This window comes from Mauremys mutica, chromosome 2 (genome assembly GCF_020497125.1).
Source record: "Mauremys mutica isolate MM-2020 ecotype Southern chromosome 2, ASM2049712v1, whole genome shotgun sequence".
Taxonomy (NCBI): Eukaryota; Metazoa; Chordata; order Testudines; family Geoemydidae; genus Mauremys; species Mauremys mutica.
In genome coordinates this window covers 227,226,629-227,298,717 of record NC_059073.1, presented here as the reverse complement: position 1 = coordinate 227,298,717, position 72,089 = coordinate 227,226,629, and the positions used below count along the sequence as shown (strand labels likewise).

At 41.5% G+C, this 72,089-nt stretch overlaps 1 long non-coding RNA gene across 1 annotated transcript; it reads left to right on the top strand.

The window, feature by feature from the left end:
• The first annotated feature begins 40,376 nt into the window (after nucleotides 1–40,376).
• On the top strand, nucleotides 40,377–71,707 carry LOC123364539. The gene is made up of 3 exons (XR_006577157.1): nucleotides 40,377–40,497; nucleotides 64,159–64,238; nucleotides 69,843–71,707. It is a non-coding gene; the product is annotated as an uncharacterized LOC123364539 (long non-coding RNA).
• Nucleotides 71,708–72,089: the final 382 nt, after the last annotated feature.

The following is a 72,089-nucleotide window of genomic DNA, read 5'->3' as shown; positions in this document are numbered from 1 at the left end:
CCCCTATCCACAAACCCTTCCCCCTACCTCCTGTCTTGATCACTGTGAAAAACATTCTGCCAATTACTCAGGCCCATAACCTGGGCATTGTCTTCAACTTGGACTATTTTGTAGGTCCTCATGTCCAAGCTGTGTCTAAATCTTGCCAATTCTTTCTGCATAGCAATTAAGATACCCTTTCCTACCCATCCATTCACCTAAAACACTTGTTCAGGCTCTCATTATCTTGTGTTTCAATTACTGCAATAGCCTTTTCTCTGGCCTGGACAAATGCACTCTTGACCCACTCATTTCCCTTCAGGATGCTGCTGCAAAGATAATTTCCTTGCCCATGACTTTGACCATTTCACCTCTCTTTTTGCATCCCTTCATTGGCTTCCTTCAGATCCCGGCTCAAAACTCTCGTTTGCCGTGCTGTCGACAAGAAACTTGACAAGGATTAAACCACAAATGCACTGATATCATTGCCTATCACACTGACCAGTATTGTACTATGTCAGTCTATCTGCATTCATCTGTTGTCTCTTGCCTTATACTTCAGATGGTAAGCTCTTTGGGGAAGGGACCATCTTTTCATCCTGTTTGTACAATGCCGAGCACAATGCGGTCCTGGTTCATGACTAGGGCTCCTAGACGCTATGATAACATACATTATTATTAATACTCAAGTCGAAATCATCTTATATATCTATATGTCAGTTATGTCAGATACACCAAGCCTGCAGGAATGGAAATAGACAACATATTGTGAAAGACTCTAAGATGTCCAATATTATGAAAGCTGATTTACTTGAATGATCTGAATAGCAGCAAAACTCATATATACCTGACCCAGGACTTTCTGCTCCTTTTCTTTAAAATGTGTGTGTACACACAGACATTGTTATTTGTTTTACAGTAGCAGCTAGAAGCTTGAACTCAGATCAGGGCCCCATTGTTCTAAGACCAGTACATATATGTAATAAGAGACAGTCCCTTTGCCAAAGAACTGACAGTTTAAACAGAAAGAAACACAAATGGTAGGAGAAAGGAAGTATTATTCCCATATTAATGATGGAGAAATGAGGCACAGGGAGATTAAATGACTTGCCTAAGGTCACATGGAAGTCCATGGTACATCCAGGAATTGAACTCAGACTTCCTGAGTCCCAATTCAATGTCTTGACCTCTGTGTATTATATATACACACCCTATGATAGTTTAAATACCCTAGTGGTCTAAAAAAACATGAATAGGAAACATTAAAAAACAAAACAAAGCACATACCACTAGTTTGAAAAGACAACAAACCTATTCAACAATCTTGGGTCGCTGAGCAATGACTAATCAAATACGATTTATAATGTGTTCTAGACAGCAGTAATAAGTCAGAGGTGCAGTTAGAAAAGTCTTAGGATGGACAAACTTCTCACCAACAATTAAAGTTCTTTTCAAAGTTGTAAGTGTGTTGTTTTTTCCTCTCCCCCTTAAGCACTCCCTCCCCATGCCCTAGTTAGCTAGTCAGAAAGTGCAAAGAACAGAGATGTGGGAATAATGAATTACTCTATTCATTTATTATTCTTGATGAATAGTAAATTATTCTAACAACATTTCCTATTCTATTCATTTATTACTTGAGAATAATTAGCAGGGAATAGCTGTTAAAAAGTTTCTCCAAAGTTAGACTTTAATGGTTTTATTGTGTTTATTTTCATCTGTGTGGAAATCTCTGTAGCTCTCCTTGCTTAGATGTTCCCATCTCCTCCCCCATTCAGATATGCATCCACCTCTCCCTGCCTGTCCATTGTCCCTGTCTTGATTAGACATGCCAAATCTCCTTACATTCAGACACATCTCCTTCCCTCTCAAAGACCCAACCACTCACCTTCACTTAGATCACGCCCACCACCACATCTATTTCCTCCCGACCCTTCAAGGAGAGTGTAAGTCTATATAAAGTGAGAGGAAAGGCTACATCTGAATGAGAGGAGGTGAATGTAGGGAAAAGTACATGTCTGAGTAAGGGACGGTCTAGTAAAATAAGGGAGAGATGCATGTCTAGGCAGGTGGGTATATCCAAGTGAGATGCTGAAATCAGTATGCCTCCATGAAGGCAAATAAGTCCACCCACATGCAGGTGGTTTCATTGGAGCTGTGCTCACTTATGCCAGCATTTATTTTGGGCCATAATCATTGCCATAATTGATTTTGCTTTGCCTCTGGATCCCAGGATCGTTCTGCTGGGTCTGTTTCCCAGTATTTCATACCCACCAATTTGAAGAAAAAGGTGTGCATGTGAAAAATTCCAGAGTAAAAATTCCAGAAAAATTCCTGCTTGTTATCAGGGCTGCACGAGTAGTACTTGTAGCCTTTTTTGTCTTCCTTTTGAGTTGCTATGCTTATGCTGGTGAGAAGGTTTCCAGCATGCTATTGCCTATCCAAGCCAAACATGGCCAATATCCGTATCCCGTGTGCTTTTTGTATGCAATATGCTTCGCCTTTTTATATCAACTCTGTTATCTTGGTATCTGGAGAGAAGGTAATCTGAAGCAAAATCAATGTTCTGCAGAAAGAGTAGGGTTTCAGTGAATTGTCTGAAATATTGTACTATGACAAAGTATGCCACGTTACATATACCAAAACTGTCATGTCACTGTATGACAATCATCATGTAGCATCTGTGCTAGGCCCCCTCAATGAGGTTTGCTTTACTGTCACTAAGGCTCTTCACTAAGACTTTAAAAATGTAATTATTATTGATACATCTGTTTCAGATGGGGCTGACTCCTCCCAGGGGATGATGACCAGTCTGTTTCAATTTAATCCAGTCTTTGGATCCAATGTCCCATGCTTCCAAGCCAGCTGGATCTGGGTAGAATCCAGTCATTGTTTCTAGCTCTGGACCTTTAAGGTACACTCCATGGTGCAGACTCCTCATCTAGCACCGCCTGTCCATGTCCACTCCTTCTTTTGATTCCTTAGACTCAGTCCATGTATCACTCCTGCCCTCTACCCTTCCTGCAAGCTTGCTGCTGTTTGGCAGTGGTTGGCTGTTGAGAGTGAGGAAAAGAGCTGAAACAAATCTTGCCCTTAAATAAGGTTTCTGTCCTCTCTGTCATGTGCCTAACTGATGAGCTTCAGAGCATCAGTCAGGGGGTTAGCTGGAAAGTCCCAGCCCTGATGACTTCATGCTGGAAAACACCAATTTTCTTCACTGCCTGTAGCAAAACCATTGTTCTAGCAGGTAGCACTTTAGTTGATTACTCTTGTGTTAGCTCTACAGGGAGTTAAGTATTACAAAAAACTGCTCTTGTTCTGTCCTTGACATCTCTAAGAAGTTATATTTATATTCTCAACTGTAAGTCATCTTCTTCAAAATGGTGATTACAAAGTCAATTGATGGTCACAATTTCACCTGTGACTTTATACCAATGTACAGATATTATCCCAATGCATCATAATATCTGTGTACAATGGCATTATATAAATAAGTGAGGCTCAAGGCTAACGCCTCTGACTTTTGAGCAAGCCACACTCTATGTTAGGGATTCTTGGGACACAGACGTACTAGACATATGTAGGTGTATCAACTAATATACCTTTTGAAGGATGGCAGGATCTGAGGAAATCACGAGTTGATTCTGATCTGTTGCCAGATCCCTTTGTAAATCAAAAGCACCTTCACCGAAGACAAGGGAGTTACATCAGTTCATAATCTATATAAGAGGTCCATATTTTAGTATTAGCCAGGCTGATGCTAGCTTCTCACATTAGCAAATAATTGCAGGTAGGCGTATGTATATATGTTTATATCTGATTGCAGGAGCGCACCCTCATTGTGCAGTAGGGACCAGATTTTCAAAGGTATTTAGGCACTTAAAAGTGCAGGTTGTCACCCAGTGCAATTTTCAAAAGCACCTAAGCAGGTTAGGCACCTAACTCCCATTGAAGTAGGGCATTGTTGACTCCATGCCCTGCCCATATGGTTTACCGGAATAGGGCTTTGATGGTGCTGAGGTTGCTCTAAATTACAGCTAGGGCTAAACAGTTCTTAGGAGACCTGGGGACTAGAAAGTACAAAGGTGACTTACACTTTGCCCTCCACCCTGGGGTCCTGTGTTGACCACAGTTTAACTAGACCTCCTACTCAGGGACTGCATCTTAAGGCAGACAAATGAACATACTGAAGAGAAACTCTCATTTGCAGAAGAACATAGGAAAGTGATCAAGAACACTGGATTCTCACTTCCAAGATTGGTTTGTAACTTAACTCAATGTAAGTGATATTTTACCTTCTTCAGAAGAAAAGGAAACCAATGTTCCTTGTGTCTCGGTGAGTCTTTAAAACAGTGGTTTCTCCCAAATTTCTATTCACTCACTGGAGTTGGGGCGAGTAATCAAACTAACAATAAAATAGAGGTCACTAGGACCTCTGACAACTTCATTGTTCTGCAGAGAGATACAATACATACCAGGTTTGGAAGAGAATGCACTGCATGAAAATAAGTGGGGGACACTATCCGCATTGGCAGATCTTGTCAGTTGGAGCACTCCTCTGCTTCTGTACTTAAATTGTAAAACATACTTATTTGCACTTATATCCTCTACATTTTAAGAGTCACTTTAGGCTGAATGGGGAAAAAATGTTAACTAGTCAAAGACTGTAAATACTTCTTACCCTTGCTAGTCTCGTAAAAATAGTGAGAGATGTGTTAGTTTTGATTTGTGTGGCATGTAAAATATTCTTGGGATAATAAGAGAAAGGAATCCTTTATGCAACCCTGCCACTGTCAGAAAGAGCCAGCTGGGGCAGGGTGAATTTCTCTTTTGACATTGCCAGAAAAAGATTGAAAATAGATTGCACTTATCTAATATCACTAATGAAACCACTGTGATGTCAGTTCTGATCAGGCTGTAATCGGAGTTGCTGATGGTGTGATAACAGGCTTCCTTTTTACGTGTTTTCTACATGTTTGCAGTGGAAAAGACCATAAATGATTAATTGTGGGTGAGTGGAAATAGTCGAGAAGAGAATAACTCTGCCACAACAACAACAAATGAGAGCAGGAGAGGACTTCAGAGTGAGTGCAGAGGGGAGGGGGAGGAGAGAGAGAATTCTGAGTATTATTGAATATGTGAAAGAAGACTCATTTATTTTATAAGAAGTAGATCACTCACATACACACATTCACGATTTTGTGGTCATTTAACTTTGCATAAGTACTATTAATCAGCTCACCACAGCTTATCATCCCTATTTCTTTGGAAATGTAACTTGAAATTTAAACCTAATATTAAAAGGGAAAGTAATAGAAAGATGACTCAATCAAACAATAGGAACCACAACCTCTACTTCACAGGTTTGTTTAAATGCCTTAGGCTCACATTCTGCCACCTTTACTCACACTGAGCAGAATCTTACATAGTGAGAAATCCCACTGAAGTCAGTTGGGTTACTTGCAGATGGGAGTAATAGCAGCAATATCTTCCCCTTATATAGAAGTCTCTCACAGAGTCAGGATTCTATAAAAGATTCCTCCCCCAAATCTCTCTTATGTTCTCAGGCACAATATATATACTGATCCTAGAGGGCCAGATTCTGATATCCTTACACTGAGTATCTAGGTATGACTTGGACTACGTGTGGATTAATAACTACTCATCATGAGTAATGGCAGCAGAATCCAGCCCATACAATATATTCATCTCTTACCATCTTCTTGAAGCTGCCAGGATGGAGGGCAAGGAATAGTCACAGGCTTTATCTTATTAAGTTTCTTTGCTCTTGAAAAAAAGTGTACAAACATTTCAAACTCTATGTTACCCTTGTGTTGGGTGTTTCATGTAGTAATGAGGGCCTGCTATAGGAGAACCAGAATGTTTCCTTTTGGTCCTACTTTAGAGGGGTGCCTTCTTAAACTCAGATCATTTTGGCTCAAGCCTCCACATACAGACACTTACTCCAAAGTGTTTTTCTCTAAGGACAGAACATAAAAGAGCCTGGGTCACCAAAGTGATTTTTCCCAACTCAGTATTTCTATGTTTAAATACTCAGAAGGCTCTCAGATACTGGAATGAGGAGGGCTATATGGACAGATAGCAAATGATGGACATGGAATCAAAGGGGGGCAGGTTGTAATAAAAATCTGAATGAATTTAATGAAATGAAAAGCAAGGTGACTGTTAAAAAAAGTAACTATAAATAGCACTTAAGTACCCAATCAATACATAACTACAGTATCAATAATCAGCTCCACCAGCCCTTACCCAACTGGATACTGTTGCTACTTAGAATGAAAGATAATCATCTTGGGAGACAGCTCCACTGGTTCATGTGGTGAACTAACTTGCACTGGGACCCTTTGAATGGAAATGTTACTTTATGTCAAGAGAAATGCTCACTCCCCATTGCCGCACAGAGCAGATTAGAGGTCAGTAACAGAAAGTGGATGGAAAGACTTGGCTTGGAACCTATTGTACCTCACTCTTCTTCGCTCTTCCCAATTGTCATGCACCTGGTTGCTCCTCCACTGCAGCGAGGAGCTAAGTAGTGCTGTTGGAACAGCAGATGCATACTCTCTCCATGGCTAGTATGGCAGCTGCTTTGGGCAATAAGCCTCTGTCTTCCTCTTCTCTCCACTACACTCATGTATTGTGGATATTCGGTTCCTAGAAGTAGGGCAGTGTGGTGGAGTTCTGATTTTTATCATTTATCTATTTAGTGGTCCCCAAAAATGCTAGGTGATTTACATAACAGTATGGATCCTGCCCCAAGGACTCCCCTCAGCATCCAAGAGACATGTCTTCCCCTTACAGCCCCAAGTCCAGGTGATCAAAGTCAACAAAGTGCATTAAAATACTATAGTTATGATGGCTACCTAAGTAGATAGATAAAAAGAGAGACAGAAGACAAACACTGGGTCTTTGCTGGGGGTGCAGTGTCCACACTCTCCCTTGCCCCTCAGTAGCCCCTTTAGCCCTATCTCCTTGCAAATTCTTTGTCCTCTTGCAGCCAGCACTTAGACAAGTCATCAGAGGAAGTAGGTGGAGTTCTATTTCCATGTAGTGAGAGTTAGGGAATCAGTCCAGTCCTGCTGTTCCCCATGGCTGAGTTCCTGTCCAGTTGGGCGCTATGGCATACCCATACTTTCCTTTGCCCTCAGTAGTCCTGCTTCTGACTGAGGTGCCTATTGGTCAGTGAACTGGGCCAATCAGTCATTTCAGGGGGGAAAGTGCTCTCATTCTACATTCCAGCCAAGCAGAGGTCCCATTGTTGCTGAATACTGGACAGGAGTTCTAACAGCTCAGTATCTGAGTTGGGCTACTTATATACAGAGTATACATTCAGTCTGTATCATACTTGATTTTTATATAGTTTATGAGTGTTATTGTCTGCCAAAATATAAACAGAAAATGCTAGGCATTTCTCTATGTACAAACTAATACAATAGGACAGCTGAATCCTCTAAAAGAGGTTATTATTGAAATACTAACTAGTCCATTGTACAAATATCAGACATAGTTATGAAAACCTTTTAGTGGTTTTCTTCTGGGATTCTTTTAAAAGATAAAAGTGTTTTTGATTGTTTTGTAACACAATTGGCAAGAGAAGGGGAAACAACCAATCAACCAAAAAAAAAAAAGAAGTTAAATCCCTTGGTCTACTTAACTAAAAGAGTTATATTAAAGTCTAAGCCTCAATAACAAGTTAGAACTAGAACCATTTGACCAGTTGAATAGAGAGCTCAGACAGAATTTATTTTTCTTCCTTCAAATAGATATTAATATTCCAAAGTGGTTAAGAATTGGGCAGAAGTAGACTCTGTATTAGAGATTCAAGCTCAGGTGAAGAAAACAAAATTATGAAGTCTAAAATATGTGGTTTGATAAGGGGGTCACCGTTAATATCTTTGCAGTTTTGTCATTTGCTTAATTTATGCTACCACAGTACACTTAATATTGGAAATGTAAATTTATTATAGGGAACACCATAGCAACATTAATTTGTGCAAATATTAATGATGACCACTGCACTACTTTTTATTTTGTGTACTACAGTCAGGCTTGCAAACTAGTCCTTGGTGTGCAAACTAGCCGAACTATCTTATTTGTCCTGACTAGAACTAAGTTAATTAATTATGAGTTTTTGTGTATTGTATTTTTATGTAGGAGCAGAGCCCCACAGTGTTTGACATTGTACAAAGTTGAAAGCCACATGCCCCTGCTCCTATCTAGGGACCTTACATTCTAAGGTCACCCAAAAACTGGAATCAGTGACATCATGAGATGATGTAATGTCATTAAGGGAAGTGCACTACTGTGGGGATACAGTATTGCAAACTCCTGCCATATGAGTAAGGTGATTGTAGCCCCTGCTGAAGCCAGTCTACTGGTGGTGGGAGAACCTCCAGTCCTCAGCCTGGGAGAGGGGGTGAAGAACCCCTACAGGAGCAGGAGGAGAAAAGGTGCACTGAGGGGCAAGGGGTAGATGTGTGGCTGGGAGCAGGGATAAAGTTGATGTGTAACTTGGAGGGAGGGCAAAGCTGATATGGGGGCTGAGTGGGTGCATAACTAATTGCTGGGTTGGGTGGTGAATGGGTAGTTGGGGGGGGATGACACATAAGTAATTTGAATTTTAAGGTTTGAAGATAAGCTAGAAGCTCCATGCCATTTGGCAGAACTTTGTAATTTGATTTTAGTTGGGTCTTCCTGTGAGAACGCCTGTACCAGGAGCCATGATCACCTTATTCTGTAAATCTGGGAGAGACCGTAAAAGCCACTCACACTGGATATGGGCAGGAGGAGCTAAACATCAAAGAACAGGCCAAAAATCAAGAGATAATTTTAAAAGAAATACCATGGATTTTGCACTAATCTCATGATTTTTACAGTCTGATTCATGATGTTTGAATGTTTGGTGTTGGCAATACTGAGAATATGATGATCAAGAACAGTTAGATGATGATATCAAAAGTAATTAGGATTTTTTAAAAGTTTATAATGCCTAATAATATCATAGGAGAGAAAAACAGGCATAAATAACCCCAAAACATACAACAGCAGGCTTTAGTTATAAAAATTCAGGATTTCTTACTACCAGATCTTTGGCCCTCACCAATTTATGCATTTAGCTTTTTTTGCTATAAGTAACCAGAAGTGCTATTTCTTTATCTACCTCATCCCAGTTTGAGCTGAACTTTTTTTAAAGAAATCAAGCTTTTTCAATACATTCTACTGGTAGCTAGCCCTTTAAATCTGAGGAAGACACTCAGCTGCAACTGTAAGGTAGCCATTTTGTATTTGATTGCTGTAGGTTGCATCACCTTCCTTTTCAGCTAGTCAGACATGCTGGTTTCTGTTTTGGTTTTGTTTGGCTTTTCCTTTCTCTTCTTTCTGAGGAGATAGCATATATTCACAAGCACAATAATGTTGCTTCATCTTTGTGCTAATATCCCAGGCTCCTAATTAGTGTAGGGACAATTAAAGGGATTGGAGGGAAAGCATGCTCAGATCTCATGATTTTCAGAGGAAAAATTTGGTAAAGGTTTTTGTCTGAGATGGATTTCTTTTTCAGTGAGTTCTATAAATGGTCAAGGAGAAAGAAGTTAAATCTCTTTCCCTTTAGGTGCCCTGTTCTAATCATAATGGAGAATTGTTTTCAGAGTACATGCTTCATATTTTATTTATAGCAAGTCCTAATAACAGCAGAATGATGTCCCTTAGGGAGAGCCCCTGGTTCTACCATTACAGCTGAGCCAACTATGTTGTCTGTTGAAAATCAAGTTATTTATCTGGGTTTTATAGAGGCTTTCTCTGTATGTTAGGCATGTGAATGACAATGATTTGTATTTATAGAGGTAGTTCTTTTAAATAAGTGTTCAGCTGTGATATTAAATTAATTTAAATGAAATAATAATCCAAAGGGAAAGCCTATTTTTGGATCTTCTGTCAGAAAGGAAAACAAAAGGGAAAGTTTTCTACATAATTTGAAAAGGCAACCCTAGCAGGGAAGGCTATCCCTTTTGATTTGTGTACTCACTCTCACTAGATAGATTTCTGGTTATAAGTATCTTGAATTTGATAAAAGTGATCTGGTTTGATACTGAAGGGTTAAATGGGCAAAGTGAAGTTTAGTAGGCTCAAAAGATGACCTACCCACCAAACAGAAAATATCACTGCAAAGTCTATAGTCAGAGAATATGTGTGTGTATATATAATATATCTATAACTACATTGTATATTTTATTATTGGCAAGATGAAAACATATGTTGAAGTATTGGAATGTCACAGGAGATGGAAATTCTATTTTTTTTACACAACTCAAATCCTAATTAATTAAATTGACCCTCACAACATGCTCATGATGGAGGTAAATATTATTATCCTGTTTTTACTGACTGGGAAATTAGTACCAGAGGGGTAGCCGTGTTAGTCTGGTTCTGTAGAAGCAGCAAAGAATCCTGTGGCACCTTATAGACTAACAGAGGTTTTGCAGCATGAGCTTTCATGGGTGAATACCCACTTCTTCGGATGCAAGTAGTGGAAGTTTCCAGGGGCAGGTATATATAAGCAAGCAAGAAGCAAGCTAGAGATAACGAGGTTAGATCAATCAGGGAGGATGAGGCCCTGTTCTAGCAGTTGAGGTGTGAAAACCAAGGGAGGAGAAACTGGTTCTGTAATTGGCAAGCCATTCACAGTCTTTGTTTAATCCTGAGCTGATGGTGTCAAATTTGCAGATGAACTGGAGCTCAGCAGTTTCTCTTTGAAGTCTGGTCCTAAAGTTTTTTTGCTGCAGGATGGCCACCTTAAGATCTGCTATTGTGTGGCCAGGGAGGTTGAAGTGTTCTCCTACAGGTTTTTGTATATTGCCATTCCTAATGTCTGATTTGTGTCCATTTATCCTTTTCCTTAGAGACTGTCCAGTTTGGCCGATGTATATAGCAGAGGGGCATTGCCGGCATATGATGGCATATATTACATTGGTGGACGTGCAGGTGAATGAACCAGTGATGGTGTGGCTGATCTGGTTAGGTCCTGTGATGGTGTCGCTGGTGTAGATATGTGGGCAGAGTTGGCATCGAGGTTTGTTGCATGGATTGGTTCCTGAGCTAGAGTTACTATGGTGCGGTGTGCAGTTGCTGGTGAGAATATGCTTCAGGTTAGCAGGTTGTCTGTGGGCGAGGACTGGCCTGCCACCCAAGGCCTGTGAAAGTGTGGGATCATTGTCCAGGATGGGTTGTAGATCCCTGATGATGCGTTGGAGGGGTTTTAGCTGGGGACTGTATGTGATGGCCAGTAGAGTCCTATTGGTTTCTTTCTTGGGTTTGTCTTGCAGTAGGAGGCTTCTGGGTACACATCTGGCTCTGTTGATCTGTTTCCTTATTTCCTCGTGTGGGTACTGTAGTCTTGAGAATGCTTGGTGGAGATTTTCTAGGTGTTGGTCTCTGTTTGCGGGGTTAGAGCAGATACAGTTGTACCTCAGTGCTTGGCTGTAGACAATGGATCTTGTGGTGTGTCCGGGATGGAAGCTCGAGGCCTGAAGGTAGGCATAGCGGTCAGTAGGTTTTCGGTATAGGGTGGTGTTAATGTGACCATCACTTATTTGCACCATGGTGTCTAGGAAGTGGACTTCCCGTGTAGATTGGTCCAGGCTGAGGTTGATGGAGGGGTGGAAGCTGTTGAAATCGTGGTGGAATTTTTCCAGAGTCTCCTTCCCATGGGTCCAGATGATGAAGATGTCATCAATGTAGCATAGGTAGAGAAGGGGCATGAGTGGACAGGAGCAGAGGAAGCATTGTTCCAGGTCGGCCATAAAAATATTGGCATATTGTGGGGCCATGCGGGTGCCCATAGTGGTGCCACTGATCTGGAGATATATATTGTCATTAAATTTGAAATAGTTGTGTGTGAGGATAAAGGCACAGAGCTCAGCAACCATTTGTGCTGTGGCATCATCAGGGATACTGTTCCTGACAGCTTGTATTCCATCAGTGTGTGGGATGTTTGTGTAGAGAGCCTCTACATCCATGGTGGCTAGGATGGTGTTTTCTGGAAGGTCACCAATGCATTGTAGTTTCCTCATGAAATCAGTGGTGTCACGGAGATAGCTGGGAGTGCTGGTAACATAGGGTCTGAGTAGAGAGTCTACATATCCAGACAGTCCTTCAGTGAGAGTTCCAATGCCCGAGATGATGGGGCGTCCAGGATTTCCGTGTTTGTGGATCTTGGGTAGTAGATAGAATAACCCTGGTCGGGGCTCTAAGGGTATGTTGATTTGTTCCGGTGTTAGTGTAGGGAGTGTCCTGAGTAGATGGTGCAGTTTCTTAGTGTATTCCTCAGTGGGATCTGAGGGAAGTAGCCTGTAAAATTTGGTATTGGAGAGTTGTCTGGCGGCCTCCTTTTGGTAGTCAGACCTGTTCATGATGACAACAGCACCTCCTTTATCAGCCTCTTTGATTATAATGTCAGGATGGTTTCTGAGGCTGTGGATGGCATTGCGTTCTGCACGACTTAGGTTGTGAGGCAAGCGATGTTGTTTTTCCACAATTTCTGTCTGTGCACGTCGGCGGAAGCATTCAATGTATAGGTCCAGACTGTCATTTCGACCCTCAGGAGGAGTCCATGTGGAGTTCTTCTTCTTGTGCTGTTGGTGGGAGGGTAACTGTGTATCAGTGCGCTGTTCAGTGTTGTCCTGAAAGTATTCTTTGAGTCGGAGACGGCGAAAGTAGGCTTCCAGATCGTTGCAGAACTGTATCATGTTGGTGGGGGTGGCAGGGCAGAAAGAGAGTCCCCGAGATAGGACAGACTGTTCTTCTGGGCTGAGTGTGTGGTTGGATAGATTGACGATATTGCTGGGTGGGTTAGGGGTACCACGGTTGTGGCCCCATGTAGCAGGTAGGAGTTTAGACAGCTTACAGTCCTTTTTCCTTTGTAGAGAGGTGAAGTGAGTAATGTAGATCTCCTGTCTTCTTTTAGTGAAGTCCGTTTGTATGGAAGTTTGGTTATTGATGAGAGTCTCCAGGTTGGAGAGCTCTTTTTTGATGTTTTCCTGTTTGCTGTATAGGATGCTGATCAGGTGGTTCCTCAGTTTCTTTGATAGAGTATGGCATAATCTCTCACTGTAGTCTGTGTAGTATGTAGATAGCAGTGGATTTTTTACCTTTAGTCCATTAGGTATGATGTCCATCCATTTACATTTGGGAAATTAGGCACATTGCCATTAAGAGGCCACCAAAGGTCACACAAAAAATCCTAGCAGAGTTGCAAATATAATGCAGGGGTGAAACCCAGGCCCCATTGAAGTCAATGGCAAAGCTTACAATGATTCCAGTGGGGTCAGAGTTTCACCCCAGGTATCTTGTCTCCCAGGTCTGTGTTTTAGCTAAGGGACCTACAGAGAAAAGGAATGTGGAATTAAAACAGATTTCATTTTCAAGCTTTGGAGGATATTATCGACGACAGCGAGTAAAAATGATTACAAAAAATGCAGAAAAATACTTTGTGTCATTTTAAAACAATTCTGTTAAGTGGCTTTTTACACATCTCACACATTGTGGATATCCAAGGTGGGTTTTTAGACAGTAATAAGAGAATTATTTTTCAGGATCTGAAAAGCATAAAGAGCAAGAATGAAAAGACAAGGGGCTGATTCTGATCTCCCATTACTTTATATAGAATCATTGAATCACAGGACTGGAAGGGACCTCGAGAGGTCATCTAGTCCAGTTCCCTGCACTCATGGCAGGACTAAATATTATCTAGACCATCCCTGACAGGTGCTTGTCTAACCTGCTCTTAAAAATCTCCAAAGATGGAGATTCCACAACCTCCCTAGGCAATTTATTCCAATGCCTAACCATCCTGACAGGTAGTTTTTCCTAATGTCCAACCTAAACCTCACTTGCTGCAATTTAAGCCCATTGCTGCTTGTCCTATCCTCAGAGGTTAAGAAGAACAATTTTTCTCCCTCCTCCTGGTTCACTTCCATATTCACTTGCTGGTTCACTCCAAGTCTTCAGTTTAGTTACTCTGGCTTGATACTGATTCAAATTACACCAAAATCAAGTCTGAGGAGTTTGCAGAATAAAAGTTGATTACATAAAATTGATTAAAATCACCTCAGGAAGGAAAGGTTAAAAACTGGACATAAACCCTATAATACAATTAAAGTTGTATAAATAGTTTTTAAGCATAAGGACTTTTTCTCCCTGCCCTGGATTTTGCAAAGTTCATTGAAAATTGATTGTATTGACACCACTCTTTTAACATTCCTGTGAGCCAAAAAACCCACAAAGACAATAATTCCTTTCCGATTTGCTTTAAATTTTATACAAGCAGAATTTCTAGTGATTCAACCTCTCTTACCATTAAAATCTCAGCACTTAAAATCTCAGCACTCACCATGTTACATACCTAGAAAAACCACTTTCCTGTACATAAGAGATATGGCATTAATGTAATATCAGTTGAGTGGCAAATGTTATACTCACTGTAATCTCAATAGGCAATGTTATGTCATGACTATTAAGTGCCATTAACTTCTATCAAGTCATGCCAATTTACACCTGCTGAGGATCTGGCACTAAGTGTTAAAGGTGCTTACTTAGATATATGATTTTCTAATTGCAGGCCACTTGTAATATCTGGAACAAAATATCCACACCAAAATATTGCATCATAAGACATGTATGATGAGTTGACACATGAGATTTCTCCATAGCTAGAGTGCTACAGCTATCACCTCCATGCTGAAGACTCACAAATATCTTTCTCTCTTCAGTCTCTTGCTCTCTGTCTGGTATCTCAGATATCTCCATTTTGGATGATGTACTATCATCACAAATTCAATCTATCAAAAAATTAGTGTAACTTTTCTTCTAATCCTGCTTTACCAGCACTCATGTGAATCACAGCTGAGAACTCTGCTATTCTTTCTCTGTCGTAAGCTTGTAACCTCTGTCATTTTTGATGGTGTTCTTATTTCCCAATATCCAGTCTTTAAGTCTTGGGGTATCTATCACTTTTGGTTCTACTCTGTTTGTTGGAACTGCTTGAATTTTATTTTATTAAAACATTATTTCAATGAAAATGGACTTTCAGACACACAATTTTCATTTTTCAACAAAAAATGTTCAGTTTTTGACAACTGAAAAAATATTAAAATTGTATTTCTCCTTCTTTAGCTGTGGAAGGGCAGGGAAGAAGGGAGAGAAAAGGGAAAAACAAAAAATAAAAATGAAAAGGATTTTTTTCATTTTATCTCATTGGAAAAGTCTGTGAAATTTTTTGAATTAAATGAAATTTTGAATGCAACAGCCATTAAGAGGTTGACACACACTTATTACTGGCTCACATTTTCCCCAGGGTACAGTATTTATGCATCACCTATATATGCTTGTAGTTGTACTGATATTTTATCAGAAGTTTATTTACATCTATAAGATTACAGTCTGTGTCTCTTCATGCCCTGTAGATCATTTGACCCTCTCTGTGCTCTGGGTGTCCCTCACCAATCAATCTATGGTGCCATTTTTAAAAGGGCTAGTCATTGAAGTTCTGATGCTCTGTACACAGAGTTACCTTCTGGCATACAGGCTGAGCACACCTGGTTCTCCTTCCTACAAGGTGAAAATCCAGCTTCCTTTGAATTGCGTTAGATAACTGTCAGGTACACAGTTTCACTTAAACCATTAGTGAAGCACTAAGTAAGAATACAAGGATCTGCCCCTGGATATGTTAAATTGTGTGTAGTTGAGACAGCTTCCTTTTTATTTATGTAGCTTAGGTGATACATGTTCATTGTTTGGTCCGACGAAGGGAGTTACATGACTGAGGGACTCTTGTGGCTCTAAATGAAGATAATACTGCATGCCTTTAACATAAGTTTAAAACAAATAATTAATGTCTAGTATATTTTTAAAATGGTATTTTGTATTGATCACTGCATAGAAATTATATTATCCATTTCTGTATAGTACTTTGAAAATGTTTGGACAAAAGGTGCAATGGGCGCTGTTTATTATATTGATTTTATTTATTATTTATAACTCACCTGCCTGCCTCAAAATGGAGGCTTTATTGTCCAAATCTTCCTTTGTGAAGCATTGCCTATGGAATCTCTCTTCACAAAACAATCTAAGCTGAGTGTGGCTTACTATTTCCATAACATCTGTCTTTTTTACTATGGAACAGATTAACAATTATGCTTAAAAAAAAAAAAAGAAACAAAAATGTGCAGTTTAGACTGTAATAGCTTGCTGTGCTACATGTATGTCAGAGGAAAAGGTCTCTCCCACAGTGCAGCTGGTAGGGTTCACACTTTCCCATCTCATTGTACAAGAGAATACTATATTATTTCTATTACGAAATGATTGTCTGGAAAAAAAGACAGCGGATCAGCCCCCACAACCCCTCCTTTCCACACATGCAAAGCTTTTTTTCAATTGTGTTAAGCAGTATAGCAGAAGGATTTTTTAAATTAGTGTTTTGTTTTGGCAATGGTTGCTGATGTGTACATGTAATACAGTTTTAATCAAATCCCAAATGCTGAAGACCTTTCAGCAGTATCTTAGGCAGCGCTGTGCAATGCTTACTCCACTTGAAGTGGCCACTAGGGAGGCACAATTAGCTGTTCCCATGGAGAAGTTTGTTATAGTAATAAATAATAAGTACTGTAGGTAGAGATGGAATCAATTAAAGATATTTTTGACCATCTAATGGTTTATGGGAATGCTGAATAATTGACAACAAGAAGTTTTTGACTGTGTTCAGAAGTATATTTTATTGTAACTGAACTGCGACCATAGAACTGGGGAGCCCTCTGTGTTTACAGAGTTATAAAGGTCAGCTTGTAATGTTTTCTTAAAGCATCACTGGTCATAATATTACTGCTAAGAACATATTGAAGATGGAAGCAGCCCTTCTATTAGCCTGTTTTAAAGGGGTTTAAAATATGGCCATGAATAAATATTTGCTTCAGACTGACAAAACTCAAGAACAATTTTTTAAACATTTTCCAAACAGTTTGTGTGCTATCAATAATCTTAGCAATGTAAAGAACAATAGAAGTTTACTAGTGCATAGGGCTTTTTGTGTGTGTTTGCTTATGTAACTCAGAAACCGTTTTGATATTTATATCTGTTTTGGCAAATGTATCTATAACACTGTCAAATCACTTTTATTTTTTGGAGGGGATAAATATTGACATAGGCTCAGACCAAAACCCCAGATCCAACAATCCCATAGGAAGAAGAACTGGTTGAATAATATTTCCTGAAAGCGACATTCAGCAAGTTTAAGGCCAGATTCACCAGTCCTTTAAGTGTCACTCCAGTGGCACAAAACAGAATTAAAGCTGCTAGCCACCTACCTGAGACTTCTCCCAGCATAAGGGAATTTCTGGGTGGCATAGATACTGCATAGTGGCCCCTATGCTCCTCCCCTCCTCTCCTTCAGAGTGGAGGCTGTGGCTGGGGAAAAAAGATTATGGATGCAGAAGTTCAAAATCCCAAACCAGATCTAACTCCAGATCTGAATTTTGCTGCTGCCTAACCCCCTTGAATTGTGTAGAGCTCAAAATCTGAATTCATATTTTGCAGTTTGTACTAACAACAGACAAAATATTATGGTTTAGCAATAGCTGTCATATATTCACATTAAAATTCAGGGGAAAAAATCAGTTTTACATGATAGACCATAATGGCTCTTTCAGAAATGATTGAATGAATAATATGTGACTTCTGTGTTATCTGGGGTACCACATATCTGATGCCTGATGAATTGACACATCTACTAGCTAAAAACATTTTAAATTATAATACATATTTTATTAGAGAGGTTTTGTGATAGTGCTAAGAAAGGTTCAGTGGAATACAGTTAGCAGTAACAAAGGGAAATATTTTTAAATTTAAAAGTTGTATTTATCTGATATGAAATAAATACCATAAATGTGAGCTACAACCTCAGACAGATAATATGGCCTCGAGTTTGATTTTTCCATATTCATACACCTCATTATTAATGAATTTGAGAAGCTTTAAACTGGCCTGTCTTATTCTGTCAAAGATGCACACACATTCTATATCAAATATATGTATTTGATTGTGAATATGCATTCAACATGGACTATGTGTGTTCAACCTGCTAATGATTTGGGTGACCACTTTTGAAGCTCTAGAACTGAATACTAACATCTGATACTTTGTGAATAATCCATAAACTGTTCTTTTTACTTATTTGTGATATTTACCAGAAACAGGGCTCGTGCTCAAAAACTGAAATTTGCTGAATTTTGTATTCAGTAAATACCATGTGACCGATTGTACTTCTTAAAGAAGGATGATTCTGTCCCTTGTCATTGCCATTTGTTTTCATTATTAAAAAGAGAATGCTGTAAGGATATGAAATGTAAAAAAGCCCAAGGACATACACCTGTGGCAGCTGTCTTTAGTTTGTCTGCATGTCATCTACTTTGGCTGGCTGTCATCTAAATCATCTTTGGATATGGTCCATCACATTATTCAACTTCAGAGGCTATACCAAAGATTTTTCCTTTTTGATGATCCTGTCATGGGTTATAAGACAGCAGAGGCTGGGATAGCCCTAATTTATGCCCCATTGTTGATGTTATGGTACCTCAAAGAGACATTTATCCAGGTCAGAGAGAAAGACAGTGAATCCATCTCTTCCATTTTCAGAAGTTTTTAGATATTCTGGAGAAGCTGCCAACCACAAAGGCGGCACGCGAGCTGATTTTCAGTGGCACTCACACTGCCCGGGTCCTGGCCACCAGTCTGGGGCCTTTGCATTTTAATTTAATTTTAAATGAAGCTTCTTAAACATTTTTAAAAACCTTATTTACTTTACATACAACAACAGTTTAGTTATATATTATAGACTTATAGAAAGAGACCTTCTAAAAATGTTAAAATGTATTACTGGCACGCGAAACTTTAAATTAGAATGAATAAATGAAGACTTGGCACACCACTTCTGAAAGGTTGCCGACCCCTGTTCTATACAAAATAATGTTCTGTTGGTCACTACAGAAATTTACTACATGAATCTCTGATGCTTTTGGATGCATGGTTACAACTGACATCCAAAGCTAAGTTATTGCTTGGCTCAGGGCCAGCGCAACCCATTAGGCAACCTAGGCGGTCGCCTAGGGCACTAACATTTGGGGGGTGGCGACCGCAGCGGACGGATCTTTGGCCGCCACGGTTGTCAGCGGTATTTCGGGGGTGGGACCTTCCGCTGCCTCTGTCAGGGGTGCCATTTCGGGGGCGGGACCTTCCGCCGCCTAGAGCGCCAAAAAAGCTGGCGGTGCTCCTGGCTGGGCTTTACTGCTATGCAGCATTCACTGAAACAGCTAAACCTTGATCCTTAAAACTTGGCATGCAAATAGTCTTCATTAAGTAGATCTCACCCTGACTAGATTTTAAATAAATTAGCTGGCTATTAATGAAAAAATAGCTGGACAATTAATATTATGGGTATTGTGTCCATGTACTGCATTTTTTGGGGTTAAATCTGAATGTTTGCTCTCACAGCGAAGTGCACTGTGTCTGAACACATTCTATCAAAAGTGTGCACTACAGGCCTGATTCACTACTGCATTACTACAGCTTTATGCTGCTGTAATTCCATTATTAAACACAAAACTACATTAATAGAACATTATTAAGGTTGTAAAGTCAAGCACTCAAAAGTTAGGACATGCCAGAATTAAGATTCCCTGTGCAACCTTAATTTGCTCGCCTCCACCTCCCTCCCCGGGCATATGCATTATGATGCAGTCCTTAATTACGTGATCACATACTATTTGTTCCAGAGAACCTCTCCCTCATTCAGTGCCCAGGATGGGGCTGGCTTAGGGGATGAATAAGGGCTGTGCAGTGAAGGAGGTTGTTGTCTATAGGACTCTTGCTTCCTTTCTTGTAGAAGTTGGAATATGTGTCGTGAATGATGCAGGGTATTGCAGGAAGAGAAAGGACAATGTCATGGTTAAGGCAGTTGAATGCTCCTCTGTGGAACTGGATTCTATCCCTGTCTCTGCCACTGAGTGCCTATGTGGTACTAGGCAAGTCACTTAAGTCAAACTTTTCACATGTGGTCACTAATTTTGTTGCTTATTTTCTGGGTGCCTGACTTGAAATCCTGATGTCTGATTTGCAGAAGTGTTGAGCAGTCAGAGCTGCAGTGAATCATCACTCTGGCATTCTGTAACGCCTCAGCAGCACTGACTTACCCTTCCTGCAGAGCCTGCAGTGACTCAGCCTTCAGGCATGTGGGATCAACCTATCCCTTAGCACAGCCTGGGTCAGATGACCCCCAGGCTCAGGTATTTCCCCAGTGAGAGCAGAACTGCAAATCAATGTGTGTAACAGCACTACCTGCCCAAGCACCCTCCTGCTGCCTCACAGTGTATCAGATGTTCAACCCTCCCAGCCTGCTCTTGATCCAGTTCTTGTTCTTGCCTCAGCCCTGCCAAAGCCCTGTTCTAGTCTTGTCCTTGTCTTACACACCTTGCTGCAGCCCTGTGACTAACCCTCTCCAGTCTTGCCTCTGCCTCCTGACCTCCCCGGATTCTTGGACTCTGGCCACCTGGCTTTGACTTTTTGGCCTGTATCTGGAGTCTGGCTATAGTACTAGTTTGGTTTGTCCATGCACGCTGACTGCCTGGCTTCAACTTTTGGCCTGCACCTGTACTCTGGGTATAGTACTGATTTTGGCTTTTCTATGAACTCTGATCTCAGTTCTGACCTCAACCCAGATGTTGAGTCTAGCGTTACCCTCACTCCGGTTCCAACCTTACATCTGGTGTTGATCTCTGCTCCAACTATTAAGCCTGACTACCAGGCGGCTGTGCCTGAGACCTGTGCTTGAACATATAAAATGCTATAGGTTATTAAGTACTCAACAAAATCTGGTCCTAGTTGCCTCAAATTAAGCACCCTAAATTAGTGGATACTTTTGACCTTAAGATCCTTATCTGTAAAATGGGGATAATACCACCATCTCACCACACAAGGGGTGCTGTGAAAATTAATGTGAAGCACTCAGACACTATAGCAATGAGCACCATGGAAAAACCCATGAAGAAATTATTAATTCTGTCTTCAAAGCAGGATTTGAACAGTGTGGTATGTAAGGCATGAGGCTTAATTCTTAATTAACCCTTAATTCTGGCATTTCTTAACATCTGAGTGCTTGACTTTGCAACCTTGATGTTTCTTTAATGTCATTTTTTGTTTGTAATTTCCTAGGTTTTTAAAAAATCAAACTGAAAAAAAAAATTCTATCATATGGCATCATGTTAATATCCACATGGTTCATCAGGTTAGACCATTTAGATCCACCACACAGACATCTGCTACTTGAGCTAAATGGAGTAACTGCAAACAATAGAAGATTGTCATCCTCTGTGTGGACCATAGTATTAAAGGATGGGACAGATACTTTGCCAGTGGGTTTCACAGAAATTTGCTGACAGCAGAGGAATGGTGAAGCTCTGGAATCTTGGGTACCATTCTAGTGGGCACAGACCCTTCAAACCTGCCGCTGTCCCAGTCCTGTCTCCTCTGCTCCCCTAGCTCTTTGTCTCACTCCTTATCTCCACACCCCAGGCTTCTTATCTCATTCCCAGTTTCCTTACTCCCAGCCTCAGTGCCTACCCCCATTTCTCTCTCTGTTTCACAATCTGTCTCCTTGCCCAGCTAGTCTTAGTTTCCCTAAATCCCCAACTCTCAGCCTGTCCTAGTCTCCCCCTCCAGACTCCCTGTCCCAGTACAGTCATCCCATCACCACTCTCAGTCTACTCTCCTTGACCACCTAGTATGAGTTTCTGCTTCTTCCAGCTCCTCATCTGATTTGTCTCTCTTTCTCCACTCATCCCCCATTCCCATGTTCCCTGTCCCCACTGGCTCCCAGTGCCAGTTTCCCTCCCTGGTCTCCTCATCCCTCACAGGTCAAGTTCCCTGCTCTCAGTTCTAATACTTGGACCCAGCATGACTTGGAGCAGTTGGAAACTGAATATTGTAGGAAAAGTCCTGCTCAGCTCTACCCTGGAGCATGCTCAGTGTGGATGCCGTCTTTAATTGCCTTCGGGGTATCTCTCCCTCCTAACCTGCAGTCCTGCTTTAGGAGAAGAGAATAGCAATGGCTCTCTGGTTCAGAAAAATCCCTCACCGCTGCCTACCATGTCATAGGTCTCACCCCCACTTAGAGCTGTTGGGTTCCAAAATGGGGACCTGCACTGGTTTCCCTCTAAACTAAAAATCCTAGTTTAGATCTGGTAAAAGCTGCCACCACCCAATCAGGTACGTGGATTGGGACACAGTCCTTCCCCAAAATCCTTGGGGATCCCAAGAGCCCCAAATCCATGGAGTTCTTACACCTAGGAGAAATAAACCATTCCCCCCTGCTTCCTCCCCCCTCCCTTGTCCTGGAGAGAGATACCTTGATTCAAACTCCTTGAATCAAACAAAGAGGGATTTACTTTTCCCCCTCCCCTCTCCTAGTGCCTAGGAGAGATACCTGATTCCAACTACAGAGGGATGCCTCCCTCTTCCCCTTTCCCTGAGAATCCACCCAAGGAAAAATTAACCAAGTTCTTAACAAAAAAGATTTATTAAAGAATAAAAAGAAAGTAACTTGTCTCTGTAATCCAAGATGGAACAATACACAGAGTCTAACCTATTGATCTCTGGAGAGAATCCCCCCCTCCTTTCTTTCTCAGTAAAAGCAAAGTAACAGCAAACAGGAATAAAGAATTTCATTCAGCAAACACACAATTGCAAATGTAGAAATCAAATTATAAGACTAATCCGCCTTTCTAATTAATACTCACTATTGAATAGTAGGAACTACTCCAGGAGAACTTGGAGACATGACTGGCCTCTCTTAGATCCAAAAAGAGAACGAACACTTACACAAAGAACACAGACAAAGGCTTCCCTCCACAGAGATTTGAAATTATCTTGTCTCTGATTGGTCCTCTGGTCAGGTGGTCATCAGGTACTGCATGTTAACCCTTTACAGGTAAAAGAGACCTTAACCCATAACTATCTGTTTATGACAGGGGGAATTAAGCTGTGAAGCGCTACAAACTGTACTGGGGATGTGCACGTTGAGATTTTTTCAGCAGTTTATAATTTGACCATATTGGAGCAGATTTTCACAGAAAGGCACATCCCGGACATAAAGATCACAGCCTACCAAATTCAAAAACCTGCTCCAAAGCACAGGGATGCTAGAGCTCAATGAAAAGGTCACCTGAATCTTTTAACAGGAGCAAAACAATGTATTTCCCTCCTTAGATTCAGTCTCAGAAATGGCTGAACTATTTTGGATGAAATTGTCCACAAAAATAAATAAAAAGAATCAGCCCAAAGGGTTAAAGTTTGACAAAGTTTATATGCAACTGAAAATGGTGTTTATAATGGGAAGTACTGAACAACCTTAAAAATAAGTGGTGCTACCAGCTCATAAAACTGGAGTAATGCAGCGGTGAATCAAGCACTAAGCGATGTATGTTAAAAGAGCCTTAGGTGCTAATTCCACTTTCAGGACCTTTTAAGAATAATTGACTATAATGTGCTTTCCCATGGAATACAAGGTCCAGAAAACTCCAGGTTATTTACATTGCTGAGTGTCCTTTGAGTACTCCCTTTAGGGGAGAAGGAGACTGGGTGTGGGTTTCTAAGCATGCAGAATCAGGGGATCCACAGGAAACTCAGCTCTTAACCTTATAGATCCTAAAGCTTCTGAATTGAGGGCCCAGTTTTCTCCTATGCCTACTTCTCCTACACCTACCAGGCAGCATGACTCCTATCATGGCTGTGCTGCTGTTGACTGCATCCCACTGTCCCAACCCATGGCTGTGCAGTACAATCTATGCGGGTACTCTGTGAGAATGAGATATGCTTTGGAGCAACATTAACTCTCATGTGGCCATTTGTAAGCTATCCACCCCAGCTGGAGGAAACATACTGTGGAATGTGTGATGTTCTCTGGCTCCATCCCCTCCCCATCTCCCCAAACAGGACTCCTCCTGACCAGAGCTCTGAAGTGTGCCAGATTTAGCAGGACATTACCCTTTTCAGATGCCTCAAGCTCTCTGTTTCTCTGCACTGCAACATAAATTAATGTTCCATGGGAAAAAGAGAGAGCTTGCACTGCAAAATATCCTCTAGCCTAGGGGAAGGTGGGCTGAGCTGAGCTGGATGTCTTGACACTAGAGTTCTGGTCTCAGTTCTAGTGAATGCTATTTGTATTGTTGCCTTTTGTACAAGTGGTGATTAATCTCAGGGCTTTGGTTTTCTGTTATGGGAGGGAAATTGGTGTCATGGAATCAAGTCTGGTGCAACTTATTTTCTTTATGTGCACAAGACCTGCTTTTCTTAAACTAAGATAGACCCATCTGTACACAGACAACTCTAAGGCCCAGTTGAGTCACCCTGAGCAACTGTCCTCAGTATTGTCCCTCCAGACCTCTATCCATCTTTCTACCTGCCACAGAACCCTCTCTTCCTGGCTCAGCTATCACTTTCCGATCAGAAGAGCAGAAACAGTAGATTCATCACACTGCCTTCAGCTGACTTATTATTGCTCAGCAGATTCATCCCAATGGTTCTTTTCACTTCAAAGTCATTATTTAGCAAGGCCTCAGACCTTACTTTAGAAAGCAGTCAAATATAATTCCCCACACTTTTACAAATCAATTAATTGAGCGTTTGTATGAGGCAGCTGATGGCTGAGCTGGGACTAGAACCCAACCATCTGACATAGCAGACACAAGTCTTAGCCACGCTGCTCTTCAGAATGCATGGGTCCAATAGCTCTTCAATTAGCTGATTTCTAATGACTAGACTACAGTTCCAGAACCAGGGAGAGAATCCAGAGCTCCTGCTCTCCAGTTTTATACTGTTGCCTAGCAAATAACTGTGTAATCCATTGGTAAAATATATGTTGTGTTCCTGTTTAGTAGCTGATCCACAGAGAGGCTATGCTACTTCTTTAGTTTAAGTGGTAAAAGTCTGTGTGGGGATCTGAAGCTTCAAGGTTAATACCTTGCTGAGGATTCATGCTGGAGGGGTCTTTATGATTGCATATGATGTAAGTTTTGTTTTTTATATATTTTATATATTTAAAAAAATGGTTTATTTAATCCATATAGTGAAAAAAACATTATTTGAAACTTCCTCTTCAGTCAGTTTTCAATGAACGTTCAAATGATTTGAGTTTATGGTCAGGAATGATTTTGGAAAGTAACCTATTTTAAGACAATATTAAAGAATAATCAGAGAAAATAATTTTGAACTACTGTATTAGGTTTGGGGTGAGAAGAAAACCCCAAATTAAAAGTTACATCTATTCATTTGGGAAACAGAAACAAAACCATGTGACTGATGTGTCCAATAAAACAAACAAACACACAAACAAACATAAACGGGAGAGACTGAGTTTTTAATACTAACACTGAATGGCACATAAGCAATCTACAGGTCAAGAACTGTGCTTGGACTTATTTAGAAATTAATTTTGACTAATGCATTTAAGAAAATTATAAGCTGCTTTTGGACAGTTCATTCACAGAAAAAGAAGCAAAATTTGTCAAATTATTCACTAGGAACTATTCTCCCAGTTCAGCTTTAAACAGCAGCAAAGAAAATACAAAGGTAGCTGCCAAACTCTGTTTAAAAAAAAAATGCCACTGAGTGAGTCAATGATATAGAAAAAGAACAGCAACTGTAATTCAAGTGGCATGTCAGAATAAAAACAAAATAAACCTTGGAGTGGAATGGGACTGGGCTAACCTGTCTAATGCATTAGAGACAAAGAAACAACTAGTGAAGCAAAAGGTAGATTTTACCTGTATTTATATTTCATCTTCCAAGAAGTATACTGTGTCTCCATCTGCTGGTCAGCGGTATAACCCTGTGATCTACTAGTGAGCAGGGGGGAACATAAGCCAAACCAAAGGTTGCTTTTGTTATGTCCTTTAACATCTATGGACTTGCATCTGGAAAATCTGCTTCCCTGTACAAAAAGGACATTGAAAATACAGCATCCAAAGGGACCAAACCGAGAGTTTACAACAGAAAAATAGCCGTTTATCCTGCACTTTTAAAGTTAGATTCATGAGCATCACACTTTTGGTTTTTAATAACGAATCACTTTTATCCCATTTGAAAAAGAAAACTAAGGGCACTGCAGAATTAAAACTCACAGGGAGCTGCAACTAGCCTTAGATTTCACTTAAGCCATTAAGAAGTGAGAAGCTTGTTTGATCTAAAAATAATCAACAATACTGAAAGAATAAAGATTAACCTTCACGTCTCCATGTAATATGTGATCATTTCATTAGAATAGATGATTTACCCAGATTAATGTGGGGAGGGATAGCTCAGTGGTTTGAGTATTGGTCTGCTAAATCCAGGGTTGTGAGCTCAATCCTTGAGGGGACCAGTTAGGGATCTGGAGAAAAAATCTGTCTGGGGATTGGTCCCCTTTTGAGCAGCGGGTTGGACTAGATGACTTCCTGAGGTCCCTTCTACCCCTATTTTATTATTAAGTTAAGCTGATAATGGTTTTACCTGTGACACTTATTTTGTGCTGAAAAATCTTCAACTATTTTTACATAAAGCAAACTTCATTAGTGTATTTTTCAGGTACATGCTAAAAGTTCATATAGAAGTAATTGATTTAATTTATCAAAATTCAAACTGCAGAAAGATGTAAAAATACTTTAAAAATCATCATATAACTATAATTATGCTGCCAATGTAATAAGGCTTGAAATATTGTTTAGATTTAGTTGGAAAGCAGAGGGGTTGTGCAGTTCGGCTTTGGAATTAATTTTTTGTTATTTTAATCTCTGCTATAGGGCATTTGAAGTATTTGTAATAAATAGCAAAAGTACTCCAGGATCATGCTTTTTGCATTTTGTTATAAACCTTTAAATGGGGCCCATTTCCACAGAATAGGTAAATCTTCCAAGGACAAATAGGTCCATTTGTGCATGAAGATGGCTTTACAGCAAAACATATGGAAGCTCCCATTTTTAGTGTTTCTGATGTGAAAATAGCTACTTCATAAAAATGTCACCCTCAGAGCCTTGCCATTGTAGGCATCTCTGCTTTCTCCAACACACTTCACCAAACCCTCATCCTTGATAGCCTGTCCTTCTTTAGCTAGTGTCGTATGGTTTTCTTCTCCATACAGCTTTGATTGCTCCTTCATTGTCCCTTGCCCTTTCCACATCTCCTTCTACATCCTAACATTGGAAGCCCATATCTTCTAGCATGTCTATGCTGATGACTCACATTTGTCTCACTGTCCTGATCTGTCTGTCTCACATTCCAACCTGCCTCTCTGATATCTCTTCCTGGCTGTCTATTGCCCTCATTCCTTTTCTCTTTATGCTTTAATGCCCCATCCTCTGACTGTGCTGCTACTACCTTTCTGCCGGAGATTGGATAGAACTTTCACAGGTATCCATCACTCCTATTCCCTAACAGCAACAAGAACAGCTTACAAATATTGTCTCATTGTTTCCTTGTGCCCCTTAGCACATCTGGATCCATCTGTCATTTCATATCTTATACTTAGATTATGAACCCTTTGGGGCAGGGATCGTCTTTGTTCCCTGTTTGCACAGAACCTAGTACAATGGGGTCCTAGTCCAGGACTGAGACTCCAAGGCCCTACAGTAATGTAAATAGTCAATGAGGGGCTCTGTTGTGAGATGCAAGATACTCACTCCTCCCGCAATGGCACCTGCTGCTTTTATGCCGCATCCAGCTGCTGCTGACATAGAGCAAGAGACCAAGCAGTTTAAATTTTTAAAGACACTTTCCTCCCTGTGTGAGCAGGGCAGTCTAAAGATTGTATGGCCATGCATGACTCCTCATGTGTCACAGTCAGAAAAAGGGCTTGTAAAGAATTACTGAGACATGTTCATGGTTAAAAGAAACTTTTCAGAGGTAGAAAGAGTATTTATTTTAATATACTCTTTCTACATCTGAAAAGGTATTTTATGAATATGTTCCAGTGGCTCTTCTCTGACTGTTAACTTTAAAGACTTACAGCCCAATCCTACTCCTGTTATAGTGAATAGTAAGACTTCTGTTGGGTTCATTGGGAATTGGATCAGGGCCCTAGACCAAAATACTCATCTCCAATGGTTACTGCAGGTTTCCATTGTATAATATGGATTTGTGCCAATGATATCAATAGCATCCTATGAGCCAGATCCTCAGTTGGTATAAAGGCGTGTATCTCCACAGTGAACCGACACCACTTTGCACAACTGTGCACCTGGCCCTAAAAGGATATTGTGTACAGAATATGTACTACACATCTCCACTATGCATACGAAATCTGCAGTGCAGAGTGGAAAGGAAAATTCTACCCTTAAAATTTATATCTGAGTACTAGTACCCATGTCTTGGATTAAATAGTAATGCTGTGGCTTGAGGTATCATAGCTGAATGTTTTAGCTGCTTCCCTCCCTATCTCGTCTTGGAACATGAAGTTCCTTTACAGATATTTTTAACAAGTTATATCTAGATGATGTTGAAAATCTGATTTTTATAAAATGTGCTCACTGCAATAAAATTATTATAGCAGGAATATACTAAAAATCAAAAGCACTGAATAACTTGGAATGTAAAGCTTTGCATGAATTTTTTTCTAAAAAGACTTTTCAGCTACTTTACTTTCACAGTGCTGAGACTATGGTATATTGTGGATGCATCAAAAACATAATGACATTGATGATGCTGATTTAAATCTACAGTTTTCCCTGCGTTTTAACTCTGGCACAAGAGTGTGAATCTGGAAAAAATGGATTTTTTGGTTATTAAAAAAGTAGGCTACCTAAAGTAAAATTAAAATTAGCCTGATCAAACTGTAGTTTATAACTTTGTTTTTTTATATTACATCTGTAATTGCGGTGCTTTATATACTTTTTAGCATTGCAATGAAAATGCAGTCAGAATGGACTTCTCCAGGCTGTTAAACTGCCTCTTATTAACATTGAAACTATATTTGCAACACATTATCTTAGGCTATTTTTTTTTGTATAAGGGAATTGCCATCAAAGCATAGTTAATCTGAACTGAATTAGATTATAATTAGAATCCTTATGAATGGGGATTTAAAATTATTCTGTATTGTTGTAGAGTAACAATACATTATTGGGATATTAAAAATATTTGGCAGTAGTATCATAAGGGTACATTTTATATTATCGCTTGGTGTAAAGCTAAGTCTCCATTTGTTTTCTTCATATCACTAGAATAGTTTCACTTAGTAAGCAGATTGTGGAAATTTTGAGGCATTTTTCAACTTTAAAAAAAATTACAGTTTAAGATATAGCTCAATAAAGGTCTCTTTCAAAGTCCATTGAAATCAATGGAAAAGCTCTCTGCCTTTGGATCAGGCCCATAGTGCACTTGTTTCAAAGTAACAGCTGTGCAGGCCTTTGTTTACAAGAGAATCAGAAGTCTTAAATGTGGCTGTTAGAATGCAGTGAAGTGCAAAAAACAAGAAAGACGGAGGCAAAATAATACATGACATTTTTAAAAATTAAAATGAATTCTGTTTTTCTCAATTTTGTAATGCATCATAAGCCTTCAGTGTTGCATTGTTCTACTCTAAACATTTTGATTTAAAACATCTGAAGGGGTCAGACTTTTTCTATTAAATTTGACAATGGCCTGTGAATATTGTGCTGCAAGTGAAATGGGGTGACATCTTTACATTGCTTTGATATACAAATTAATAAGGAAGGCAGCTTCCACTCATTTTTTAACACATACATTTGAGCTTGTTTCCCTCTACTCTCTTCTCACATAAGACCAACAGAAAGTACCGCTGGATCAGAGTACTGTTTCTCTGTAAATAAAGTGCCAGCATTTTTTTCATATCACAGTGTGCTGGATAACCTTTAGATATAGTTAACACAGCAAACATTGACATAATGCAGTCAACTCAGTGCATAGTGAATAAAAATAAATATGAGAAGTCCACATTGTATGATTAAAAATTTATATTCATTTAAATGTCTAACTAGGTATGCAGTTGACAGGCTCCAACTGTCCTCTGTAATCTTATGGATGTAAAAAATTGAAAGACACATTATAACTATAGTAGGGTCGACTTCCTCTTGATGAGGGTGCACTTATACTATTTCCTGAATTTGAAGATCTTTTAATAAATAGAAAAGTAATACGTGTATTTTAACACATCTTTTGTTTATATAAATTGATTGTATTCCCCATCTCTGTCTTGCTATAAAATCCAATTGAATGCTGCTAAGAGGCAGTGGCAAGCTCAGCTCTTCCACTTGATATTTAGGTTATTGGTACCCAGTTCAGTTGACAGCTATGTTAGTGATAGATCTGGGGAAGTAGGGCAGTTGCCCCACCCACCATGGGGTTCATCAGCATATGCAGAAACCAAACTTTAAAAAAAAAGTTCCTAGACCTTATGTTGTGAAGAGAACCCTCCAAATGTGAACTGAGTTCAAACCAATGCAGTACTGAGTTTGCTGCCAACAGCTGTAAGAGAGGTGTGAGCTACCACATCCTTTCTCCATTCATGTTGACTCTGGTGGCTATCTCTGGAGGACAACTTAAATGTCCATGTAGGCTCATGTAAGATACATTGTTGCCTACATTGTCAAATCCCAAGAGACGTGAGAAATGGAAATGTATGGGGTTTGCAGAGTCCCTGAGGCCTTATCTACTCTAGCAGTTTTAGAAGAAAATTCCCATTGCTACTATCACTGCTGCAGCCGAACAAGAGTTAACGCAGTTGGGAACCCTGATGTAGATAAGGTGATAGCAGCTTCAGGCTTCTTTACTACCATGTCAACTAAACCTGCTGAAAAATTCAGTGCTGGCGCTTGTGTCTTGTCCTTTGGCTGAATTGGTTGAGGTTCTCAGGTCTATCCATGCTCTTCTAAGTATTCTTGAAGAGGATTATGCCAAAAACCTGGAATTTACTCTGGTCCCAATTAATCAAATCAAATCTTTTCTGGTTGTAGAAATGGAGGACATATGGTAGCTTTCAGTGTCTTCTTTTTTAATGAGATTTTTTAAAGATTGTTTTAACTATCAGTTTTTCATTTTCCCCCTCTGTCTCAGGTTGTATAAAACATATGGCTAAAGCAAAGAATGTGTTAAGAGTTGAATTTGTTTCACATTACAAATACCTTGCTGTGAGTAGGTATTGTGGTGTTTTTCTTCTGAGTTCTTTTCGTCTTTCTTATCACTGTCTGTGTAATTCTGAATAACTTGTCAGAAGTTAAAATACTTGAAATACAGAGTTTCTTAGCTGATCAAATCTGAACAAAAAGCATCTGAAATTCCATTGTGAATATTGCACTTGAAAAAAAGTCTGGGATCCCTATAACTTAATAGCTGTATCAGGCTTTGTCTTGATGTTTAAAAGTCTCTGAAGGAAACTTTATTTTTACTTGAAGCTATTCTTTTTGTTTCCCTGATAAAAGTGCAACAGAGAATTTACATGTTTTGGATCAGGCACATCTATGAATTTTCCACCTCAAATTATATATTAACAGAATCACTTTTATTTTTAAAAAACTTTTCATACTGGGGTGGGGGTGGGGGTGGGGACGGTGGAGGGAAGAAAGCACGCAGTCCCTTTGAGGCAGGCTTTTGAAATGTAATATTACTTGACAATGGTTAAGTTCAGTGCATATGCTTTTCAGGCATCAATTGAGCAAGGTATATAAGTTTAATGGGTCTTAAGATTGTACATAAAGTAGCACATGCTTAAGTGCTTTGCTGAATAGGGATGGACTTAGGTATGTGCGTAAAAGCTTTGCAGTACTGGGGTCTTATTGGCCCTGCCAAAGCTAACAATCTAACTGTATTTAGTTTTAAGAACTTTGTACCACAGAACTCAACAGTTAGCTACTTACATGTAAACATGTAGCAGAAGCTACATATATGGGGAATCATGCACAATATGTCAACTACAGTATAGATGATATAGTAGGTTCAAAGAATAGATGGTATGCAGTGGAATAGTCTACTCTCATATGTCTCTTTTCTCTTTGGAAAATGTGATGGAAACATACAAAAACGTAGCCCCTTGTTGAAGCTAAGTCCCCTGGTTTTGTGCCATTATTATAGTTTATTCAGTTTTCTCCTTTCCCTCATCCAGAAGCCTTGTGGTGCTCATCTTTATATGCAACTCATCTATCTATCGATATTGCCCATAGTATTTGGGTGCCTGTCAAGCATCTTGGTTACATCTATTCAACTGTTGTAAACATATTGAGCAGGAACAGTCAAATTAGGCCACATGTAGGGCTTTGAGGTTTGTTTGCCTCTCAAATGGATTTGTGTGAGCAGCTCTTTGGAGTATGGTGAAAAATGAAGATGCATTTTTTGGCATTGATGCAGAGGATTGAAGAACATTGCTGGTGACTAAGTGGTACAGATATAGAGACATTGAGGGAGAGGAGGTTGGCGTTTCAGTGGCGAAGCAGAAGATTGGTATTGTGCTGTGCAGCTTCAGTCATCGAAGAGGAGGTTGGATGTTTGGATGGTAAGACAGGAGTTTGGGGGCTTGGTCTTTCAATGTGAGAAGCAGTATTCTAAAGGGAAGCTTGGATCCCTTTTGTGAGGATAGAAAGTGAAAGACTATTTGCTTCTGTTTGCTTAGCTACACAGGATCAATTTCAGACAGACTGTATTTTCTGTTTTTCTTAGGCCTGGTCTACATTGGGATGGGGGGGGAGGGTCGATCTAAGGTACGCAACTTCAGCTACGTGAATAGCGTAGCTGAAGTCGAAGTACCTTAGCTCGAATTACTTACCCATCCTCACGGCGCGGGATCAACGTCCGTGGCTCCCCCGTCGACTCCGCTACCGCCACTCGCTCCGGTGGAGTTCCGGAGTTGACGGGAGCGCGTTTGGGGTTCGATATATCGCGTCTAGATGAGACGCGATATATCTAACTCCGAGAAATCGATTGCTACCCGCCGATCCGGCGGGTAGTGAAGACGTACCCTCAGCTACTGCGCCTGTACTTTCAGGGTTCCTTTCTATAGTGTCTAACTATAGAGGTTACATTTGAAAGAGATTAGTTACAGTATTCTTACAGGATTGAGTTTTGCACATAGGAAATTTAATAATATGTAATAATATGAAAATGTTTACATGGTGATTACAGAGAGGTAGCGCTCAAAATTTAAGGAAGATGTTACTCACTCACAGCCCAAGTGAAGAAAGCATAAATGCAAGAAGTAAGGGGAGGAGGAATTGCCAGCTACCACACTAGAGAAAAAATACATTTCCTTTCTGGTATCTCTATATACAATAGACACTTCAGAAGAGAATTTCTTTTACACCCTCTAGTTAGTAGAATCACTTTTAATTTCCATGTTATATATGCATATGTTGCTTCCCTAAGATAAGACATTAAACTCTTTTTTTCTATATAACACTAATTTTATATTGTAAACACTCCTGTCTTCTGTTGTGAACTTCATGATTGGACATACATTCTATAGATGGCTGAACTAAACCCCTAAATTTGAACACACTGGCAGTTCAAGATGACTTGAAATCCAGATACAAATTTGGCAGTTCAGACCCATCTCTGTGTAAAGCTTCTATAAAGTCACTAAAGGATGAGCAGGCTAATGGAATATGTACGAGAGAGAGTACTATACATCTCAGTGTTTTGGTAACAATGTCTATATTAGAAAAGTCTTTAGACTAGGGGTTACTAACACTGATAGACATAAATCTTTTTAAATCCCCAAACAAAGTTTGCCTACCAGCAAATCCAACTGCTTCTCTGAGGGAATGAAATGTTCATTAGCTTTCTAAACAGATTGCTAAGGGCTGAAAACCTAATAGTGATCACCTAGTGGAAAAACCCAGTGGATAAAGGGTTAATAGGAATAATTGCTTTTATTTCAGCACCTCTAGAGAGACCCCATATCAGTTAAACAATTCAGTTTTATATTTTGTACATATTCCGCTTTCTGAATTCTGGACTGAATTAACAACATATTTTAATTCAAGTTTGGGCTTTAGGTTCATTCCAAATCTCACACTTAAGTCTTTTCTTTACAGTTCATCATCAGTAGTTCTGTCATCTTAACAGTACTTTGTCAAATGTTTAAATGCTCCTATTATCTAAACTGAATGCCTAAAGTTAGGCATCTGAATCTATATTTAGACCAAGATTTTAAAAAAATTACAACCCTAAAGTTAGGCTTCTAAAAGCAATATTTAGGCTTATAAGGTTAGATCCACAAAGGAGAAAGAGACTCATCGTTGCAATGGCTAACTTCTAGGTGCAGAGATCCTAATGGAATCCACAGCCCTGAGTTAGCTGCCTACGCAGTGCATGGGGAGAGTGTGATGCCTAAAAATGTGATCCACAAAAGCCAGCACACTGGCTATCATAGGTGGCTCCCTGCTCAATGGGAAGGCTGAGGAGCAGGGTGTGACCTAAACTACAGCTCTCAAAAGGTTTAAGCACCAAAGTCCAGCTTGCCAGAGTCGGTAAAAATAGGAGCGGAAGAGCAGGGGAGCTTTCACGACACCAGCTAAGGAAGAAGGGTAGCAAGCAGGAGGAATAGAACTAGGTGATTTTTTTGAAATTATATACCTTGCTGAATTTTTCCAGTGAAAAATGAAAATTTGGCAATACTCTAACCTTTTTTAAATTCATGTTGATTTCACAGAATTGTTTTGGTTCGGAGAACAAAAAACAAAGAAAAAAATTCTGAAAAAATGGATTGTTTTGTTTCCACATTTTCTGAACAATGTGTTCTGATTTTTTTAAATTGAAAATTAGGTTTTCTTTCAGAAATTTCCTTTAATTTTATTTAAAAAAATTAAAAATGTTAATTCTTGAAATTGAAATGAAATGTTTTGGTTTGGTTTGAATGAAAATTAACAAGAGATTAATTTTGTTTCATTTTTTTTCCAGAATTGCCAGCAGAGTGAAAAATTCTGTTATTTGCCCAGCTCTAGTGGGGAAGTGCTGCTTCCCCAAGCAAGGGAGAATTTAAAGCATTCCCTCTACTTTTTCAGAGGGGGGCAGATTTTGCCCCCCCTTGCTTTAATTCCCTCACTGTGGTAACTACTTGGCAAATGCTGACTTTTTCATTGGGCCCACTTGTAATTCTACTGAATTCTGCTGGCTCCCTCTAATGTAATTTATATGTTTCATACAGGCATCCTGCTACAAAATACTTAATCAGAGCAACAAGTTGTTTGCTTAAAATAGGGGTTCACAAACTGTGGGTCGGGACCCTTCAGGGTCACAAGCTGTCAGCCTCCACCCCAAACCCCGCTTTGCCTCCAGCATCTATAAAGTGTTAAATATATTAAAAAGTGTTTTTAATTTATAAGGGGGGTCGCACTCAGAGGCATGCTATGTGAAAGGGGTCACCAGTACAAAAGTTTGAGAATTACTGGCTTAAACAGATTCTTCAACAGTATTTCCTTTATCTTCCTATATTGTACAAAAACATAGATAAATGCTACAGTAGATCAGAAAGTTAGGCACCATTTTATAGAAATTTCAGAAAGAAATCAAATGAAAATTTAAGTGTATTGATTGGTACACTTTGCTGAGAACAAAGATGCTAAAGGCCATTTTGATCTACTGACATCTGAATTGGAAAATGGTGACTGTGACTACATAGAGAGAGGAATGTTAAACTACACGCATGGGCAACAACACTAGATAAATAACTGTAGGCGACTTGCAACTGTTTTTTACACTATACTCTTGGTCAAGTCTGATGATTTTAAGATGATCCCTTGATAAAGAAGCAGGTTGTGTTTTGATCACTGCTGCAATCATGCTGCTGGAACATTTGAGTGACTATATACTAATTATCCCCCTAGTGTCCTTGGGTAACTGTTCCTGAGCTGGTGACTCCATTCCTCTCTCTCTCTCTCTCTCTGCTCACTCTCTTTTATCTATCTATCTATCTATCTATCTATCTATCTATCTATCTATCTATCCACCTCCTTCTCCTATCTTTTTTTTTCTTTTGAGGAGGAATTGGAGAGAAGGGAAGCATTTGCTTCTCCTTTACTGGACACTATTTAAGCAGGATTTTTCTGAACAGTAAGAAAAGTGGACAAAATATATGTCACTGACATCAATAGTTACAATTAATGAGTAGAGCAGGGGAAATTTTTTCAGTCAAAACTTTTTTTGACTGAAAAATGCCTGTTTTGGACTGACTGAAACATTTTGCAAATTTGTGTCACGTTGGGCAGATTATTTCAATAAGGGTTAAAAAATGACCGAAATTGGAAATGTCAAAATGATTCATTTCAGCATTTCTGTAATGAAACATTTTGATGTTTTGAGCTAGATTCACAATGGGTGCCATTCACAAGGAGGAAGGAGTGGTGCTGGTTCTTTATATGCAATAGCTTGGGGGTTAGAGCATTCATGTGAGGTGTGGGAGACCCAGCTTCAAATTTGAGCTAGCCAAAACTCACAATTCTTAGTTTGCAAAATATGTCAGCATTCTGAAATTTGGTTTCATTCTGAATCATTCCTATCTGGGCTGCCCAACTCCTGACCAGGCAACCCAGTAAGCCAGCTGGTTCAGGAATCTGGCATCTCTGCTGCTGAGACAGTCTGAAAAGTGGGGCTACCCTGGAGCTGTAGACATTTTGGGGTCACACAGAAATTGGTTCTTGGTCATAATCCATTTAAATTTTTTAACAGTGACCTGGAAGAAAACATAAAATCATCACTGATAAAGTTTCCAGATGACACAAAAATTGGGAGAGTGGCAAATAATGAAGAGGACAGAGCTATCTGGATTGTTTGGTAAGATGAGCACAAGTTAACAATATGCAGTTTAATACGGCTAAATATTTGATGATGGGTTCTTCAGTCTAGTCAAGAAAGGTATAACACAATTCAATGGCTGAAAGTTGAAGCTAAACAAATTCAGACTGGAAATAAGGTATAACCACTGGAACAATTTACCTGGGGTCATGGTGGACTCTCCAACACTGTCATTTTAAAATTGAGATTGGATGGTTTTTTAAAACATATGGTGTAGGAATTATTTTGGGGAAGTTCTGTGGCCTAAGTTCTACAGGAGATCAGGCTGGATGAGCACAGTGGTCCTTCTGGCCTTAAAAATCTGTGACTATAAGGCAGTCTGTCCCAGGACCTGCAGGCTCCCAGTGAATCACACTTAGATCCACTTGTGAATCTAGCCATTCAATTCAAATTTTCTTTGCTTTTATTAAAAAAATCAGTTAAAGATGTTCACAATCAAAGCAAACTTTTCCCCGATATTTTGATTTGCCAGAAATTCTGAAAAATTTCACTTTCAGGTTGACATGAAATGACTTTTTAAAAATTGTTTGGAATTGCCAGTAAACCAAAAAATAAGTTATTCACACAACTCTATTAATGAGCTCTTACAAAACAGAAAACAAAACAGTTGTCATAACTGGTTTCGGTATCTCTTACAGAAAAGGCCTATAGAATGTAATAGGGATTGATCAGCTAAAGAAATTACTCTAAAATTACAGGATTTAATAGAGGATAGTATATTTTTCAAAGGTTTCTTGAACTTTCCTATAGAATTCTATAGCAGTTCATAATTTCCTATTCAAATGTATAAGTTGATCAGAAATATATAGACAACTTAATGGGTCTTATTCTATACTCACCCTCAAGGGCTATGTCTACACTGCACTGTAGACAGGGTCTGTGGGACCCGGGCTTGTGGACTCAGTGTTTCAAAGCCTGTGCGTGAGTGTCCACACTGTGTTGTAAATCTGAGTTTAGAGTTGCTGGACCCAGGTCTCACAGCCATGTTAACACTTCCATATTGCACTACACAGACCTTCTGACTCACTCTGCAGCTAGAGCTGCATCCACACTGCAAAATGACAGGGTTTGGACTGAACTCACATCAGGGCTCAGGCACTGACCCACTCCCCTAGCAGGGTCCTAGGACCCGGGTCCTGAGTGCTTGCTGACCCAAGTCAGATTGATTTGTGTGTAGATGGAAGAGGTGCTTGGGCTCAAACTTAAGTTAGAGCCTGGGCATAGTGTGCACCATAGACATACCCTAGGAGGTGCAGTGCAGAAGGAGGGGAAAAGTGGCTTTATATCACCTTTGCATCCTCCAGGGTGCTTGGACTCTGAAGGCTGCTATAATTTATGACAGCCAGTCCTGAACCACCTAAGGTATGTGGTGCAGCCCAGAATCCCTGTAGCATCAGGAGCTATGGAACCTCTCTCTCCTACCCTAATCCTGATCCCTTCCCCAGTCCACCTCTTCTTCCAGGTTTGTGAGGGGGACAGCATAGAGTTGCTTACAATGACATACACTGTGCCTGCATCAGGGGAATTCTCATTACCAATAATAGGCACAAAAGTAGTGTGTAGGGGCCTGATCATGTCAGAGACAGGATCTGTCCCAAAATTTTCTATTGAATTCTATAGAACTCTTCCGTAATTTCAGCCAAGTAATCCTACTAGTTAAATTACTCAGCAATCTCATTAGAGTATCCACTGTACTCCTCTAAGATCCTGTTCAGACATACTTTGAAATTCATTCAGTCATGGGGCAGTTGTAGAGTTTGTTAGACATGGTAGGAATTTTCCATGAAAAATTTAAAACAATAAATTATTTTTTCCTGTGTTTTTTTTAAATAATTTTCAGATATTTTCCTGTTTTGTCTATGTGTAAGCAGAATGTTTTGAAATTAAAAAGTACAGCTATTTTTATCATAAAATTTTGATGGAAGATTTTCTACCTTCTCCACAGATAAGGTAATATCCCAGGATTCACTACCCCATGTCCTATTCTGATCAGGTAGCTGAATGTGTAACCATTAGTTTATCCACAAACTCTGGTTTATTCCTGCCATATAAAGTTCCTGACTTGAAATTAGCCTATCCATGTGCACTTTCTTGTGTGTGTGCTTTGAACTGTGTGATTGGCAGCAGGTTCAGCTAGCACTCTCTGTCTACATTAAAGCTAAAACATTTTTAAGATAGCCTAAGCTTCCTTGTACAAAAACATGTTAATGACTTTTAAACCATGTTAGTATCCCTAAAAAGTTTGAGAAACTGGTACAGAAATGCTGTTGGGTTGGGGTACCAAAGCTAGCGATGTGTCCTCCTATATGTTTGCGGAACATTGAAATTGGAGTCCAGGCTGCAAACCTAGTGTGCTCTCAGATATTGGCAGAATAACTGTAATTAATAGTGAAGGGCAAAAATGTTTCATATGCTTTTATCTTTTGCTCCTTTGTGATGGTACTTACTGTTTGGACCAATGGGCTACTAATTACAGACCGACTTTGGTCCAGCACACTCTCCAATGATTATTCATGTGTTTGCATTGATTTTTACATAAAACCAAAATGAAGCTGCACTATTTAGCACTTGGAACTTGGTCATCAATGAATTGCTTTGGGCTTAATAGGTTTAATAACACTTGGCAGATCATTATTATGTTGTTATAATTATTACTTAGATTAAATTATCTCTCTCTCTGTGTATATATATGTATATACATGGACTGATCATGTAATACTGCTTATACATGAGTATTAATAAATGGGGTTATTTTCTGCTTGGTTATATAAACACCGATGCACTAATTCAGCTAAGGTTCTTAAGTATATGCCTAACTTCATTCACAAAATAGGTCCATGTTAAAGTTAGGCAGCTGCTTAAGTATCTTGCTGAACTGAGTATCTAATATGCAAATGGTGATTATGCACAGGATCTATCTGTGTGGTTCAACAGCATTCATCCATTGCAGGGACAGATTAAATCTAGTGAGCCCAGTTTGGTAATAAACCTAGGTGCCCACTCATTATGGGTGAGATATGCTGGAAAAAAACCTACATGAGAGAAGACCCCCTTCAGAGCACCGTAGACTGGCCAGCCAGTTTATTTGATCATACCTTAATCTGCTACTGTCACATTTTGTCATGAGTATTCAGGAGATTTAATTTTTGCACAGTTTCCCCTTCTGGATTATATTTTACATTGCAGCTATTTGCATCCCCTCCCCAGGGAAGTAGTGTTTCTGAATGTAGGCATTTTCCAGTGGACTCAAACCCTTTGGGGTGAAAATGAAAGCATGCAGGTTTGTCTCTCAGCTAATGGAAGCCTTGAAGCAAAATGCTGAAACTCTGGTGAATCCAGGTTTAGTTTTCAGTGGTAAAAGACTATTTCTGTCTTCCCAGTAACTGGTACAGAACCTGCACTAACCCAGAGCAGTAACAATTAACCACAGGCAGCAAACTGCAAGAATTACTAATATAGACAGGTGGAATTGGACTAATTACCATACAGGGTTACACAAGGAAAAAAGGCCTGAGGTCTCTCTAAGAGAATTACATATCTGTGATGGCCCCCTCCCTCTTCTGCAATTATTTCCAAGTCACACCTGCCAAGCTGTAGGGAAGCATTCCCATTGTTTGTGGGTGAGAACACAGTCAGGTAAACTGTTGTTTTAGTTGGATTTTAAAATACAACACCCTTCACTCCTTTTAAATAATATTTTACAGTGCTTATTTCTTGCATTGAAGGGGCACTGTGAGGTAAAAAACCACATTTTTAAAAAACAAAAACCAATTCTTATCTCTGTTACTGAATACACCATAGATGATAGAAACATTTTTTAAAAATTTAATTCAATTTTTTTACCATTTATACTAATTGTTACCTTTAAGCTGAGCAAAATGCTTGGGTAATGAGGCTAGACTGGTCAATTTTTAGGCATATTTGCTTTCTGATATTGTATCAGCATAAATATGCAGTATTTGGGTTGCAAATGTTTCAGGGGAGTTTTTAAATTAAAAATATTTTTTTCTATTGATATTTGTTTTAAACGTCATGAAAGTCAGTCCATTAATTTAGCATTTGCAAAACTTCCTTATTTACCTTTGCAGAATTTAAATTTGTGGTTTAAATTATTCCACAATATTCTTATTAAAAAGGAATTTGTATGTATTGCAAAAGATAATAGGTACCTCTTTTGTGTGGAAAACTTGAATACATGTTTGTTAAATGCTTTACTAATATCTGTATAGTACAAGAGCATTTATAAGTTTGTTATGGAAAATCATGACTCAATAATTGTTATTGCGTATTCAGTGTGTTAAAAATTGTTTTCTCTAATTTTGGAGTGAAATCATATTTGACCCCAATCTTGCAAACATCTGTGCACGTGAGTAACTCATGGGACTACTCACATAAAGTTACAGAAAGAGAGCTCTTAGCCTGCCAATAATCAAATGTGAAAGAAAATCTGAAACCCCTTCCCAAACATAGGAGAGGGAGACTGGGAAGGGGAGAGGGAACAGAAGGAAATTAGACATGGAAACATGAAATAATGTGATCCTGACTTCCGCAGTTTGAGCCAGCACTTCAGATGTAAATAATTTACAATGATAAAGTTGGATAATAAGGGGAAGCTGATGGTGACACCTCTATTTAGTTTGTCAGACACCTTGCTATAAAAGTTTCTTGCAACTATTTTTTTTCTTAGGCCTTGTCTACACTACAGGACTATTTCGAATCTACTTAATTCGAATTTGTGGATTCGACCTTATGAAGTCGAATTTGTGTATCCATACTAAATACACTAATTCGAACTTCTGAGTCCACATTCACGGGGCCGGCGTCGACTTTCGAAGCGGTGCACTGTGGGAAGCTATCCCACAGTTCCCGCAGTCCCCGCTGCCCATTTGAATTCTGGGATTTCCCCCCAATGCATGCTGGGGGAAAAAATGTGTCGAGGGTGGTTTTGGGTAACTGTCGTCATTGAACCGTCAATCACGCCCTCCCTCCCTCCCTCCCTGAAAGCGCCTGCGGGCAATCTGTTCGTGCACTTTTCTGGTCAGTGACAGCGTGGACGCCACAGCACTGCAAGCATGGAGCCCGCTGCGATCCTCGCCGTTTTCTCCTCCTCGCACTTTATCGTCCACCTCTTCCACATTCAGCTGCTGAGAAATTGGGCTACTTTTCAATGGTTCTGCAAGCACTGGGGGACCATAGGGGACGTTTTACCAACATGAACGTCGGATGGCCGGGCAAGGTTCCTGATGCATGTGTTCTCAGGAACTGTGGGCTGCTCAGACGCCTGCTGGAAGGTAGTTTCTTCCCGTACCACGAAATAACTGTTGTGGATGTGCATTTGCCTATAGTGATCCTCGGTGACCCAGCCTGCCCGCTAATGCACTTGCTCATGAAGCCCTATACAGGCGCCTGGGACAGCGACAAGGAACTCTTCAAATACCAGCGAGCAGCGAGCAGCGTGACCTGTGACTGTTCAGTTTCTTTACAGAGAAGCTGAACCTGCCCCTGTTTCTTTACCCAGTTACTGTTGACTCTCCTCTTCGGTTAAATACCCCGTTCTCCCCGTTTCCTCCACTTCCAAGACACGTGTAAAAATAAAATACATGTCACACTGTTACTGAGGAGAGGTTTCTTTATTCATGACTTTTCGTTAAAGGGTCGAAACTGGAACGCAGACTGCGGTGGGTAGGGTGTGCGCTGATGTAAAGACCGCCTCTAAACTTAAGGAATGACAGGCTCCTGCTCCTACAGCGGTCCGCATTGCCGGACTGCTTGTTTCAACGGAGCCTGCCATCCCTCCTTTTTGGGATTCTGTGTGCGGGCGGCTATGTGGCCTTGTGGCGGAGGAGGACGGATACAGATTCCTCTGCTGCGTGACTCAGCGGTCCACAACAAGGACCGCTGTATAAGATCTGTACCCGACCTCCCCCGCTAAAAAGTCACATCCCCACCGCCCACACAGAACCTGGAAACCACCTCCCATACCGACCACGGTGCCTGCTGACTGCACTGTGTGTGTTACCCGCTGCTGATCCGGCCCCCGTGTCTGTACCCTGCGAAAGGTGCCTGTCCTATGCAATTAGCAACGCACTTCCCCACGCACCCCATTCAAACACAGTCTTCAGTGAGGAAACATGACGGAAACAGTACTTAACAGCAAAGTATTTTTATTACTTAAGTACACAGTTATGGGATGGGACTGGGATTGGGACTTGTTTGAGTCCGGAAGGGAAGGACTTATGCAAACGTAGGGTATGAGAGCTTTTGGTTACTTGAGCACTCTGCTGGGGTGCAGTGACAGTATTCACGGCCCAGGGCGGGCATCCTCCTGGTTATTTAGGGTGAGGGGGGTATGTGACTTTGTGGCGGGGGAGGGCGGTTGCAGAGATACTGCCGGGGGCTCTGTCCTGCAGCGGACCTGCAGAACATACACAAGTCGCCGGAGCGTGTCCGTTTGCTCCCTCAGTAGTACAAGCATTGCTTGAGTCGCCTGCTTGTGTTCCTCACGCCACCTCTCCTCCCATTCGCTGTGTGAGCGCTGGTACAGAGAGACTTTCTCCCTCCACTGCCTCTGCTGGTCCGCCTCGGCTAGGTAGCAGCCCACACATTCATCGAAAATCGTGTCCCTTGTCTTTTTCTTTCGCCGCCTAATCTTCGCCAGCCTCTGCGAGGTGGATGCTGTGGAAGGTCTGGAGACAGTGGAAGCTGTGAGATGGGAAACAGTTAGTTAATTCCTTGCAATGATACTTTTTTGCGAACAATTAACTGAGTCTACGCTGTCTCTGTGAATTTTTTGTTGAGACCCCTGTGCCTGCTGTTGCACAAATCATTTGCGCGGTGGATTCTGGGTAAATGTCGCCAGTCATTCCTTCCTCCGGGAAAGCAAGGGCAGACAATCATTTCGATCACGTTTTCCATGAAATGCCCTGGCACACGCCATAGCGTGGCAACAATGGACCCTATTTTGCCTTTTGTGTATGTCACCGTATGTGTACTGTATGCCGCTGATAGAGGCGGACCAGCAGCGCTACACAGCAGCATGCTTATGCTTTTGCATGACAGCAGCGATGGTTACCAGGCATACTGCACCGTCTACCATACCATGAACTGGTAAGAAGACGGTAATAAGATGGTCATGGTTACCTGTCCTTTTGCACTGCGCCATTTGGTGCTGTCATAAGTGCCCCTGGTCGATCAGCCAGGGGCGCAAAAGCAAAATTTGGGAATGACTCCCCGAGTCAATCCCTCCTTTTTGGGTATCTAAAAATAGAATCAGTCCTGCCTAGATTATGTGCAAGTGTACTAGAGAACCACTGTATCATACAACCAGAGACCACAGCTGCTCTCTGTCCAATCCTGCATAAATTTTGAGCTGAACGCTATTCACAGGGTGTGCTCCTGAAACAACCCCAGCTGTTCATTCCGTTCTTCCCCCAGCCTTCCTGGGTTCCAATACCATTGTCCCCCCACTTGTGTGATGAAGTAATATAGAATGCATGAATAAGACACAGGTAGTCGTTTGTGAGAAATGAGTGGAAGGAAGCCTCCAGCTGCAATGATAGTCCAGAGATGACATTAAGGGGTGTGGAGGAGGGAGCCACTCATCCCTCTGCTAGTCCAGGGGCAATTGAATCTTTTCTTTACAATGAAGGGTGGGGGCTGATGGATCTCAGCCCCCTGTTGCAATGATGAGGACGGTTACCAGCCATACTGCACCATCTACCATGAAAAATTAGCAACAGGCGGCCTTGACCGACCGGTCCCAAGCAAGTTGGTACGGTTGTCATGGTTACCAGCCCTTTTGCACTGCCCCATGTGCCAATAGGCTGATGATGAGGATGGATTTCCATCATTTTGTACCATCAGCCATCCATAGTGTGGGGGAGCAAGGATGTTGGTGTTGAGTGCTGCACCATCGCGTCTATCTGCAGCATTCAGTACAGATACGGTGACATGTAAAAGAGTCAACAGAGGATTGTTTTCCCTTTAACTTCTGGGGGTCGGGGGGTGCGTAAATTGCCGAGCTATGCCCCGTCCCACCGCGGACACTGTGTTTGACCCTAGAAGCATTTGGAGATCAGCCAAGAATGCAAATGCTTTTCGGAGACAGCAGGAACTGTGGGATACCTTGCGTCCTCGTTCCCCCCTCCCTCCATGAGCGTCCATTTGATTCTTTGGCTTTCCGTTACGCTCGTCACGCAGCTGCGTGCTGAGTCTGTGCTATGCCGTCTGTCCGTTTATTTATTAAAAATACTTTGGACCAGGCGTAACGTAACATTTCTTCCCCTACTTAGATGCAGGAGTCTCCGAGCGAGATCACTGTGAGGACAGGCACTGAAGGAGATAGAGAGCGCATGCTGCGTGAAATCTAGCACGAACCACGGACCTATGCAGCCGTGCTCTGGGAGGCAGTGCTCCCTGAATACCGCATGAAAGCCTCGCGCGGAAAAGTGTGCTATCACGGAGCACCCAATAAGGCAGCTCTCCCCAGGAACCTCCTGCTGATGCTTATCGATTAACGGCAGGAGAGCTTCATGGCGTTCTCCCAGGAGGATTTCTGTTCTATCACCATATATACAGAGACCTCCTTTTCACACACTTCAGATTCCTGTTATATTAAGAATAAAAGTTAACATGGTTAAAGCACTTACCGACTGCTCCTACCCCTGATTCAGGATCCGGGTTCCTGGCCGGGGAGGGTTGGTAGGGGATCTCCGTGAGGGTGATGAATAGATCCTGGCTGTCGCCTGCCTCGTCCTCCACAAACCCTTCCTCATCTTCCCCGTCCGTGAACATCGTCGAGGAACTGTCCGTCAACACTGTCCCATCATCAGAGTCCATGGTCACTGGTGGGGCAGTGGTGGCAGGCTCCGTAGCGTCCGTTGGCTGCTTTGATTTTTTGGTAGCCTTGTCTGGGGTCCTTGATTTTCACGCGGCGCTGCGTTGCATGACGGCTGTATCCTCAGTCGGTATCATGGCTTTGGAGACCTTCTCGTAGGTCTTTGCATTCCGTTCGTTGGAGCGCAGCTCCGAAAGCACAGACTCCTCGCCCCACACACCGATCAGATCCAAGAGTTCCCGGTCAGTCTATGCCGGGTCCCTCTTTCTATTCAGAGATTACATGAACTCCTCTGCTGGAGAGCTCTGCATTGCTGCCGGTGCTGCGGAGCTCGCCCCGATGTGCAACCAGAACGTCAGATTCAAACCGCCCAGACAGGAAAATGAATTCAAATTTTCGCGGGTCATTTCCTGTGTGGCTGGGCAGAGAATCCAAGCTCGGGCTGCTGTCCAGAGCGTCAACAGAGTGGTGCAGTGTGGGATAGCTCCCGGAGCTACTAAGTTCGATTTCCATCCACACCTAGCCTAATTCGAACTAGCCATGTCGAATTTAGCGTTACTCCACCTGCCGGGGTGGAGTACCAAATTCGAACTAAAGAGCCCTCTAGTTCGAATTAAATGGCTTCCTGGTGTGGACGGTTGAGCGGTTAGTTTGAATTAACGCTGCTAAATTCGAATTAAAGTCCTAGTGTAGACCAGGCCTTAGAAACTCTTAAAACCTCTATTGTATACAGCAGGCCTTTGAATTTCATCAAGAAAAAAGTCCTTGGGCTACAGAAATGGCCTGGGTCCTTATGTACACAGGAGTGTTTTTTTAAAATAACCTAAAGGTGTGAATTTATACTGATATATTTATACCAGAAAAACTCTCATGCAGACATTATTCTGATACAAGAGTGTTTTTATTCATTTAGGCATATGTGACTTGGGAAAGGGTAAGCTAAACTGAAGCTACTTTTATACTGAAATAAGAGAGTTCACATGTGGGTTTATACCAGAATAACTATACCTGTGTAACACCAGTAATATCACTGCTGGTAAAACTTTTCCATGTAGTCCAGACCTTTAGCCCATTAAATTCCATTCAGGTTTATTGGAGTTCATGGACTGTTAAAATTCATTATTTCCCTTTTCTCACTTCTGTTGCACCTGAAAAATGTGTCAGCCTGCAAAAATAACAACTCAGTGTGAACCTTCTAAAGAGCAGGGCTTGTGCTGCCGTAGCAACAGTGGCAGCCCAGATTACACTGGGAATGCCTGTGAGAGGCTGTGGAATCCAAACCAGCCACTCCTATTCCCTCTTTTGCAACTGGGAATGGCACAAAATATTCCTTTTCTCCTTGTGAACCCATCTGCAGTATCTTCTGGGAAAGTGATGTGGAGGGGAGTATGGAGTGTTCAGTTTTTGCTCAGTCTCTATTCCCAACAAACTCCCACTGGTGTGGGCTAAATCCTTTCACTCTAGCTTGCACTATCATATATGATTTAGGTGGGGCTATGTCTAGACTGGAGCTGAAGGGTGTAATTTCCTGCTTGAGTAAACATACATGCATTAGCTTTGATTTGGCTAATGTGCTAAACATAGAAGCCATGGTGGAGTGAGGGGCTAGCTGCCTGACGTGCAATCCTATCTGAGACCCTAGGTATATATTTGGGCAGCTAGGCCCTCCCACCGTTTGCACTGTCATGGCTACACTTCTGCTTTTAGTGTGATCAGAGCTAACCTAGTGTGTCTTTTCAAGCTGGAAATTATATTTTCCAGTTCTCGTGTAGACACAGAGTAATAGAATCATAGAAATGTAGGGCTGGAAGGGATCTCAAGATGTCATTTAGTTCATCCCCCATGCTGAAGCAGAATCAAGTATACCTAGATTATTCCAGACAAGTGTTTTTCTAACTTTATATTTAGAAACCTCCAGTAATGGGATTCCATAACATACCTTGGAAGCCTATTCCAGAACTTAACTATCCTTATAGTTTTTCCTAATATCTAACCTAAATCTGCCTTGATACAGATTAAGCCCATTACTTCTTGTCCTACCTTCAGTGGACACGGAGAACAATTGATCACCATCCTCTTTATAACAGCCCTTAACATATTTCAAGACTAAACATGCCCAGTTTTTTTTAAACCTTTCCTCACAGGTCAAGTTTTCTAAATCTTTTATCATTTTTGTTGCTGTTCCCTGGACACTCTCCAATATGTCCATCTTTCTTGAAGTGTGGCTCCCAGAACTGGGCGCAGTACTCTAACTGAGGCCTCACCTGTGCCAAGGAGAGCAGTACAATTACCTCCCATGTCTTTCATATGACACTCCTGTTAATAAACCCCAGAATGATAGTAGCCTTTTCTCTAACTGCATCACGTTGTTGGCTAATATTCAATTTATGATCTACTATAAACTCCTGATCCTTTTACCCAGTGAGAGAGTAAAAGACAGGTGATGATAAGATGAAGAACATTGAACTTAGAGTAGCTCTTAAGAAAAATATAGAGATTAAACCTGAGTTATTTTTAGTAAAAAAGCAAGAACTACTTTCATTGGAACACAATTATGATTTAGTTGGGGTTAGTCCTGCTTTGAGCAGCGGGTTGGACTAGATGACCTCCTGACGTCTCTTCCAACCCTAATATTGTATGATTCTATGATTCTATATAAATCATAGTATTTTATTTTAGAGTGATGTTATATATACTGTATTCATTCAGTGTATTCATACAGTGTTAACCTAAATATAAACTTTTTGTATTAATTGAATCCCTAGTGAAAGCAGATTTTAGAATCAATCTTATTTTTTTACGTGATCTAATTATCTCTGTTGTATTGACTGGTATCTAAAAGTTGGATTGATTCTACCATTAAACTGCTATTGGAAAGGACTTCAGACAAACAGTTGTTTAGCTTTCATATTGCCAAAAGAGGTCAAATTAAAAAGCATGTCTAGAGTACGATATAGCTAGCTAAAAGGAAAGAGGGATTAAAATTCAAGATTTAAAATTTAACATCTTGAAAATTTTCAAAAAGTAGTCATTTTTCAAAAAGATTGACAAAAAATGTTGAAAACCACATTGCTCCATTTCAAGCTCTGTGAAATGGTAATTGCTTCAATTTTTTTTCTTTCTCTTCCTACCTCTCCTCACTCCATTTTTGGACCAGCCCTACCTGAAGCTCTGTTTGTTTCTCTGAAACCGAATGAAAATCTGGGTTCAGAAGGCCTGCAAAAAATTGTACATCTCATTTTAGAGCTACGTCTTAGTTCCCCCTACTGAGCTACTCCCCAGCTCACTATAGCACAGCATTCCCTAACATGGAACCAGGATCAGCACTCTCTGCAGTACAACTAGTATCAACGAGGGCCGTACCAGGGTCAGCAGTGACTACAAAAGGAGGGGACCCTTGCTGAGCCCCCACCCTGCTCTGCGTCTTTCTTTAATGAGTTAGGTACTGTCAGGGTTCCTTCCCCACTCTGAACTTTAGGGTACAGATATGGGGACCTGCATGGACACTTCTAAGCTTAATTACAAGCTTAGATCCAGTAACACTGCCACCAGCCAGTCTGGCACACTCCCTGTCCCCCCAAAACTTTCCCCTCCCTGGATAGCCTTGAGGCTTTTCCACCAAGTCCCTGGTGATACCGATCCAACCCCTTGGATCTTAACACAAGGAGAAATTAACCATTCCCCCTTTCTTTCCCCCCACCAACTCCTGGTGAGTCCAGACCCAATTCCCTGGGATCTTAAAACAAGAAAGAAAAAAAATCAATCAGGTTCTTAAAAAGAAAACTTTTAATTAAAAAAAAAGAAAGGTAAAAATCATCTCTGTAAAATCAGGATGGAAAATACTTTACAGGGTACTTAGATTTATATAGCCCAGAGAAAACCCCTCTAGCCTTAGGTTCAAAGTTACAGCAAACAGAGGTAACATCCTCTCAGCAAAAAGGAACATTTACAGGTTGAGAAAACAAACATAAGACTAACACACCTTGCCTGTGTTACTTACAAGTTTGAAACATGAGAGACTGATTCAGAGAGATTTGGAGAGCCTGGTCCCTCTCTGTCCCAAGAGCGAACAACCCCCAAAACAAAGAGCACAAACAAAAGACTTCCCTCTACCTTCCCTCCACCAAGATTTGAAAGTATCTTGTCCCCTTATTGGTCCTCTGGTCAGGTGTCAGCCAGGTTTACTGAACTTTTTAACCCTTTACAGGTAAAAGAGACATTAACCCTTAACTATCTGTTTATGACAGGTACTTTTTAACTTTGTTGAATAGAGGCTTTGTAAAGAGACAGTACTGCTGTTTATCCTGTTTAGCCACTTAGCCTCAATAACCTTTTATGCTCAGCAAACTATGGGCAATAATACATGGTGTATGACTGTTGGATTATTTTGAGTTTTCAGTAGAGGTTCTTTATCTCTCCCATCTTTAATCCTAAATGGCCACATCACAGGGTTTTTCCATAGGGATATCAGGGACAAGGCCTCCTCCACCAGGCAGTGGGCAGACTCTGTAGCAGCTTCTCTGTATTAGCTCTGACTATTGTATCCAGGGGCGGCTCTACCTTTTTGGCCGCCCCAAGCAGTCATGCGCGGGAGGCGCCCCGGAGCCGCGGACGTCCCGCGGGCATGACTGCGGAGGGTCCGCTGGTCGCGCAGCTCGGCTGGACCTCCCACAGCTGCGGACGGTTCGCAGGTCCGGCGGCTCCACTTGAGCTGCCGCAGTCATGCCTGCGGGAGGTCCAGCCGAGCCGCGGGACCAGCGAACCGTCCGCAGTCATGCCTGCGGGAGGTCCACTGGAGCCGCGGGACGAGTGCCCCCTCCGCAGTCATGCCTGCGGCAGGTCCGGTCGTCCCGGGGCTCCGGTGGACCTCCCGCAGGCATGACTGTGGCAGGTCCGCCGGCCCAGCCTGCCGCCCCCCCCAGGAAAGGGCCGCCCCACGCGCGTGCTTGCCGCGCTGGGGTCTGGAGCCGGCCCTGATTGTATCCCTTCTTTATAAGGGGGGAACATCCTGGTGTGTCCATGTAGCTGAGAGCCACAGGGGTTGCCATCTCTTTGTGCCTATCCAAATCCTGCCCAACACCCTATTCCCCTCCTCTTCCATCAAAGAAAACCATATTTTCCACGGGAATCTGCGTCTTATATCTACTTTTGCAATTCTATACATTGGCCTTATTCTTTACCTCCAGTCTACCAAGGTGTTTGAACTCCTGCCTCTTCTTCCATCAGCTTTCACAGAAAATTTTTTTCCATCTATTCCTTTCAAAGATTGGAGTTTTCATGTAAAAAATGTTGGAGCTTGTCAGAATAACCCATAGCTGTATTGCTTCTTTGTGAGATTACAGTCTACTTGATATATGCCATTTGAAATATATGTCTTTAGACATGGAAAAATTAATAAAACAGAAATTAAAACTGACAGCTCTGAAATGATATGCTACCCTTAGAATATGGACTACCTCACATGAACATTTTACAGACTTTGTATCAGGATTATAGACGGTTATCCAATTGGGAATGATTTCTAGATATACACCTCTACCTCAATATAATGCTGTCCTTGGGAGCCAAAAAATCTTACCGCGTTATAGGTGAAACCGTGTTATATTGAACTTGCTTTGATCCACCGGAGTGCGCAGGCCCGATCCCCTGGAGCGCTGCTTTACCGCATTATATCCAAATTTGTGTTATATCGGGTGGTGTTATATCGAGGTAGTGGTGTATTCCTAAATCTCACCTGACAGGTTTTTGATGCTGTACAATTCCTATAGAATTACAGCATCATACCAGCGATGCTATAATTTTTGTTAAGATAGTACTTTCATTCTCAGCTCTGATTTTGCCTGATAACTGCTTTTGTATTGAAATTAATTTCTTATGCTTTTTCTCAGCACAGAAAGTTAAGATTTTGTTATCCACCAAGAAGTGTGTGTTGAAAATCCAGAAATGGTTATCTGAATATGGGGGAAATAATTCAGCTTTTTATGCTCGGATAATTTAAATACAGTTATGATTTAAAAGTTCAAACTTGGCATCTCCATTAAAATTGGTTAAGAGATAAAACCGTGAAAATAACATTGATTTATCAGGCACCGTGTGCTAATTTACTACCAGTGTAAGTGCACAACAAGAGCCCTATGTCTGAGTGCAGGATTTGGCCAAAGTTGGGTTATCTAGATATCTACGTAAACCAGGGACAGATCTCTAAGGTTGCAAAATTCTCTACTCCCTGAAAAGTTATCCTGCCCTGAATACTCTTTATCTTTTAAGAAATCTATCCAAGAGATTCAGATATTGCTTGAAGGCTCTCTGGCCTGGTCTACACTAGGACTTTAATTCGAATTTAGCAGCGTTAATTCGAACTAACCGCTCAACCGTCCACACCAGGAAGCCATTTAATTCGAACTAGAGGGCTCTTTAGTTCGAATTCGGTACTCCACCCCGACAGGTGGAGTAACGCTAAATTCGACATGGCTAGCTCGAATTAGGCTAGGTGTGGATGCAAATCGAACTTAGTAGCTCCGGAAGCTATCCCACAGTGCACCACTCTGTTGACGCTCTGGACAGCAGTCGGAGCTTGATTCTCTGACCAGCCACACAGGAAATGACCCGGGAAAATTTGAATTCATTTTCCTGTCTGGGCACTTTGAATCTGACGTCCTGGCTGGACATCGGGGCGAGCTCCGCAGCACCTGCAACGATGAAGAGCTCTCCAGCAGAGGAGTCCGGCCAATCCAAGAATAGAAAGAGGTCCCCAGCATGGACAGACCGGGAAGTCCTGGATCTGATCGGTGTGTGGGGCGAGGAGTCTGTGCTGTCGGAGCTGCACTCCAGCAAGCGGAATGCAAAGACCTTCGAGAAGGTCTCCAAAGCAATGATAGAGAAAGGATACAGCCGGGATGCAATGCAGTGCCGCGTGAAAATCAAGGACCTGAGACAAGGCTACCAAAAAGTCAGAGCGGCAAACGGACGCTCTGGAGCCCTGCCCCAGATATGCCGCTTCTACGAGGCACTGCATGCCATTCTAGGTGGGTCTGCCACCACTGCCCCACCAGTGACCGTGGACTCAGTGGATGGCATAGTGAACCTGGACAGTTCCTCCTCGATGTTCGCCGATGGGGAAGATGAGGAAGGGTCTGTGGAGGACGGCGCAGGTGACAGCGAACACAATACCGCTTTCCCTGACAGCCAGGATCTCTTCATCACCCTCACAGAGATCCCCTACCAACCCTCCCCGGCCGTTAACCCGGACTCTGAATCAGGGGAAGGATCAGGCGGTAAGTGCTATAAACATGTAAACATTTATTTTTTATAAAACAGGTATAAAAAAATAGAAATACTATATATAAAATTTTCAATGAAAAACTATATGAAAAGTAGGTCCACACATATAGGGATTGAACAATAATCCTCCAGGGACAATTCAAGAAAGGTCTCATTTATGTCCTCGAAAAGCCTCCGCAGGAGGTTCCTGGGGAGAGGTGCCTTGTTGGGTGCTCCGTGGAAGCACACTCTTCCGCGCCAGGACATCCTTATGTACATGGGAATCATCGCCTCCACAAGCATGGCCGCATATGGTCCTGGTCTCTGCAGGGCTTCCCTTAGCATCCGCTCTTTGTGACTCCGAGGGACCCGCCTCAGGGTGATCTCGTTCATGAAATGCTGCATCTAATTAGGGCAATTAGTGTATTGTTACTGTTGTGAATGGTTGACTTTTACTTTGCATAACAATGACCCTCGCTTAACAGCCACGTGTTGTAGGCCACATAGGAAAAGCATACATTGATCTTTCCCGTGCACTGGCGGGAGTGGCTGGAAAAGGGTCAGAGTATATGATTTCCAGATTGGCTTTAGCGGGAGGGCACAGCTATCCATTAACTGATAAGCAGAATGTACTGTAAGGCTTACCAGGACTGTCTGCTAGATGGATTCAGCTGTCTCTCCCCACTTGTCCGCTCTCCTGTGCAATGCCGCAGCCAATGAGAGCGTATTCCGAAATCTCGAACTTGTCCTGAGATCTCGTGAGACTTGTTGCCCTGTATGGTCTTGTTCAGAGAAACTGACTAGACTGTGTTCACTGTTCGCAAACATGTATCTGTTCAAGGAAATCAGTTACTTTTCCCATCACACAGCTTCGGCTCTTTCACCGGACTGCCCCGGCATCCCCCTCGCAGAGGCTGGCGCAGATTAGGCGGCGAAAGAAAAAGACTAGGGACGAGATGTTCGCGGAACTGATGGCCTGCTCCAGAGCCGAGGCGGCAGAGCAGAGACAGTGGAGGGAGACCCTATGTCAACAGCATCGCACACACATCGAACGGGAGGATAGGTGGCGGCAGGAAGACCAGCAGGCGACTCAAACGCTGCTTGGGCTAATGAGGGAGCAAACGGACACGCTCTGGCGCCTTGTTGATGTTCTGCAGGACCGCAGGCAGGAGGACAGAGCCCCCCTGCAGTGTATCTGCAACCGCCCTCCCCCGCCAAGAAGTCCTGCCCCCCCCTCACCCAAAAGTACAAGACGGAGGGGCGGTAGGGGCCATGAGAACTGTCACTGCACCACTGCATAGCGCTAATGTACCACACACCTCTCACGCTATAAATTTGTAGAAGTGCTTCCCTTACAGGCTCACCCAGTCCCAAATCCAAGTTTCATCCCCCCACTGTGTATTAGATTATTAAAAGCTGTTTGCTGTTATTCACTGTTTCGGTCACGTCTTTCGTGTCAGAGGATTTTTTTGTGTATGGGGGTGGGGAGGGGATTTATAATTGCATGGTATAGCCTACATTACCAGGGTACAGACTTGGGGCCATGATCAACTGCAGGGCACACACACACTGCAGTCAGTTGGCACCAGGGTCACTCTGTGTGGTGTATGCTTGTCCAGGGTCCTAGCGCCTGCCACCCCCTTAATGTTAAGGCACGCTGCTCTTACCATGCACTTCCACCGTAGCAACGAGTCTCTCCGCTGCCCTGAGCCCCAACAAGAGCCCTCATCCACGGACAGATACTCACCCTTCCCCCACACCCCTCACCCCTTCCTACGCCCAAACCCGCAGCCCACTGCCGTCATCCAAACCCCTATCCAAAGAAGGCACCACTCGCCCCTTCCTGCAAACCCACCCCTTCCTGCAATCCCTCCCCTTCATGCACAACCACTTGCAACCGTCCCCCACCCCAGAGACCTATGTAGGAGCAGGAGGATGTCATTCCTTTATGGAACAAGCGGTCTGTACATCAGTGCACACCGTGCCCAGCACAGTATGCGTCCATGTTTCAACACCTGAACAGAAATGCAAAGTAAAACAAAGATTTATTAATAATGAGTATAACAATTAATTTGCTTTAAAACGTGCTTTGGAAGTGGGGGAAACTTGGAGAACGGGGTATGTAACCGGAGATCAAAATCGACACATACAGACACAGGCCCAGGGTCAGTTTCTCTTGAAAGCAAGTGGAGAGTCATAGGTTACCCTGCTCTCCAAGGAAACTTGCTTTCAAAGCCTCCCGGATACACAGCGCTTCCCGCTGGGATATTCTCTCGGCACGGGTGTCTGGCTGAGCGTAAACTGCAGCCAGGCGATTTGCCTCAACCTCCCATCCGGACAAAAAGGTCTCGCCCTTGCTCTCACAGAGATTGTGTAGCACACAGCAAGCAGCAATAACTACGGGGATATTCTTTTCGCTGATGTCCGAGCGAGTCAGTAAGCTCCGCCATCTCCCCTTGAGACGTCCGAAAGCACACTCCACCACCATTCTGCACTTGCTCAGCCGGTAGTTGAAGAGTTCCTTCTCTCTGTCCAAGGCGCCTGTATAGGGCTTCATGAGCCAGGGCATTAGCGGGTAGGCTGGGTCTCCGAGGATCACTGTAGGCATCTGCACATCCCCAACCGTTATTTTGTGGTCCGGGAAGAAAGTACCTGCCTGGAGGCGTTTAAACAGACCAGAGTTCCTGAACACACGCGCGTCATGAACCTTGCCCGCCCACCCAACGAAGATGTTGGTAAAACGTCCCCTATGGTCTACCAGTGCTTGCAGCACCATAGAAAAGTAGCCCTTTCGGTTAATGTACTCGCTGGCCTGGTGGGCTGGTGCCAGGATAGGGATGTGAGTCCCATCTATAGCCCCACCGCAGTTTGGGAATCCCATCGCGGTGAAGCCATCTATGATGTCCTGGACGTTTCCGAGAGTCACTACCTTTGAGAGAAGTTGCTCAACGATTGCGTGGGCTACTTCAATCACAGCAACCCCCACGGTAGATTTGCCCACGCCAAAGTGGTTCGCTACTGACCGGTAGCTGTCTGGCGTTGCAAGTTTCCAGAGGGCTATGGCCACTCGCTTCTGCACAGTCAGGGCTGCTCGCATCCGGGTGTCCTGGCGCTTCAGGGCAGGGGACAGCAAGTCACAGAGTTCAAGGAAAGTGCCCTTACGCATCCTGAAGTTTCGCAGCCACTGTGATTCATCCCAGACCTGCAGCACTATGCGGTCCCACCAGTCCGTGCTTGTTTCCCAGGCCCAGAATCGCCGTTCCACACCATGAACTTGACCCATTGCCACCATGATCTCCACGGCGCGGCGTACCCTGCTTTGTGAGAGGTCTGCGCCACTCTGTGAATTCCTGTCCTCACCGCGCTGCCGGAGCCTCCTCGCCCGATTTCTCAGCAGCTGACTGTGGAAGAGGTGGACGATAAGGTGCGAGGAGTTGACAATGGCCATAAGTGCAGCGATGATCGCAGCGGGCTCCATGCTCGCAGTGCTGTGGCGTCCGCGCTGTAACCGACCAGAGAAGGGCGCGAACAGATTTCCCGCCGGAGCTTTCAGGGAGGGAGGGCGTGATTGACGGTTCAATGACAACAGTTACCCAAAAGCACCCTCGACACATTTTTCCCCCAGGAGGCATTGGGAGCTCTACCCAGCATTCCAATGGGCAGCGGGGACTGCGGGGACTGTGGGATAGCTTCCCACAGTGCACCGCTTCCAAAGTCGACGCCAGCCCCGTTACTGTGGACTCAGAAATTCGAATTAGTGTATTTACTGTGGATACACAAATTCGACTTCATAAGGTCGAATCCACAAATTCGACTTAAGTAGATTCGAAATAGTCTTGTAGTGTAGACAAGGCCTCTGATAACCACTTCTGTAGCCATAGGACCTAATGGGGCTTGTCTGCACACACAAATTGCATCAGTTCAACTTAAATCAGTTTTAAAAATATTTCAGTTCAACTGGTACAAACCCCTGCCTGAACACACTTATAGTGGTTTAAACATGGCATGTATCATTTTATAATTGCTTTGTAATTAAGGACTTGTCTTCACATAAATTTGCACTGGTTTAATTAAATCAGTTTAGTTAAATTGATGTAAACCCCTTGTGTTTTATTTATGCTCTTATTTCGGTTTAAAAGTGGCTTATTTCAGTTTAACTTAAATCTGTTCCTTCACACAAAGTTACACCTGTTTTACTATACCATGTCTACTATAAACTGTGGCTGCGCAAGTTACGTCTGTGTACAGCCACCAAAGATTTAAAAAGTCCCTTCTCTTATTCCCATAAACACAACGGTGAAGTCTCCCACAGGTCCTGGCTCATGGCATGGCCGGAGTTGTCCTCCTTTTCCTCCTCACCATTCATGGCAGCGGTCTCCGTCTTGGGCTTCTCTGAGGTACCCACAGTGGTCGGCAGGGTGCTGATGGAGTCTCCGCCAAGTCTGGCATGCAGTTCTTTATAGAAACAGCAGGTCTGTGATGCCGCACCAGATCTATTGTTGTATTTCCTGGCCTGGTGGAATTCCTGGTAAAGTGCCTTTGCTTTCACATGGCACTGCAGCTGACCCCTGTCATACCCCTTTGCCTGCATCCCTCTTGCAATCTGCTCATTGATGTCTACATGTCTATGGCTGGTCTGTAGTGGTGCTTGCAGAGTCTCTTCTTCCCATGCTCTCAGGAGCGCATCTAGTGAGTGGAGTTGGGATGGTTAGCTAGGCAGTTGCACACAACAAGGGTGAGCTGCTAGGGATGTTTGCAGGATTGGGCAGTCAGAGAAAGGCATTTCTAGGGGGACTGAAAGGAGGTGGTGGAGTGGCTTCCGGTCCCTGTGACCACTGTGCAGTGACATTTAAAATTGTGACCAGAGCAGTCACTGTTGCAGGGAATGGCAGCGTCATGGGACAGCTGCTGAGGTTAGGGATGACATAGGTTATATAGTGTCTACACTCTCACTGCCTCAACCTCAGTAGGTCAAGCATGGCTCTATCCTATTCTAGGAGGAGGTTTACTATGTCACTGTAACAGGGTCGTTATGTTGGACAGAGACAAATTTGAATGTAGATATATGTGCACATTGGTGCATAGTAGTGAGTTGAGTTAATTGGTGAGGGCAGTGGCTGACAAACAAGCCCTTTTCTGTAAGAGGATGTTTCATTGGTACTTGAAAGTTTATTCATTGATTGTTTCAATTTGTTTTGCAAAAATACCATCGGTATCTGGGGGTAATGACTCCGACAGTCCAGGGACATGATTTTAGCTAGAGCTGGATGAATAATTCATAATTGTTCATTTTAAATTATTCAGGTAGTTCTTGGTCTCCAGCTTGTTTGAGAGCAGTTGTGAAGATTCAAAATGTGAAAGCTGAGCTATTTTGACTGGACGCATAGGTGGTATGGTATGTGTCTGTTTATTGGTTGGATGTGCAGAACTCAGACTCACACTTCAGATGCAAGTACAAAATCAAAACTCACGTCCTGTGAACAAGCTGATTAACATTAACATTCATTGTTTTGGCAAACCAGCCTCCCAATAAATTCATTGCTAGAATATTCATATGAAGTGAGGACCAAAAAGGGCATGGACACAAAGTGGATTTGTTTAATATTTGAACTGATGTAAAAAATGTCTGGAGTATTTGCCCAGCTCCACTTCTGACAAAGGACTGTTTTGTGTGATCTGGGGAAGGAGTTTGGACAACCACAGCCCGGGGAGCAGCAGCCCTCACAGGCCTGTTTGGGAACTCCAGCGCAGAATTGTTTTGCTGGGATTTTGGGTAGTTATATTTGTGAATTACAAGCTGTGCTTTTGCTTTTGCCATTAGATGCCCCTGTTCAAAAGTGTACATGCTCATGATTGTTAAAGTATACTAGAAATACAGAATTCTGTCTTTGTGTCTGCTCGTTGATTGCCACCCTTTGAAAGCAATCAGGTATCCTTTCTGACCTCTTGGAAACCAAAACAGTATTAAATAATACACAGAAGTAATATAAAATCAATTTAAAATACTGTACACTTGTATTTAGATTGATAAAATTATACCTGTTCTTCCCTCTAGATGTAATAGCTCTATGGTTATTAAGGCAAAATATATTGTAGAATTCCAATTGCTGTGGATACCACAATTTTGTCTTCCCTAGTTCTGGTGTGTTTGAAATCCCAGTCCTAATGCTGCATTAAAGGCCAAATATACCATCCACCATACAGCTCACGTAATGGGCTAGTTGTTGAGTAGAAGGGAAAACAACCTCCCACCAGTCACATAGAATAGCTGTGGAACCTCTCCCTGGAGGCTGTTTAAGTCCAATGGCTGAAGTAGCTGCATGGGGGAAGGATCCACCTAGCAATGGATTCTTCAGCGTTATCCCCATTCTCGCCTTTTTGCTGTGAGCTACTGCACAAGAATGCCCAATGAAGCTGGGTTCCCTGCTGCGCAGGGCATATGTATCCCATAAAAAGGTACCTGACCATGAAATACTGTGGTGTTCATCTCATCCTTTAGCCTTATAAACATATGCTGTCTGTCCTGTTGTAATTCCTATGCCTGCTTTTTCAGATATGTGGCTCAGGGCAATACTGAACTGTGTCACATAAGGGGTTAAAGGAATCATGAAGCACAAAAACAGCAATGCCAGCATAATCCCCCAAAGAGTAAACAAAAGTTTTAACTGTTGCAAACAATAAATTGTCCATACCTTGTAGAAGCAGTGGATAATGAAAAGTTATAATGCCTATAGTTAGTACCCTCTTTAAAAGAATTTACACAGTATATGAAATTAAATTCTGTTCACAGTTCTCTTAATTTGTCCTTAATTAAACAATACTCCATAAATGGTGCATTCAGTGACCAAATGTTCAGAGACAGCAAAATGGTGGGTCCCAAGCCATTAGGAATGAAATAAAGTCGATCCCCTGAGAGCCTGCTAGAATCTGGTCTATGTAAGTGACAACTGATGGTTTAGGAAAGATAATTAACTTTGCAATTACAAACCCCAGCTTTCACCAATGCTATTTCTTCCAGTATCATCTTGTAAATGTTCTAGTATTTTTATAAAATGAGATAAAATGTTTATGGGGGGAGGAGGGGAGAAATGTTGAGTTCATAAGGGATTAATTCTTCATGGATAAATGTACTGGGAATATTATTTTAAAAAATATTTCATAAATATTTGATGTGCAGTGGTTTTGTACATTATAAAATGATGAAATATTCAATTTTTTGTTTACTGCCAAGATTTTATTTTGTACCGTGTAAGATAAAAGGGATAATATTGGAGTACATATTGTATCAAAGAAACGTGATTTTTCTTTTTTGTAACAACGGTATGGCAGTTAAACAAGGTTTGTTCTATAGCTCTGCAGACTGAGGTTCTCCATCTCATAGACTTTAAGGTCAGAAGGGACCATTATGATCATCTAGTCTGACCTCCTGCACAATGCAGGCCACAGAATCTCACTCACCCACTCCTGTAACAAACCCCTAACCTATGTCTAAGTTACTGAAGTCCTCAAATTGTGGTTTGAAGACCTCAAGCTGCAGAGAATCCTCCAGCAAGTGACCCATGCCCCATGCTGCAGAGGAAGGTGAAAAACCTCCAGGGCTTCTGCCAATCTGCCCTAGAGGGAAATTCCTTCCTGACCCCAAATATGGTGATCAGTTAAACCCTGAGCATGTGGGCAAGACTCACCAGCCAGCACCCAGAAAATAATTATCTGTAGCAACTCAGATCCCACCACATCTAACATCCCATCACAGACCACTGGGCATACTTACCTGCTGATAATCAAAGATCAATTGCCAAATTAATTGCCAAAATTAGGCTATCCCATCATACCATCCCCTCCATAAACTTATCAAGCTTAGTCTTCAAGCCAGATATGTCTTTTGCCCCCACTACTCCCCTTGGAAGGCTGTTCCAGAACTTTACTCCTCTAATGGTTAGAAACCTTCATCTAATTTCAAGTCTAAACTTCCTAGTGTCCAGTTTATATCCATTTGTTCTTGTGTCCACATTGGTACTAAGCTTAAATAATTCCTCTCCCTCCCTAATATTTATCCCTCTGATATATTTATAAAGAGCAATCATATCTCCCCTCAACCTTCTTCTGGTTAGGCTAAACAAGCCAAGCTCTTTGAGTCTCCTTTCATAAGACAGGTTTTCCATTCCTCGGATCATCCTAGTAGCCCTTCTCTGTACCTGTTCCAGTTTGAATTCATCCTTCTTAAACATGGGAGACCAGAACTGCACACAGTATTCCAGATGAGGTCTCACCAGTGCCTTGTATAATGGTACTAACACCTCCTTATCTGTACTGGAAATACCTCGCCTGATGCATCCTAAAACCGCATTAGCTTTTTTAACGGCCATATCACATTGGCGGCTCATAGTCATCCTGTGATCAACCAATACTCCGAGGTCCTTCTCCTCCTCTGTTACTTCCAACTGATGTGTCCCCAATTTATAACTAAAATTCTTGTTATTAATCCCTAAATGCATAACCTTGTACTTTTCACTATTAAATTTCATCCTGTTACTATTACTCCAGTTTACAAGGTCATCCAGATCTTCCTATATGATACCCCGGGTCCTTCTCTGTGTTAGCAATACCTCCCAGCTTTGTGTCATCCGCAAACTTTATTAGCACATTCCTATTTTTTGTGCCAAGGTCAGTAGGGAAGGACCCGCCACTGAAGTGCTGCAGATCATGGGGTTTTTTTGGGTTTTTTTTGCTTTGCCGCTTGGCAGCAAAAAAGCTGGAGCCGGCCCTGATTGGATCAGGCAAAGGCTGAACTCAAGCTACATGGAAGCTTGTTTGTGAGTCTATAGTTATAACTGTTTTCTTTAATAAATGCCTCCTGTGATTCCATATATCGTGAATCTGAATTCATTTCCCAGCTCTGAGAATTGGGAGAGCAGATTCTGTTTCTGGTTTTGCCCTAACTTGATGGACCACTTTATGCTTAACTGAGCTCAGCTTCCTCATCTGTAAAATGTGGATAATAAAGTTTATATAGTTTTGTAATGTTTTTTGAGATTTACAGATAGAAAGTGCTGTATACTTTTTATGAACTGTGGGATGCATGTGTAAGAATGAATTTTGTTGCTGGTGTAACAACAGGTCACATGACCACTCCCTGAATGATGCAAAAGTAAGATGCCTTTTATAGCACTGATCTAAAATAGCAGTAGAATGGTGTCACAAGAACTAATTTGCATGTGACCTCAATCTATGTGCCCATTGTTACTTTAGTCTCATAACTACCATCTTTTGCATTTTGTTCCTTTAAAAAAAGCAAAGCAAAGCAAAACAAAACAAAATCTTTGTCAAATGAAAAAAAAAAAGAAAAAAGAGAGAGAGAAACAAATGAGCAGCAAACAAAACATTTATATTTGCGCATTTATATAGCCTTCCAACTAAATCACTGACTCCAGTTCTGGAATTAGTTCTTAGCTCTGCCATGGACTTCCCGTGAGACCAGATAACCTATCTGCCTCACCCATCTGTAGAATGGTGATAGTAATAAATACTTACTTCCTTTCACCCATGTTTTGACTGTCTTTGAAATGTAATTTTTTTGGGGCATGGAATGTCTCTTACCAGTCATATGTACAGAAACTAGCACAATGAGCCCTGATCTCAGCTGAAGTTTCTAGATGCTCCTGTAGTACAAATAATAAATAAAAACATCTGTATATTGTTTCAATGGTAGGAATGAATTATTTTTAAAATAGGATTTTTCACTGATGAAGTTAACTTTTTGTGGGTTGGGCTATATATCTGAAATACAGTGGTTGCCATGGTAAAACTTCACATTTGCCATTTGTATGTAATTAGTATTACCATAACTCCCTACACATAGCATAGGGAATGCTGTGGAAAGAGTTCAATATTTAGTTACAATACTTTACAACAGTTTGTTTTAAAGAACGTAATGACTAGCACTGCATACTAGCATGTAAATTTGTAAATGGTCAGGAGGAGGGATGTTACTCCAGATAACTTATATATTCTGTTTTCCTAACTAATGTCCCTTCATGAACATACTTTTTAAAATGTTCAGCTGCTTTATATACCATTTTTTCCCCAACTTTATTGCTTGTGAAGCAATACACACACATGCTTCATCACAGATAACGGTCCCATCATATCAAGGGGCTTAGAGTCTTAATGTAATATATGAAATTCACATGGAAGGTAGTGTGGTATACCATCTTCCAATTTTGATATGTAGGTGAAAAACATACTGGCGGATAAAAGACCAGGATATCAAAATACATGAGTCAACAAGGACCCCCTTGTTTGAAAGTATCTGATGTCTGTATTTCCACTTTAGTTCCTCATAAATTGTATATAATTACTGCCAGTTGATATGAATTATTTCATATTTAGTAGCTACTTGCAGGATAAAATGTATGGGCCAAATTTATCCCTGATATAAATTTAAACTAATTAGAGTTATACCAACGGTAAATATGGCTCTTTGAATCTGTGTTCTTGTACATACTAAGAGGAAAATCAATGGTATTGTATAAGCCAAGAGGACAAGTTGTTTCCTATCTTTCTCCGAACACTTTCTAATAGTTACAGTAGGTGGCTTTATTTTTATTATAAATCTTTTTTCAGACTAATGCTCCACCTGGCTTTTTTAAAAACAAAGTTAAAGAGATGGATTCATTCTTTCAAAAACATCAAGCAATTTGGAAAGGAAGCAAAGGAGGCAACATGGTGTTAACCAACTTGCTGGAGTTTGTTATTGTGGGAACTCCTCTTCCTGGCACTGAATGCTGAATTTCTTCAGGGAGGAAGACTTCTATCAATACCAGCTGTCTCCACCCTTCTCTATGATGTGCAATATTAGATGCCACTCATTGAGAGTGGAATACAGTTACATTCATTAATACGTCTAAAACAGAAAATCTTGCTGTCAATATACACTCATTAGTACTAAGCTGCAAATGAACTGTATTCTTATTAATTAGGTGGCAGACTAGAAAACATCCCTACTTCTGTTCCACCATATGGAGGGACACTGGGGGTGATGACCTATGTTGGGCCTTTCCCAGTGGATTTCTTTGGTGAATCTATGTGTCGGCATAGATCCTGCTCCAATTTTCCATTTAAAATAACCATTCTAAAACTTACACAAGTGAGCACTCCAATTAAATTCCTTTAAAATGTGGTAATTTTGCTTTGTTTTACAGTCAGCTATGCATCGCACTCTTAAAACCCCAGAAGGACTGGGGCACACGGATGTAAGCTGAACAGATCTCTCTAGGAAAAGGTAAGCTAGACTGCTTTTTCTGCTACATTATCCAAAAGTACTCTGCCATATAGTCCATTCAGGTGAAAGATGTTGGATTACAAACTTTAATTGCCATTTACTGATGTTGCCTTTGTCAGCTGCTGAGAATGATAAGAAGCCTAAGATGGGTAGGGTATTTTTTTTGTGCTTCATTTGGTGTTGCTCAGCCTATGAAAAGTCCCTTCTTCTCCTGGCGCTCTGGCCTTTTAGGGTATGTACACCACAATTAAACACCCATGGCTGGCCTGTGTCAGGTGACTCGGGCTTGCAGGGTTTGGGTTATAACTGCTGAATCTTGCGAGTGGGAAGTCTCCCAAAGCCCAGGCTCCGGTTTGAGTCTGAACATCTACCCCACAATTAAACAGCTCTGTAGCCCAAGTCAGCTGACATGGGCCAGCTGATGTCAGTGTAGACATACTCTTATTGTTTTAATGTGTCTGTACACTCTTAAGAGCCATATTCAGCTGTGCTTATTCCACTTTATGCTCTGCAATATAGATATCAACATTTGCATAGCTAAACTGTGGCCTCAGTTCAGCAAGATACTTAAGCCTGTACATTGCTTAAAACACATGAGTACTCCCATTGAAATAAATGAGATTGCTAATCTGCTAAAGGTTCACATGAATTTAACTACCTTTCTGAATCAGGGCCTATATAAGGACATGTGTGGCACCATCACATTGAGAAATGCTCCCACTTCTTTTTTTTAAGGTTATCCGTGATTTCTTCAGCTCTGTCAGGCCATAGAAATAATTATTTGTATATTAGTAATTCATCTCTAGAGAATAAAGTGTCAAGAAAAATATTCTATGATAGTGAGTTGGGGTACATATTTACAGATGTGCTGTATACCAGAAGAGGTCATACAGAACTGAACTGATGTAATTTCTTGCATCTTCTTTAGTCAGAAGAGAACACTGTTATGAAATAGTAAATGATTTTTTCCCCATAAGTGTTTTGTTTTATGCAAGCAAACAATGGAGGTTGGTGCCAAAAATAAATGGTGGCACTAAAAGTGCCAGGAGACCCATCATCTCACAGCCTCTACATAGTGAAAAACTAGTGAAATAAGGAAGCTTTAAGGGTCATTGTGTTAGTTATTGTATGTACATGTAATATGAGTTAGTCCCTGACCCAAAATGCTTGCAGTCTAAGCAAGAATTTACAATTCTCACAGTCTACTTATCCAAAACAATTGGCAGAATAAATTTGAGAATAATTTCATATAACTAATAAGCTTAAGAATTTTTTTAATAGACACTAAAGGTAATATTTGTTCAATAAATTGTTGAATAAATTAATCCTAGTAGATTATTCACTCAGCTTTAAGTATTTGCAACTTTTCAATGGAAAGTGGTGATGGTACTCAATACTTTGTGGATCTGAAATCACATATACAGGACATGCAGTAGCTACACTGTGATACATGCACTTATAGGGTGGCAGTGCTCTGAAAAAGTGACTAAAAATGCTTTATGTGTGTTACATGTTTATTGTCGATTAATAATTCCCATATCCTCAGTTGTCAAGTGAAAAGGTGATTTTCTAACTGTCAGTACTGCATACTTCCCTGGTGCTAGAGAGTCAAGTGTTATGATCTAGGAAGGCAACCCTATTCAGGACAGCACTTAGTACTTACACATGCTTTCCTACTTGAGTATAAGCTTAGGTGCTGCCCTGATTTGGGGCCCAAACTGGGTTCTTACCTCTTTGTGCCTCACCAGTAATAAAAGTTCTGAAGATTAATTTAGGCTCTTAGGTCCAGATTAAAGGTATTTAGGCTTTGTGGCACACAGTGTTGCAAGGTCTAACTGATTTAGGAGCCTAAATCTCAATTTTCAAATGACAGCCAATGAGATTTAGGCTCCTAATTGCCTAAAATACATTTAAAAATCTGGACCTTGCTGTCATTTAGGCTAACCTACTGTCTTCCAATTGTCAATGTTCTTTATGACAATGGAGTTGCCCAGGTGTCACTGGTTGAAACTCTGTAATCAATTTTGCTGATAATGCACAAAACGGAATCAAATCTTGTTTGCTCAGTTAGCTGTTTTGTCTCTGTGTTGCTAACATGAGTAAAAAGAAGTAAAAAAAAATTATTTAAATTGCAAAAGTAAGCACATCTGATTCTGAATACAGAAAGGAAGCAGATGAGAAGTAAGGAGAAGTCATTTTTTCATAGTTCTTTTTCAGAGAAGAACTGCACTTTAAGCATTTTTACAGACATGGCTAAATAAGTGCCTGCCTAAGGCCAGCCATATCAACTTTGAAATCATATAAAAGCTGGGGAGAGAGAGATTGGATACTAGTCATTGGTCACTTTCAGAATAATGTAAAAGGGCATGACTCCCATGAGATCCATTTTTCAGATCCCTACATAATAGGTCATTTTTTCAAGCTAACCCTTCTATCGGGCAGAAACACTGAAAGTACAAGGGCTGTCATCTATCATGTCTGCCCATGAAGTTCAAAGAAGGATAAAATAATTTCATTCTCACTTTCTCTTTGTTAAAGCTCTTTCCCCCCTTTTATTCTTTTACTTCTTCTCTTTAAAACATCGTGGAAAACACACGTGATGCATGGTTAAAGGTCAGCGAATACTGATCTTTTTAGTGCTCTCTTTATGTGTTTTTGTCGAGTTTCCTTGTGAAAAAAATATACTGCTGAACCACTGAAAATCTAGTGTTGTTTTTTTACCCACCTCTGAATGATTTTCCAATATTTTTTAAATACTCATCAGTAAAAGATTTCTATGAGGGTCTTAAGTCCTTCACAGTGTATTGAAGGACCACTTTACCAGGATCCAAGAAAATACATTAATAAATTCTGTGGCGTGAAGTAGGTTCCAAATAATATGTACACTGTAGATAATGGAAACATGTTGACATTCTTAAGGTTATAAAAACACTTGAAGTTATCATAATCGTAACACTGAGCAAGACTGAAGATTATGAAGTACAATGTCCCTGAAAATCCTAGAGCAGCATCTTTCCCATTTTACTAATTGCTGAGACACTTGAGATCTCAGTGTGATTTTTTTTCTCTCTGCACAAATGAACAAGTGGAGGCCACAGCACCTCTTTAAAAAGGCAGATGTGCTAAATAATTAATTTATAAAGAGAATCAGAGTGGGAACTAGAACCAGGATACTGTGACTTTCCAGGTGAATTCTCGGATAGTTCAACTAAAGAAGCAACTTTGTTAGTGTGAAAAAACACTTCGATAAATCCCCTGTTTCTTTTTTGAGTACATGTCAGTGTGGATCCCACTATAGGAGTGCACATGCCTTGTATATGAGATCACATTTATTTTGCATAGCAGTGTGTTTGGGGCTGTGCATGCAAGCTGTGCTGCCTCATGCTCCGGCATGAGTGCCATAAAGGGCTGGGCAGCTACATCCCTTCCTCAGTTCCCTCATATCACTCATAGCAATGAGATGGAACCCAGTGAGTATCCAAGCCCCTACTTTCTTAGAAGCCCTAAGTTGGTTCATTTTCAACCCTTTCCATGAAGAAATCTTTGCACTTTCATTCAATAGCTTTGTCCCCCTAACTCCCCTCAAAGGAAAAGGAAAAAAGAGGAAATTGATCTATGACCCCTCTGTACAGCAGGGTGATTAGCTTTGCATCAATCTTCCTGTGGACCATCCTGCCACGTGTTGAGCATCAGATCACCCTCCCGCATGCCTACAAAGAGGAAATAACTCTCCCTGGTGGCTTTGTTCACACTGGAACTGGACAAGGGCCCACAGAAGTGGAAGATGCTAGAAGGACAACAATAATAATTTCCATCTCCACTCAAGGAATCCTCCTCATTAGTGGACAAGACAATGACAGTAGCTCCCATGCTAGCAATCAATGACATCAGAGTCTTTCCAGGACTTCCTGTGCAGGACCATTGAGACTATGTTGATATTATGAGTGTGACAACACTGGCTAGGATTGCTCTCCCCATTAATGAGGGGAGCCTGAAAGAGCTAAAGAGCTATGGCAGATCCCGGTCATCATACTTCCCATCTCTAAGCCTATGGAGAAAATGTATCAGGTGCTCCCTAAAGGTTGTGAGCACTTCTATGCCCAACCACACCCTTGGTCATCTCCGTAGTGCAAGGAAAATAAAAATCCACTAAAGGCACTCTGATGGCCAAGAACCCTAAGAAGTTAGATCTGTTTGGGCACAAGGCTTATTCATAAGGTGCTTCCAGTGATGAACCACTAGACATTGTCTGCTATATGTAATTACCCCATGGAAGAGAGGTCATCCTTTCCTTTAAAAAAATCCTGCAGGATTGTAGGTCTGAAATGAAAGACCATCAACGAGAGGCTCTGAGAACATTGCTGCAGATGGTCATGGACACCTCTGATACTGTAGCTAGGTCAATGGCTACAGCCATCACAGTGTGGCAGGCGTTGTGGCTCCAGGCATCAGGCACACTGCACAAAGTACAGGCTACATACGGGAAGTCCTACAAGTATCAAGTCCAACAAAGACCTTTTTAGTCCTGGAGCTGAGATCCTGAATTCCAGTAAAGGAAGAAAGCTAGGTTCTCCAGGGGCACCCATGTCCTTATCTGACTAACCCAGCCTACTCCTAGATCCAGCAGATTTAACAGCCGGGTTGGGAGCCACATGGGAGCTGATCTGAAGCCTAATGCTGCCTTTGAGAATCACCAGGCCTGGGCAGCTTTCATAGCCAACAGAGGGCATTAGACCTCATTGTCCAGGGCTACCACATACAGCTCCATTCACTACAGCCTAACCCCACTCTTTCCTGTTCTTCTTCATAAGAGCCTGTTACAATCAGAAATAGCATCATTACATTGTCTAGGAGCCATAGAAGAGGTACTGCAGGATACAGGGAAAGAGGCTACTCTAGATATTTTCTTATCTTAAATAAAAGCATTCTTTATCCTATCCTAGACCCGGGGATATCCAAGACACATTCATACGCCACTCAGATTCAGGATGGTAATGTTTGCTTCCATCATTCCATTTCTCCAGGTTCAGGATTGGTTTGTGGTTTGTGACTTACAGGATGTGTACTTCCATGTAGCTATCCATCTGACCCACAGGAAGTGCCTAAGATTCAGAGTGGGGCCCAATTATCACCAGTATAAGGTATCTCCACGTCACTGAGAGCCTTCCCAAAACGTTTAGTAATAATAGCACACTTCAGAAGGAAAGGCATTCATGTCTACCCTTACCTGAACAAAGGCAGATCCCAGAAGGAGGTGGGCAAGCTTAACATTCATCCTCTCCATGTTTTTTCAGCTAGGCCTCTAGTGAACTACTAAATATAGTCCCTCACCCATTACGGATAATAAAGTTCATAGGCCTGACTGACTCTCATTGACCTTCCCCAAAACAGGTTCCTGTTGATGCAGTTGCTAGTGTTTGGGATAGAACTAAACGTGACACCAACGGTGCAGCTGTGTGTGGGGTTGCTTGGCCATGTCCATGTGCACATACAGGACACAGCTTGTCAGGCTTCATATGCTACCGCTCCAACTCTGGCTCAGGTCAGTCTATTCCCCGAAAAAACACCATATGAACATTGTGATCTTACCTCTTGTTGTTGCAGAACTGGTGGAAGAAACACAGAAATGTGCATGGAGGAGTACCATTCTTTCCCCACTCCCTGACAAAGACATTAGTCATGGGACAGAGACAGGTTGGAAAGCCCATCTGAACCATCTATGAATGTAAAGGATTTGGTACCTAGAAGACATGGGGTCCACATCGGTGTCTTAGAGCAGAGAGCTATAAGACTAGCCTGCATGGCTGTCCTACCTGTTCTTCACAATCCCACAGAGCATATCCTGATGGCCAAAACCTCTGTGATGCACTATATAAACAAGCAGGAAGGTGCACAATCATCTCCCTTCTGCCTGGAAGCCACCAAGCATTGGACATACCACCAACATGGGATAATCCCAATAGCTCTTCACCTCCCATTTGTCAGCAACAAGTTAGCATGCTTCCTGAGCAGATAGTCAGGCCACCACCTGATCCCCTTTACATTGGTTCCTCTGATCCCCAGGATGATTTACAAGTTACAAGGGGACACATTCACCATCGTTCTCATAACTCCATACAGACTGAGGCAGTTTTGGCCGATAGACCTACTAAAAATATCCATCTACCTTCTGAGCTAGCTCCAAGACTGTCCTGACCTGATCTCCCAGCTCCATAGTCAGACACTCCATCCAGGCCTGAAATCCCTGCACCTGATGGCATGACTGTTGGCTAATTAAGTACCACAGATAGACACTGCTCCTGGAAGATCCAGGAAATCCTGACACAGATGTTTTCCTACTTTACCAGAAGAACATAATCCTATACATGGAAGAAGTTCTTGATTATGGGCAATCCAACATGGTCTAGATCTGTTCCAGGCCTTGATACCAAACATATTTGACTACTTATTGCACTTAAACCCTAGCTATTTGTGGGTGAGGATAGGGGGTGTTAATGTTTACAAAGATCAAAGTATGTGTCCTGTATTTTTATTATTATTAAATATTTTTATTTAAAAAGTCAATGTTTTATTTTGGCTTGGTTTGACATTGAACCCCATCCACCTGAGCTACTGTGGTGTCTCATGGGAGTTGAGTTTTGCTGCCTTTATGGGCTGAACTCTCTGGTCAGACTACATCTCCAATGATGCACCATGATTATGGGATTCCCATGTTGAATTATTGCAGTGCATCCGGAGGGGTGGGGAACTGCAGTGAATTATGGGAGATGTAGTCCAAATTAGGAGCCCTACCCATAGATGAGAATGGGGACAGGAAGCACCCAGAGTACAACTCCTGTGAAGCACCATAGGTACTCAGGCAGTCCAGATTAATTCAAACTGACTTAAAGCTAAATATTTGGAGTCAGTTTGACAAGCCAAAATGTTTTGACTCAAGTTGATCCTACTTGAAGCAAAATGTTATCCCAAAGGAAAAATGAAAAATTTGGTCAAAATAACAAAAAACATTCTTGGAAAATGTGATTTTTTTGGAAACTGCATTTTCAATTGAAAACATATTTTGATAGAAAACTTTGACCAGCTCTAATTAGCTGTTTATTCTGTGAGCTGTTTGGTAAGACAGGAAGATCTTTCAATAAATGATGATGATGATGATGATAATTTAAAAAATCCTACCTTGGAACTAAATGCTGAATTTCGTTCCAAGGGTAATAAACAATAGACAACCACTATTTGAACAGAGATTGCTAAAAACCATGGAATCTTAGCCAGTGTATTTGTCAGCCTGAAGGGATTCACTGAAGTAAACATCTGAAACAGTAACTGGGTGTAAGAAACATCCCACTGATGGAGGTTCCTGAAAATAAAGTAAAGTTTTTTGCATGGGGAGGTTTATAGAATGCACACTGAAGGTGTAAACATGAATACTTTCAAACTCTCTATTATGTTTCCAGTATGTCTTGGTTTCTCCTCACACACTTTTGTCTGTCACCTCTTTAGACTTGAAGCTCTTAAGGACTATCTCTTACTATATGTTTATACTGTTCCTAGCACAATGGGGTTATGATTTTGGTTAAGGCCTCTAGGCGCTGCTGTGATACAAATACTAATGTACTAATAATGTTTCAGAGTGTTAAGAATGACGAAGATAATACTTCGTGCTAAGTGCTTTACAAAAATTATTCAACTGAGCCTCACAAAACCTCTGTGACAAATAGCAATCCTTTCACCTGCGACAGAAACGCTGTCATCTTTGGGTAAGCCTCTGGCTGCAGTTCAACAGCATGCAAAACATTACTCAAAACAGGAAACAAATGATACCATGTGCAGTCACACCTACTGAAAGTGAAA